Here is a 69536-nt window from a genome sequence, read left to right on the forward strand (position 1 = left end):
GGATACCTGGCTGCCTGGACTCAGAATTGGCTTAATAACAGGGGCAATTTCGGGAGCATATGGAGGGAATTCTGCCTCGAGGACAGGGAATTCCGCAAAGAAGGCATAAGCTTCAGTACAGTTTAGACTATGTCTCGACTCTCCTATTACAGTGTCCTGAGAGGCAGAGTTTAAGTTGACCATCCAAGCACTTGGAAAATTCGTCGACTTTTGATGACGGTGTCAGTAAAATTCTGAATTTCAGAATGGATCTGCACGTTAAGTAATCCGAACTCCCGTTTACATCTGTAACACTCACCCAACAGGCTGGTGTATGTCTAGGGGAAAAGGAGATCCAGCCACTCACTAACCCCACCTCCGTACACGTGCTGTGGGAATCAAGTTTATGCCTCACGCATGCACACAGTATCAAATTCACACCAGACACCGTTATGAAATACACTTTAAAGAGTTTACTAAGACTAAACGAGTACTAGGCAATACAATATATATGAAAGAAAAGAAAAAGCGAAAGGCGTCGACTTAACAAAGTTCAGTCAGTTTAGTGCACATCGTTGGAGCTCAACCATCGAACCGTTCGACCCCTCGTCACTTGCCTCCGACCTCCACGTCTCCGCACCCGGGACCCCCCCGGTGGTCGACCGAGCAGTGCAGCGACGTCCACCTTCCTCGGCGTCTTCTTCCCGACTCTCCTGAAAACCCGCGAAAACCCCCAAGTTCCCTGCCTCACAAGACAAAATAACATTCCCCATTGGTTAACAAATGAAATCAATCCCCATATCAGTAAGTCTAAATCTACACAACTGCGAGAGAAACACTTATCAGACAAAGAAGCATTCCTACTCTCAACAAACCAAAGAAGCCATTTTGAGTAACATACACATGACATTGTACATTATCCCCCCACCAGAAAATGTCATCACCTCATGACATTACCAGAGTTCCACAAAGCTTCTTGCAGCACACAAAACCCAACCCAGGTGCAGAAAGCAGCGACATAACTACCCAGAGCAGTATAAATCACACTCGGTTCTCCTGGGTCCACATATGTCAACCGCTCCGGGGGGCGCCTACTCCTCTGAGATCTCCGACCCACCTCACTGGGCTCCCTCTTCACCTGCGAACACGCTGCCCCGGACACCCCAGTTCTACCTGACAGACCCTCACCCCTCCCTCACGGGGCTCCCCCCTCACCGGAGAACCCTCCGGTTCACGTTCGGGTTCCACCCTCTCTTCCCCCTACGCTGGCTACATCTCCATCTGACCCTCAATACCTTCCCTCCTCTCACCCAACTCAGTATGGGAAGGGCCAGGAGCCTCCTCTTCTGGTACTGGAGCGACAGCAAATGGAAACAGGGGCCACTCATCTGAGTCGTCATCTTCCGAATCGGTATCCATTCCCGGGTTAAGGACCCGTTACCGCTCTTCAGCAGCAGCCTCTTCCCTCGCTCCGCGTCCTCACAGACTCCTTGTACTGGGCGCAACCTCCCACTCCGGCTCCTTGTCCACCTACACTGCTTGAACCAGGGGCAGCAGGTGATTCCGATGGAGTACCTTGATAGGGCCATTCCCATCCTGAGGTTTCACCCGGTAAATTGGTACATTCGGCATCTGGCTCTCTATTCCATAGGGGGTATCCGCCCATCGATCTGCAAACTTGTGCTTACCGGGGAGTCCCAAATTTCGTAAAAGGACCCGGTCGCCCGGCAATAATTGGACAAACTTCAACTTTTGGTCATACCTCATCTTATTCCTCTGATTTTGTTTGTAGCCACCGCCTCGGCCAACTCGTACACCCTCTGTAACTCCCTCTTCATGTCGGGCGCAGACTTTAGATAGGGCTTCCCGTGTAATTCACCCACCTCAGTCCCAAAGCACGTCAATGGGAAACCTGGCTTGCCGCCCGAACATCAGATAATAGGGCAAGTACAATTGTAACAGTGAACCAATTGTCCAATAAGACGACTCCACTTATTTTTCTGCCCGATCTCCAGCCTGTGGGTGATAAGGGTTAGTCCTCGATTTCTCAACCCCAAGCATAGTCAGTAATTCATGGATAAGACAGCTCTCAATGTCCCGCCCCTGATCAGTATGGATTCGCCTGGGAAGGCTGTAATGAACAAAATACTTCTCCCATAACACCTTCGCCACTGTCGTCGCCTTCTGATCCTTAATGGGAAATGCCTGAGCATAGCGAGTGTAATGATCGGTGATGACTAATACATTCGCGGTGTGGCTGGTGTCAGTCTCAATCGACAGGAAATCCATACACACCAGGTCTAGAGGTCCCGCACTATGCAAGTGCGACAGTGGAGCCGCCAATGTTGGCAGGGTCTTCCTCCGGATGCAACGACTGCATTTCCTACAGTATTCTTCAACCTCCCCCCTCATCCGGGGCCAGTAGAACCGGTCTTTCAGTAATCCATTTGTCTCTTCCACCCCAAGTATCCAGAATCATCATGTAAGACCTGGAGTACAGCCTGCCGATACTCCTCCGGCAGGTCCGGAGGTGCCGATACCCGGTACAAGATTTGGTTCTTCAACTTTAACCGAGACCACTCCTTCAATACCAGAGGAACGGACGTGTGGTTCGCCTTATCAGCCAAAGTCACATCTACCTTCTCTACCGCTCTCCACACAGTGCCAAGACCCGGGTCATTCTGCTGAGCACTGCCACTCCCCCCGGACTCACCCCAGGTCACAGTAAGCTAGGGGTATGGCGTCGTTAAAAACCCCAAATGGACCATGGCTCGCTCCAGCCGTCCTCTTCCCTCGGCCTTCACGGTGATAGCAAACTGACACATCGCCTTCACTCCAGGGGCAGGGACACTCTCCCACTCCTCGTCCCTCTCCTGTTCCCCCGGCTCCCGACGTGATAAAGTATCGGCATCGACATTCTTGCTTCCAGGGCGGTATCTCAGGCTGAACTCATAAACCGACAAGGCCGCCAACCACCGATGTCCTGTGGCATCCAGCTAAGACGAAGTCAAAATAGAAGTGAAAGGATTGTTACCCGTTTTCACCTCAAACTTGGCTCCGTACAAGTAATCGCACAGCTTGTCCACCACCGCCCACTTCATCGCCAGGAACTCCAACTTGTGACTGGGATAGTTTCTCTCAGAGGGCGACAAGCTTCGGCTGATAAATGCTACCGGTCTCAATGCTTTGCCATGCTCCTGGTACAGAACAGCCCCGAGACCCTCTCGGCTGGCATCCGTGTGCAGCGCATATGGCTTTTGGGGATCGGCAAATGCCAACACCGGGGCCCTTTTCAAAGATCGGAACGCCTCTTCACATCGATCATCCCATCTCGAGCCAAAAGTTTCCGCCGGGTTCCAGTATACTCCAGCGTCTTGTGTCCTGTCCCCATTCCTTTTATTTCCCAGCGGGAGATATCCACACAAAAGCTGAGTCAACGGGTGACATATTTTGGCGTATCTTTCACGAATCGGCGGTAATACACACAGAACCGCAAAAAACGAGCGCAGAGCGTCCAATTTCTGTCGCCTCGGCCAGCTGGTCACGGCCTCTATCTTGGTTGGATCAGTCGCCACTCCATCTTGCGAAATGATATGGCCAACGTAGCTAACCGACGACATGCAGAACTGGCATTTGTCCAGTCTTCATCCAGCACTTCTTCATTAAGCCGGCTTAACACCTTCAACAGCCTCTCCTCATGTTCCTCCAAAGTCGATCCAAACAGTATCAAATCGTCCAGGTACAACAGCACCTCCAACAGATTCATATACCCCACAGTTCTCTCCATGAGCCTCTGGAAGGTGGCTGGGGCCCCCCATGTGCCTTGGGGCATTCGTTCGACCTGAAAGAACCCCAGCGGGCACATAACGGCTGTCTTCTCATCATCGCCCTCACTTATCGGGATCTGATAATACCCACTTCTTAATTCCAGCACACTGAACCATTTCGCTCCACTCAGGCAGGCCAACGCGTCCTCGACCATCGGGACAGTATATTGATCAGGGACAGTTCGCCGATTCAAATTCCTGTAGTCAACACACATGCGCACCCACCAATTCTTCTTCCGTGCCACCACTATAGGGGACGCATAAAGACTTCAGGACTCAGCTATGATTCCGGCCTCCTTCAACTTGCACGTCCTCAACATCTGCCGGAGCCAGCCGCCGGGATCTCTCTCGGAACGGGGTGTCCTCCGTCACCCGGATGGTGTGGCGAGTGCTTTTGGAGCAGCCAACATCAAACTCCTACAGAGAAAAAAACAGCTTCCATCTTCAGCATCTTCTCCACTAGCCTGCGTTTCCACTCCGGCGACACAGGGGAATCCCCGAAGTTAAAGGCTTCAGCGGTCAGCTCCCTTCGATGCTCCGATCTCTCCCCGTTAGGGGTCCACACTGGTGCGCGGGACATTACCGTCACCGGGAACAGATGTGCCAGCGGCATTCCCCTCTTAAAGGTGATTTCTCTTGCCGTGGTTTTCCTGACACTTATAGCTGTACGCCTTGCATGTACCACCCCTGGTGTCTGCACTTCGGGCCTCACCAGCGCCCCCGCCGGAAATCGTGTCTCCCCTTCAAGATCGTCTGGGGTGTCTACGAACAGGGCTTCTCCCGTCGGCACTCCTGGGAATCTGGGGATCCCCAACACTGGTGCTACCTCCCCGGGTCGGATCACCTTGGGCCTTGCCTGCGTACACCACACCGTCCCTCGTTTACCCTCCGGGTCCAGCCCTTGGGAGGCAACCCCTTCTGCGAACACTGCTCGAAACACTGGATGCACCGAGAGGGTCTCCAGAAAGTCTCCCCCTCCCCTTTCTCCTTACAAGCTCCCAGGATGCGTCGCACAACTGGGGAGTTAGTCCCCACCAGGAGGGCAGCACCATCGGTTTCCACCGGGTCAGGACACACCAACACCAACGTCTCATTAGCTTCCGACACTCCCCGTCCGGAGTAGGCTTGGCTCCGGAGAACACCCCCAGCTTCAGCCGTGGCCTCTCGGCCACTCCCACCAGGGAATTAAGTGCGGCTGCCAGCTCCGAGGCTTCCACCCTACCTGGGGAGCGGGGCTTAGTCACGACTCCCACCTCCCACCTCCCTTTACTAGTGCCGGGCACCTCTGTGGGGTCCACCTCTAGCTCTATCTCCTCCTCCGATGTCTCCTCAGCCTCATCCTCGGAGAGCGGGTGCAGCCCCCTCGGCCCCTCCTCCCCCGGTAAACTGACCGTCGCCGGCAGTTCCACCGTCCTGACTTCAGCAGCCGTCCGAACCAACACCCAGCTAGACTCTACCTCTTTACCACACTGTCTAGCTACCAATTCTACCTGCCCAATACCCTTCACCGAACTTCAACCCCTCACTATCGCGTCTCCAGAAACTCGAAAATCCACTTCGCTCACTACGCATGCGTACTCTACTGGTACATCTTCAAACTGGCACCAACAAAAATTCTTATCTCTGTCCATCTCCGCTCTGCTGCCTGACAATCCAATCCGGGACGAGCACCCCACAAATGTAACGCTTACCCAACAGGCTGGTATATGTCTCGGGGAAAAGGAGATCCAGCCACACACCAACCCACCGCCCGTGCACGCAGGTGCTGTGAGAATCGAGTTTTATGCCTCGCGCCCACCAACAGTATCAAACCCACAACAAATACCGTTATGACATACACTTTAAAGAGTTTACTAAAATTAACAGAGTAGTCGGTAATACAATATATATATTTATATATATACATGGAAAAAAACAAAAGGCGCCAACATATCAAAGTTCAGTCAGTTTAGTGCACTCGTTGGAGCTCAAACATCGAACCATTCGACCCCTCGTCACTTGCCTCCGACCTCCACGTCTTCGCACCCGGGACCCGCCCGGGGGTCTTCCGAGCAGTGCAGCGCACGTCCACCTTCCTCCCGCACTCTCCTCCCACCATAAAACCCGCGAAAACCCCTCCCCCAAGTTCCCAGCATCACAAGACACAATAACATTCCCCATTGATTAACAAATGAATACAATTACCATATCCGGCATTCTAAAGTGAAACAACGGCGAGAGAAACACTTATCCGACAAAGAAGCATTCCAACTTGTAACAAACCAAAGAGGCCATTTTGAGTAACATACACAGGACACTGTACACTGATTTCCGTGCGTAGTGTGTGTTCGTAATGGCCATACCTATTAAATAAATTGTTATTGCATATGTCTCCTGTATTATTATTTTTGTGCGGGTACCAGGTATCCATCTCTAATAATGGATCGGTTGTAGGGACCTGCCTCTAAAACTGGATTAGGATTGTATTTATAATAATGTAGGCATGTTTAATGATGGTGTATCTTAAAGTCAGAATTTGGTGAAAGATGTTTGTCACTTGATGGTGCCTGTGTAAGTAATCAGATTGAACTAAACTGTTGCAGGATACTACAATGTGTGGGATACTTTCTGGTTTCACATGGCATATTCTGTTTTTATTGTCTTGCATTTGTAAGCCTTTTATTGTGCATTTTTGATGTTTTTGTCTTAACCACCTGGACCAGTATTGCCACAAAGAAGCATCCAGTTTCTGGGAAGACGTCTCCAACTTTGAGCCTGTCGTCGGACCTGTTTCCGTTGATCCCTCGTCTCCTCAGATTGTGGGGATCTCATCCATGGACGGTTATGCTCATCCATTGGCTAACTCTTTCTTCCAGAGCAGTGTTTGCCAACCTTTTCTAAAAGCCCACAATGACCTCCTGAAGCCCTTCATACTTGCCACGCTCGCCCTTCTTAGACCGAATGTAATTTACAGCGCTCCCAGTGTGTAAAAACATGGCTACCATATGCCAGCATAGACAAAATATTCTGCTTTAACTTTTAAGTTATCTTTAAACCTAGTTTTCACAGTACCTGTGCACTGCACGGCAGCTGTGTGATGTTGACAATGAATGATACCACAGAGTTGCAATTTAATTTTCATATATTCCACTAATTCCAGGTCTGGGGAGCTGGTGCTCCACCCGTTGCACAAAAAATCATGTTCCTGTTCAGAATAATGTTGTCATCAATATACATTTTGAGGTCTCGTAGACAGACCTCACCAAATTGGGTATATTTGAGGGGTATATAGGTAATCATTCAACGTAGCAACGGGAATGGGCACAGGAGAATAGTTCAGCCACAATCATAAGACACACAGGAGAAATACTCATTTCTGTTCTAAATTGAGGTCCCTCTATTCTGAAGGTGGTCCCCCTGATCCTGGACTCTGCACTGCAGGAAACACCCTTTTCACATCCACTCTATCTGTGTCCTCTGGTCCTAGACTCCCCCATGATAGGAAACATCCTCTCCACATCCACTCTACCTGTGTCCTCTGGTTCTAAACTTCACAAACATAGGAACCATCCTATCCACGTCCAGTTAATTATGGCTTTTCAATATTCAAGAATGTCGCCCACACTGCTTCATTAATCTAAACTCCAGCGGGAACAGGCCCAGAGACACCAAATTCTCCTCGTGCTTTAACCCCGCCAGTGCCAGAATCATTTTCACGAACGTCTTCTGGAGTCTCTTCAATTCCAGCACATATTTTCAGAGATAAGGAGACCATATCACCAATCTCATAATTGCCAAGTGTGGTCTAACCAATGCCGTTTACAGCCTTAGTATTATATCCTGCCTTCTAGTCCTCTTGTATTGAATACTAACATCACATTTACATAAACTTAAAGGTGAAGGACTAGAGTGGAGTGGGAAGAGGGAAGTGTTGGCATAAGGAAGCCGTTGCTATCCTAACATCATCCCTGCTCGTGTCTCCTTCCAATCAACTTTGGTGAACTCCCCTCTCATGAATCTGCAGTTCATCTCACTCCACTAATCGTGATAAATCTTTTTTATCGCATTACCTCTCAAACTGCAGGGTGAATTCTATCACATTCTGATTACTGACTCCTCAGCATTTCCTTACCTTGAGCTTCCAAACCAAATTTGATTCATTGCACAACACCCAATCCAGAACTACATTTTCCATGGTGGCACAACCTCAAGCTGCTCTAAAAAACCATCTGATTGGTATTCTCCAATTTCCCTCTCTTGAGAACAAGCACCAGCCTGATTTTCACAATTCCCCTCCACCTTCCCAGCTCATGGACAGCTTGTCCCACGACCATCAGATAGGAGACTACGTAGCATTCACACCAGGTGTATGAAACCTAAAACAGCTAATTTCCCCAAGCAATAAGACTGACGAACAACTCTACCCACTAACACACGCTTCCACACTGCTAAACAACGCTCGTTTATCATTTTCTGTCGGTCGCCTTATGGACAGACATCCTGTGCCTTGCGGCACTTTATGGACATATGTGCAGTGTATAAGCTGAGGATACATATTTTCATTAGGGTTTGTTTTTTGCTGCACCAGACCCGGAGTAATAATTATTTCCAAATCTGAAACATGCTGAAACTGGCTGATTTTAACATGTGCCCCAAATAACCTGAAAACACATTCTCAACATCCGAATCCAATATCTTGTCAACCAGTAAGGTCAGATTAATTGGCCCATAATCTTGTATCTTCGAACCTCTCTACCTCCTTGAAGAGTGGAGTGATATTTCCAAATTTTCTGTCTTCCAGAACCATACCAGAGCCCACTGATTCTTGAAACATTGTTACTAATCCCTCCAGAATCTTTTCAGCCACCTCTTTCAGAACTCTCAGATGTGCACCATCTACTCCGGGTGACCTGTTTACCTTCAGACCGTTCTGCTTCCCAAGAACCTTCTCATGAGTAATGTAACTTTACATAATTCTGACCACTGACATCTAGACATTTATCATCCTGCTCGTGTCTTCTGGAGTGAAGACTGATGTAAAATACTTATTCAGTTCATCTGCCAGCTCCATGCTCCCCATTACTACCCCTCCAGCCTCGTTTTCCAGTGGTCTGCTATCCATTCTCACTTTTGTTATATCCATATTAGTGTATTCTTTTTTTCAAAATACCTTAGTCCCATTCCAATCTGGAAATTTCACAGATAAAAACAGGACTGAAATGACAAATTCAGAAAACCCTATTTACCACTTAGCTGAAAACTATCGAGGACAGAACTCGGAAGAGCTATAATAGACATTAAAAAAAACAACACTCTGATAAGATTTCTAAAGTATATAGTTTCATACAAAATAAACAGGATTCAGCACACCAGACAGGTATATACAAATCTGATTTGAAATACAGACCAGAAAACTTAAATGAAAGGCCAGCTCAGAAAAATGATTCATCACTATGGAAGAAAAAATTAACCAGTGGAATGAGTATGACCCTCCATGGGAGACATCCCAATGATCTGAGCAGACCAGATGGTGACAAGGAAGCATCGACGCCCGAATCAGAGTTGGAGACCTCTTCCCAGAAACGGGTGCCTTGGGGAATTACATTTTAAAATAAACAGAAATACATAAAAGACAAACAAAAAAGGCAATAAATGCAGAAAATGCCGAGAGAAACCAAACACAATCCAACACATTCCAGGATCCTGCAGCAGTTTAACTCAATCTGATTACTTACAAAGGTACAATCAGGTGGTAAATATCATTCACCAAAATCTTGCTTTAAAACACAAACCCATTCATGACCACCATAACTTCATTATAGCACCATGAATTTAGGCCTGATCCAGTTTTAGAGTCAAAATCTTACAAACTATAGGATAATCAATACATTATTGCAGATAGGACAATCCATAATAACCAAATGGATATAATATTGCAGGATAAGCAAGCAGGAACAACTCCCTCAATAGAAAAAACTATTCTAAACACACTAGTTCCTCAACCAATGGAGTACCTCACCACAGGCATTATTTGTGTCATCGGTCAGACAATTGAATTATTATCTCTGTCAACTAGCTTCCAAATGTTGCTACTCTGTCATTCGTTGTCCGCCCCGCTGCTGATTTCCTTCTTCTCATCATATGGTCTTAACCCGACCATCATCCAGAGCCCCAAACTCTGCCCTGTGCAGACCCGCCTCTGGTTTCTAACCCCACTTGGTTGAACTAATGGTTTCCCATTCAGCTTTCAGCCTTTACAGGACAGTGGTGTTTTCTAACAACCCTTCAGAAGCAGGGAAAATGACCCATAATGTGGAAACAAGCCCTGAATTAGGGGGTTAACTGCCAATGTCATTCTTCTTCAGCCCAGAAATTGGAGGATTTCAAAGGACTGTCATAGAACTGAATCACTGGTAGGGTTCAACCAGCCTGAATTGACTCTACTGTACACTAGCTGTGTTATAAATTCACTAAGTACTGGAGACAGAGTTTAAAGTAGAACTAATTATTTGTCTCAGACCCACAATATTAAACTCCAGTGAATCTGAAGGTGAATTTGCAGTAGAAGAAACTCCTCCCATGCCCAGTGACGAGGGTGCAGAACTGGGTGTGGTGAGCAGCAGCAATAATTGCAGAGTTGATCACCGACAGTCACTCTTGAAATTGCATTCCGCAATGGTGATGGACAAATCTCCAGCATGAAGCTTACTGAAACTTTCTCCCCAGTGTGAACCCAGTAGTGTGTCACAAGGTTAGATTACTGAGTGAATCCCTTCCCACATTCACAGCAGGTGAACGGCTTCTCCCCAGTGTGAATTCGCTGATGTAGCTTCAGTTGAGATGAAGAAGTGAATCCCTTCCCACAGTCCAAGCAGGTGAACAGCTGTTCCCTGGTGTGAACTCGCTGGTGAGCCATTAGGTCAGGTGACCGAGTGATTCCTTCCCCATAAATTCAACAGATGACCAGCTTCTGCCCGGTATGAATCCAGTGAAGCCTGACATAACAGGTGAATGGCCTTGTCCCCGTGCAAACTCGCTGATGTACCTTCAATTGATTTGACTGAGTGAATCCATTCCCACTGTCTGAACAGGCGAACAACGTTTCCCCTGCGTAAAATGACGGGCGTGCCAGTCGGTCAGATGATCGAGTGAAACCCTCTCCACAGTCTGAGTAGGAAGGATGGTCGATTCAATCCCTTGCTCCACTTCTTAAGTATTTGGGCAGAGACAGCAAAACTGGTGTGTTGTGTTTGAATTCCCATAGACAAATTCCTTGTCGTTTTTAACCTGTCAAAAGATTTACAAAATCCATCAGTGGGTGTGCGTCAAAATTTCAGACGAGATCACTCGAATTGTCAAGGTGTAATCTGGTATCACACTGTGACAGTGAGGTTCTAACTGGGCACAGTGCTGGTATCTGGAATGACCATCAAACTCTCTGATGCTCTTCCTGTCTCTATAAGAATGGGACTTCTCTGCCGTCTCCAATCTGTGACCTGGCTCAGTTTGACTCTCTCCATTGGTGTCATTCCCTGTTGCCACTGGGCTGCATGGCTGACTGGCCCCACAGGAACTGAAACAGTCTCACACAAATAGTCTTTCTTGACACGAAGATGGAATTTCTTTGATGTACTGTTAATTTAAACGGCCTCAGTTTTAATGCCATGTGAATATCTCCCACTCAGCTGTACTGTATTGTTGGTCTGCACAGAATTCGAGTGAATGTAAGTATTATTTCAGGTACTTGTCAAAGTCATGGAAAAGTACAAGACAGACACAGGCTCTTTCGCCCATCTAGCTTATGCTGAACCATTCAAACTGTCTAATCCCGTAGCCCTACTATCCAGGTACCTATACGAACCTCTTAAATGCTGAAATCAAGCACGCATGCACCACATGTGCTGGCTACTCATTCCACACCCACGTGATCAACTGTGTCAAGATGTTTCCCCTCATGTTTCCCTTAACGTTTCACCTTTCACACTTAACCCATGGCCTCTGGTTGTAGTCTCACCCCATCTGAATGGAAAAAGCAAACTGGCATTTACCCTATCTGTGCCCTTCTTTCACAAACAAATCTCCACTCAATCTTCTATATACCAAGAAATAATGTCCTGACCTGTTCAGTCTCTCCTTGTAACCCAAGTCCTCCAGACCTGCCAACATCCTTGTGAATTTTCTCTGAACTCTCGGAACCTCTTTTACATCTTTCATGTAGGCAGGTGACCAAGACCGCACACAATACTCCAAATTAGGCCACACCAATGTCTTGTACAAAGTCAACATAACGTTCATCTCCTGTACTCAGTACTTCGGTTTATGAAGGCCAATGTGACGAAATCTTTCATTCCGTCCCTATCGAACCGTGACACTACTTTCAGTGAAATATAGACCTGTATTCCCAAATCCCTTTCTTCTACAACACTCCTCAGTGCCCGACCAGTCACTGTGTCAGACCTATCCTGGTCTTTGCAGCTGGTCCAGTTCACACTGCAGACCATGACAGTCTTCCTCTCTGAACACTACACCACCAGACTTGGTGTCATCCACAAATCTGCTGATCCAGCTAACCACACCATCATCCAGATTACTGATATAGATGACAAACAACAACAGATCCAGCAGTGATCCCTATGGCACACAACTAGACACAGGCCTCCAGTCAGGGAGGCGACCATCTGCTACCACACTCTGGCTTCTCCCAAAGACAGTGTCTCATCCAATTTACTATCTCATCTTGAATACTGAGTGACTGAACCTTGTTGACCCACCTCCCAGGTGAGACTTTGTCAGGTGCCTTGCTAAAGTCCATGTAGACATCATCCGTTGCCTTGCCTTCATCCACTTTCCTGATAACTTCCTCGAGAGACTCTATAAGACTGGTTAGACATGACCTACCGTGCACAAAGCCATGCTGCCTATCCTTAATTAGTCCACATCTATCCAAATACTTATACATCTGTTTCCTGCACATAAGTTCCAATAACTTTCCCACGACGGATGTCAAGGTCACCGATGTATAATTTCCTCATTTATTATTAGAGCCTTTCTTGAGCAGCGGAACAACATTAGCAACAACATTGGGAACATCCAATCCTCCAGTACGTCACCTGTCACAAAGGATGATTTAAATATCTGTGCTTGAGCCCCGACAATTTCTGTACTTGGTTTCTGCAGGGTTTCAGGGAACAACCTGTCAGGCCCTGGGAATTTATCCACACTATTTTGCCTTAAGACAGAAAACACCTCCACTTCTGTAATCTGTCCAGGGTCCATGAAGTTACTGCTGCTTTGCCTCACTTCTTTAGATGCTGTGTCCATCTCCTGAGTAAATATAGATGTAAATATATTTTAAATCTCCCCCATATATTTTGTCTCCTCATATTGATTACCATTCTGATCTTCAGGAGGATTCATTATTTTCTCTTGCAATCTTTTTGCTCTTAACATATTTGCACAATCCCTGAGGATTCTCCTTCACCTTGTCTGCTGGGGCAACCTCGTGCCTTCTTTTATTTCTTTCATAAGTGTTCACTTGAATTTCCTGTACTTCATAAGTACCCCATTTGTTCCTATCTGACTGTACCTGGCATGCAACTCCTTGTTATTGAACGGGGAGAGGAAAGCCAAAGGGGTGATAGAAGATTCATGAGTTTGGGGAACAAAACAAGAATGTGTCTGATATCCCACTGGTAATGCTTGCTAGTGCTGCACGGTGGATGGGGGTTTGTGAAACTAAATTTGCAGGGGGAATGGGAGCCTGAATAACAGAACAGATAGTGGAGAGTTTGTGGAGACAGATGTTGTTCTGTCCTCAGACAAGGTCAGGAATGAAAAACGTTGAGCATGGTGCAGTGAATATGCTGAGCCCTGTATATTTCAATACTCGGATGTGTTCAGGGCATGGATCAACACCCGGAATTAAGACACTAGGATCTGGCAACTGTGGACTGGGACAGGCTGCTTTATGGCAAAGGTGTGCTTGGTCAGTGGGAGGCCTTCAAAGTGAAATTTTCAAAGTACAAAGCGGGTATGTGCTTCTCAGAATAAAAGGTAAAGATAAAAACTGTAGGGAACCTTGGATTTCAAGAGATATGGAGACCCTGGTGAAGCACAAAATGGAGTTGCATAACAGGGATAGGCAGGCAGGTTCTAATGGAGTATAAAAAATTCAAGAGGACACATTAGCAATAAATCAGGATGCCTAAAAAACAGCATGAGGTTGTTGTTGCAGAAAAGATGAAGGATAATCCTCAGGGATTCCAGAGATAGATCAAGAGCAAAAGGATTGTAAGGCAGAAAGTTGGTCCTCTGGAAGACCGGAATGCAATCCATGTGTGGAACCAAAGCAGATGGGGGACAAGTTAAATATTTTTTCATCTCTATTTACTCAGGAGATGGACAAAGCGTCTAAGGGAGTGTGAAAAAGCGGCATTAAAATCATGGACCCTGTACCAATTAAAGAAGAAAAGTTATTTTGCTGTTCAACATAGAGCATAGATATCTACAGCCATTCGGCCCACAATGTTGTGCTAACCATGTAACGTACTCTACAAACTGCGTAAAATTTCCCCAGTGCATAGCCCTCTATTTCTCTAAGCTCCATGTTCCTAACTAAGAGGCTGTTAAAAAACCCTATTTTATCCACCTTTACCACTGCTGCTAGCAGTACCTTCCATGCATGCACCATTCTCGGTGTGAAAAACTTACCCCTGATATCCCCTCGGTACCCATTTCCAAGCACTTTAAAACTATGCCCCCTTGTGTTAGTTATTTCATCCCTGGGAAAAAGCCTCTGGCTATCCACACAATCAATGCCACTCATCATCTTATCCACCTAAAAAAAGGCTCCAAACATAAACAAGGAAAATATACTTTGCTTTGAGGATTTGTTAGAAGTATAGAAGTTAGTTTTTTTTTTACACAGAGAGTGGTGAGTGTGTGGAATTGGCTGCCAGCGGCGGTGGTGGAGGTGGAAATGAAAGGGTCCTTTAAGAGAGTCCTGGATGGATACATGGAGCTTAGAAAATTAGAGGGCTATGGGTAAGCCTAGGTAATTCTAAGGTAAGGATATGTTTGGCACGGCTTTGTGGGCCAAAAGGCATGTATCGTGCTGTAGGTTTTCTATGTTTCAGTGTAGACAAAATATAAGGGAATAGATGGGTAAATACAAACAGGCTTTTCAAATGATGTTAAGTGCGACAACAACCAGAGGTTATGGGTAAGTGGGGAGGTGAAAATTTATGGGGAACATGTGGAAAATCTCTTCAATGAATTGGCCCTGAGAGTGCAGAGTGAAATGCCAGCACAAGTGGTGCACGCCAGCTCGGATTCACCGTTTCGAAGAAGTTTGGCTGGGAGCCTAGATGGTAGGTGTTTGGAGGGCGATGGTCCCAGTGCAGGTAGATGCATTAGACAGCTTGAATATATTTTCAGCATTGACTAGATGGGGCAAATAGTCTGTTTCCATTCTGAACTTCTCCATGTTTCTATGACAGAGAAGCTGGTCGAACTTGTTTGGAAGGGGAAAGGTAAGAGTGACAACGGAGCAGCAATGGCTGGAGTTTCTGGGAGCAATTCGGGAGCTGAGTGATCGATACATCCCAACGAAGTGGAAGCATTGGAAAGGCAGGAGGACACAACCAAAGCTGAAATGAGCCAAAGCCACCATAAAAGCCAAAGGGAGGGCAAACAAAAGAGCAAAAACTATTGGGAAGCTTTGAGAAACCAACAGAAGTTGACTACAAAACAAGTCAGATGAGTTGAGGACATAGAATGATGATTACTGAGTCAGTCATTAGCGAGTCTTGGCAGCACCAAACAGTCTGAGGTATTTAGAGGAACAAAATATCCAGGGCCTCAATATCTCTTGAAAACCAAGGTTCCCTGCACCAGTTGCCTTTCAACTTTTATTTTGACAGACACATACAAACTCCACACAGTCAAAATTTCACTTTTGAAGGCTCCCACTTACCAAGTACTCCTTTGCCAGAAAACAGCCGTCCCAAACCACACTTGTCAGATCCTTTCTGATACCATCAAAATTGACCTTTCTCCAATTGAGAATCTCAACCCATGAACCAGGACTCTCTTTTTCCTTATTTACTTTCAATTTCATGGCATTATGATCTCTAATTGCTGTCACCAGCCATGGGTCATTTCCTAACAGCTTATTGCACACTTATACGTCAGGAATTCTAGGTACTGATTAAGGGCACATTTGACAAACTCTGCTGCATCTAGTCTTTTACAGTATGGGAATCCCAATCAATATATGTAAAGTTAAAATCACTTACTAAATCAACCTTTGTTTCTTGGCATGGTCTGCGATCTCTCTACAAATTTGTTCCTCTAAATCGCTCAGACTTTTGGGTGCAACCAAGTCCCAATAATGGCTAGAATATCATAAATCCCTGTCCTCAGCTCATGTGGAATCTGGACAGAACGAATGGAGACAGGCTAACCCCTACTGACATCAATGGATCTGGGATTGAGAGGGTGAACAACTTTAAATTCCATGGAATAAACATCACCAAGGATCTCACATGGTCTGCATATACTGGCTGTGTTGTGATAAAAACACAACAGTGCCTCTTTCACCTCAGACGGTTGAAGAAGTTTGGGAATGGGACCCAAATCCTAAGGACTTTCTAAAGGAACACAATTCAGAGCATCCTGACTGGCTGCATCACTGCCTGGTATGAGAACTGTACTTCCCTTAATTGCAAGAACCTTTTACTGGTAAAGAGAAGAATTAATTAAATAAAACACCAGCAAATTCTGGAAGCAAACATCATACTGTCCATAAAAAAGCCGAAGATGAAATGAGGATGGCTTTTACAAAAAGATAATGATCCTAAACATAACTCAAAATCCACAATGAACTACCTCAAGAGGTGCAAGCTGAAGGTTTTGCCATGGTTCTCACATTCCCCTGACCTAAACATCATCGAGAATCTGTGGATAGACCTCAAAAGATCAATGCATGTAAGACAGCTCAAGGATCCTCAGAACTAGAATCCTTTTGCAAAGGAAGAATGGGCGAAAATCCCTCAAACAAGAATTGAAAGACTGTTAGCTGGCAACAAAAAGCATTTACAAGCGGTGATACTTGCCAAAGGGGGTGTTACTAAATACTGACCATGCAGGGTGCCCAAACCTTTGCTTTGGGCCCTTTGCCTTTTTTGTTATTTTGAAACTGTAAAAGATGGAAATGAAAAAGCTTTCTTGCTTAAAATATTAAAGAAATGTGTCACCATTTTTGGAAATCAGATCAAATTTTACTCGTTTAACTATTCACAGTAACAGAAATTTTGACCAGGGGTGCCCAAACTTTTGCATGCCAGTGTAATTGAGCAGGCCTCTTTTGAAACGGCCGTCTCCGCCCAGAAGGCTGAGCTGTTCCTACAACTCATAATACCACGATGACTGTTGTGAAAATATTGCTAAATAACTCCTCACTGTGGACTTCCAGAAATAAGCCAGGACAATGGGCCAAAATAAATGAGGAAATCTGTAAAGAACTTGCTATAAAATAGCAGTTACACTGCACCCATCATCTGAACGCAGAGGCATAGTGGAACAAGCCAATGGTACTTTGAGAGATAAGTTGGCAAAACATAGACAAGAAACTGGATTGATCTGTTTGAAGGTTTTACCCTTAGTCCTATCCCATATGAGAATCACGCCATCAAGTTAGACAGGGCTATCACCGGCAGAAATTATCTACAGGAAGCCCATGAGAACCCCATGGGGACCCCGACCTTGTCTGCCGCTCCTCCCTGAGAGCTTACCTGCAACATTGGATTTTCATACCTTGGGGGAGGAGATGGGAAAATACTTATGGAAATTAACAAAAACTCTCCAAAGCTTGCATTCACAGGTACGACAGGCCTATCGAGAGGACGAAACCCCAACTAAAGGTGACTACTTCACCATCCAGCCTAGAGATTTTGTCCTGCTCAAGAACTGGGATGGTAAGAAGTTGGGACCGAGGTGGAGAGGACTGTACAAGAACTACTGATAAAACCTCCTGCAGTGATAGTAGAAGGGTAGCTCCGGTGGATACATCGAACGGACTGTAAACACGTTACTGGCGGAACTGATAAGACTGAATAATGAATAATGTAAGGGGACCTGCCCCTGTCCTGTCCCTCTACCACACCTACACTAACACGTAGAGCGGGGAGCATGTTGGGTATGTGATGAAATTCCCCAACAGGGTCAGACTATGATCCCCCTGTCAGTGGTGCCCCTGAATACTAGCGCAGTAAATTCAGTTCCGGTGTTTTCTGATAGCCGTAATGGTAGCATTGTCAATTGCACCATATCCAGGTCTGGAAGTTGAGACTGGGGACGGTGTTGCTTTGAGGGTTGGAGACGTAGATCTCCTCCACAAGACCCCTCCAAGCTATGACCGGGGATCTCCAGCAGTGGCTAGTACTACTTGTTGGTGTAACCAGAATGAGAGTGCACCCTATCAAGTGGGAAGTAGTAACTGTACCAAGAGTCAAGCTTATGATACCCCTGGACCACTAAATGGAGCTTATTGGGTTTGTGGAAATAGGGCCTACCCCTGGCTGCCGGGAGAAAGAACAGAGCAGCGGCATGGAACCACACCCGACCAGACGGGTTCTCGAGGGGGGATGAGGGTTGTAGTGGTTGTTGCTACTTGGCCGACTTTGTGCCACACTTGAGGATCCTGGCTCAGCCTCAGGATCACCCCCATTGGAATAGGCAATGAAGGGTTGCCTGATAAATTTGGTGGAATGCTTTGAGAAATAATAAGCAGGGTGGACAAAGGAGAATTGGTAGATATTGAGTACCTGGATTTTCAGACCTTTGACGAGGTGCCACATGAGGCTTCTTAACGAGCTCTGAGCCTGGTTGAGCAGCGATGAGGGAGGGGCTGATCTCGGGTTTGTGTAAATCGAAGGGTGTTTGCAGTGGAAAAGGTCCAGGACCGAGCCAGGCGGCTGCACCGTCTGGGCCGGGAATGTAGGATCAGTTCGTTGTGGTTCCCCAAGCTGTGAGAGTGGATGTCGGTGACGAGGACCTGTCTACATGTACGGGTGTGGGGTAAGTGGTGGGAAAGTTGTGAGGCTACCGACGGGGTGGAGGGAGGTTAAGGATGTGGGTTATCGGACACAGTGTGACCCGGGAGGATGCGTCCTAGGGCAGATTTAGTTGTAAGCAAGGACGGATCTGGTCCATTGCATCAGACAGCTTTCAGGAAGCAACAAATCTCTCTTTATATTAATCACTGTCTAATTTTGCTGCTACCATTGTGTTTGTCACAGAGCCCAGAGTCTGGGGACAGCTCGATGGTAGGAAGCAGATGGTGATGATGGGAGCAAACACGAGGAAATCTGCAGATGCTGGAAATTCAAACAACACACACAAAATGCTGGTGGAACACAGCAGGCCAGGCAGCAACTATAGGGAGAAGCACCATCGACGTTTTGGGCCAAGATCCTTCGTCACGACTAACTGAAAGGAAAGATACTAAGAGATTTGAAAGTATTGGGGGGAGCAGGAATACAAAATGATAGGAGAAGACCGGAAAGGGTGGGATAAAGCTAAGAGCTGGAAAGGTGATTGGCAAAATTGATACGGAGCTGAAGAAGGGAGAGGATCATGGGACGGGAGGCCGAGGGAGAAAGAAAGGGGGAGGGGGGAAGCACCAGACGTCGACAGTGTTTCTCCATATAGATGCTGTCTGGCCTGCTGTGCTGTGTTCAACCAGCATTTTGTGTGTGTTGGTGATGATGGGAGGCTGTTTATTGGAGTCAAGGCCCGTGCCTCCTGGAGCTCCCCAGGGTGACACCCATTGCTACTTGTCATCTATGTCAATAATCTGGTTGAGAATGTACAGGGTATGGGCAGTGAGTCTGCAGCAAGTAATTGCAAACAATTACCTCCTTTTGCAGGATAGTAAATATAAACACCCCTCTTTCCCTCTCCACACTCAGAACTGACCAAAAACTACTTCAGAAGATGCAAGTTCTTCAAATGAGCAAACACTGAGGGAATGTGAGTGACTTTAAAGAGCTCGGACACTGACAGTACATTATTGTAACTGGGTCTGACAGACTTAACTGATACTCCTGAGCAGACACTGTAAATTCCAGTGTATAAGCCGAGAATTTGGCCCTAAATTTTGGTCCTAAACTTAGGGGGTCAGCTTATCCAGAGGGTGCCAACTTTGGAAAAACGAATACAGGGAAGACAGGTCGTATTTATTGGTTGTTTCTGAGTCAAATTCGTTCCACTCTCAACGCATGATTTCTTTGGTTTGTTTAAACTCACATCTAGTGGCTGGAGAATGGAGATCAAACCACCGGGGATGACTACAATGTCCGTGTTTTCAGCTTTCAGTGCTGCTTTTGTCTCACCTGACAAGTGCGCATTGAACACGTCCCAGACAAGTAGCGACTTTTCCTTCCCGAAACCTTCGGAACGTCGACGCCACACCTCTTTAACCCATGTCAAGCAACCGGCAGCGATTTTGAACGTAAACAACAACACCTCGCGGGAATTTTCTGAGCAATCTTTGTTTTTTGTCTCAACACAAGATCGTGTCTATTCATAAATCGGCTGCACCAACTTCGCGTAGCTTTGAAATTTTCGCTGACCTCACGGTGTTTCCGGCCCACTTCAACGCTTGAACTCGAATCATTTCTCCGGTATCAATGTATCCGCATGATCGCTGGTGATTCACCCACTCTAAAACATTTTCTTCCAGTTCTGGCCACTAACATGTTTTCCTGCAGTTTGCACATTTCGTCTTTGTCATTTCCCTCAACGTGTCCTCTGCCTTTCTCCACTCTCTCACTCTCTCTCATTTACACTAAACCTCTTAGCAGCTGCAGAATTATTCGTTCCTTTAGCAAAATCAACAACCTTCAGCTTGAAGCCAGCATCACATCACATTCGTTTTAATCTTTTGTACATGGCGGTTGCAAACTCAATACTGAGTACACGTACTGATCCCGCCACCCCGTGTTATGTTTTAACGAGATTACGATGGGTGCTAAATGGTTTCGCGGGGGTTACATTTCAGAGGCTTCTTTAGCATTAGAGACCTCATCCAAAACTTCCCTCCCTGATTTATTTATTAAGAATTTGCTTATAATGCTCTTCACTGTGTAAGCCTGTTTTGTCAGCAGGTACCGGTTCACAAAATTTCCAGGTTCCAGATACTGCAAAGCAGATTACAGGCACGTGAAATCTTGTGCTTGTTACTGGTTAAATCAAAAACCTCTACAAAAGGGGTCAGCTTATACAAAGGTAACATGAAAAAGTCACTTTTTTAACCTTGAAAATGGGGGTCAGCTTATATGGCATGTAATGTCTAAAGTACCAGTGTCTGAGTAAATGAGACTCGCCAGACTTGCTCCTGACTGAATCAATGGAAACCCTGAGTCAAAAGGGTTTCTCTCCAGTCGGTGCTCTCAGTCCTCGTGCTGGTTCACTCGCTGCTGTTCCCTCGTCTTCAGTCATGGTTTGCTTCCAGTTGTGGGTTTTTCTTCCAATAAATCTCTCACCGCAGGTCTAACTTTAACATGAAAAATAATGAAGCACGTGAACAATACAAAGGACAACAAAATATTTCTGCTCACTGAAATCTAAATATTGAAGACAAATATAATGATCTCAGTGAACAAATCTGTAATTGTCCCTGACACATCACAAAACCTGATGTGGGATAGGAAGGGGTCATCATTCTGTCATGGTAAGATGTAAGATGCAGGAACAGAATTAGGTGATTCCATCCATCAAGTCTGCTCCACCACTCAACCATGGCTGAGATTTATTCCAACACCATATCCCTGCCTTCCAGCTGTAACCCTGAGGCTACTTAGCAATCATGAGTATATTAATCTCTGCCATAAATATACCCAAATGGCAGCCTCAACCAACCTCTGTGGCAACAAATTCCACAGATCAGACATCTTTTGGATGAAGAAATTTTTGTCAACTCAATTTTAAAGGTAAGCATCTTTATTCTGAGCCTGTGCTGTCAGGGCACAGATTCTCTGTCTAATGGAAACATCCTCTCCATGTCCACTGTATCCAGGCTTTTCAGCATTCAGTAGGTTTACTTAACAATACATCCCTCCACAATTCCCACCGTCCCTCTGAACTCCATTGAGCACAGGTCCACAACCATCAAATGCTCCTCATACATAAAGCCCATCATCCCTGAGATTATTCAAGTGAAACTTGTTAGTAACAACTGCACTGAACACATTCCCAAGTATAACAGACCATCAGGAAATTTGAACCATTCCAGAGTGAATAGAATAAAAAGAAACTGAATTCACTAGAGTCACTCAAAAGGTAAGGAACTGCTGTGGGGAGAGCAACAAATTTAACGATTCAGGTTCACAATCATTTGACAGAATGGATTCAGAACTTTTCATTTTTAGTGCAGATTTCCAGCAACTTGAGTTTTTGTTTGATTTCTACTGTCTGACAGACAGGAGACAGTGAGGAGGTATTTCCAAACACAGTTCGAACACTGAACCCCCATGTCTATTTCTACTGGTTCAAACACAGAACAGGATGGAATCCAAACTCATTTTCTCCTCAGAGTAGCAGCAACACTTCCAAAGGAAATCCAGAAAAAAAAAACACTAGATCCCAGACCAGAAATACTCGCTCAACAGCTCATAAACCGGGGCAGCTTGATCCCGGGTCCATGTTACTTGGATCTAAACAGGGTTGCAGTGCTGCCGGAGCTCACCGGAGCACCACTCCAGCACCTCTGTAAAAAACACTAGATCCCAGACCAGAAATACTGGCTCAACAGCTCATAAACCGGGGCAGCTTGACCCCCGGGTCCATGTTACTTGGATCTAAACAGGGGTGCAGAGCACCTCCGGACCTCACCGGAGCGCCACTCCAGCACCTCTGTAAAAAACACTAGATCCCAGACCAGAAATACTCGCTCAACACCTCATAAACCGGGGCAGCTTGATCCCTGGGTCCATTTTACTTGGATCTAAACAGGGTTGCAGTGCTGCCGGAGCTCACCGGAGCACCACTCCAGCACTTCTGTTAGAAAATAAGTCAAAATAAACAAGCGGGGAATTTAACAGCGGCCGCATATTAAATAGAGGGAATTTTAAGGAAACTGGGGTTAGGGAGAGGGGTTGGTGGCTGGTGAGGAAAATACTACCAATAACATTAAGATAAGATATTCGATAGTTTTTTGGTGAAATCCTGGAGCCATGACTGTGGTGGTCCGTGGATTACTCGCTAATACACAAGTAAATTTTTCTCACTAACGACCTTATGGCTTCTAAGCAAACAACGTTATTTCACTTGGTTGTTCATTATATTTTATGATAATTAGTGAATGCAACCATGCAAAACTTTGTCTAGTTATTAAATTAAGTGTTACATGTTTTATTGTACCAGTTATATACCGAAATGCAGTGATGGCCTGTAATCTTGTTAATGCCTTATTCATCACTGGATTTCTGTGGAGCTCTGGAAATCATATATATTTCTTTCATCTTGGTTTACTGCTTGGCATTATAAAAAACTCTATATACACACACACATACAACCCCCCCCCCCCCCCAATTTGTGTACCTGCTCATGACATCAACGGGACAAGGAAGTTGCCCGGTACATGAAAGGAGCAGGTACACAAATACACAAATTGAGTGTGACAGACTGGGGTGACTGATACGTTCGCGGCCTAAGGTGAAAGGAGTTAATTTTACAAAACCTAGCAATTTTCAATTATCTGTAACAGAAACAGCACAAAACTGATTAGCTTCAAACTTTCTGTATAATCACTCAAAGAGTTGAACTGCACGTTCAGGTACCGAGAGCTGTGTAACATTAGGCCGCGAACTTATCAATCACCCCTCGTACAGCTCCAGCAGCTAAAAGATTGGCACTGCACCCCTGCTCCAGCCGTCCGGCAGAGCTCGGGCCCGGCCCTTTCCCAATCCAACCGGCTCAGATTGACACAAACCCGCCCCCACCCACCCCCGCTCGAGTCGGTGAAACGCCAACGACAGCTGCTTTCGGCAGTGCGCATGCGTTTATCAGGATGTTCTCCACAGCACCACCAGTGGTCGGAGGTACACATGGCCACCAGTGGCCTGAGGTCCATACAGCGCCCCCAGTGCCCGGAGGCGGGAGGAACAACAGAGAGGTAAATCACAAAGTCTGCAGATGCAGGAAATCCAGCTCAACGCAAACAAAATGCTGGCGGAACTCAGCAGGCCCGGCAGCATCTATCGAAAAGAGTCGACAGTCGACGTTTCCAGCTGAACCTTCCTTCAAGATTGAGATGGAATGGGGGAAATAGCTAAATAAGATCGAGGCGGGCGAGAAAATGGTTGGCTAGAAGGTGACAGGTTGAAGCCAGGTAGGTGGGAAAGCTCAAGAACAAAAGAAAATAGAATCTAATAGGAGAAGAGAGTGGAGAATCGGAGCAGTGGACCCAGAGAGACGTGCTAAGCACGTGATAGGGCGTGAAAAGTCGGAGAGGAAGTGAGGGAGTGGGAGGGAGGGCGATCAGTTCACCGGAAGGAGAAATCGATACTCATGCCCACAGGTTGGGGGGAGGAGCAACCCAGAAGGAATACAAGGTGTAGATCCTGGACACTGAGGCAGAACTTAACTCGGCAGAAGAGGAGGCGATGGGTTGACACGTCGGAACGGGAATAGGAATAGGAATCGGAATGAAAATGTTTGGACACCGGGAGGTCCTGCTGGGAGCGGATAGTTGAAAGGTCAGTTTATTAACAAAGCAGGTATCCATAAACTACTCTTACGTTTTTTTTCAGAGAACCACAAACCAAAGAAAGAGCATGAAAGTCGTTCAGAGAGAAAAATATAACTCCCACCCTACCCCCCGCATCAAAAAGAATGACATCCCGATCATGAACACCCAAAGCCCACCGCACAAAAGGGAACAATAACATCGAACCGCCCCCCAAAAAACAACCCTGCCCCGCACAACTGCGGAGGAGCTGGTGTCACCAATGTAGAGTCGGCCACATCGGGAGCAGCGGACGCAATAGGCGTCCCCGGAAGATGCACATGAAAACTGTCGCCTCACCTGGAAGGATGTTTGGACAACGGAGAGAGTTCGGCCGTCCGGCCCTTTCACTGTGACACCCCGAACTCCACTTCGTATCCGTCCAAACTAGACTGGGAAACTTTAATGACCAATAAATATAATTCCTCTCAGGGATCAACTGTCTGAATGAATAACTGACTTTAAAGAGAAAGGGGTGTCTATGGTCCACATTGTCAGGGTGTTGAGTTTACCAGGAGACAAAGACTGCAGGGACGAGAGGATTTCTGTTGACTAATACAGTGTGTGTGGACCCCGCTGGCAATTCTGGTGTTGTGACCCGAATCGAGAGAAACACCACGCTGCCCATTCCACCAACAACACGGCACAGCCGGACACATAACAGGGAACATTACATCTCACAACACTGGATTCAGTGATGAAACCCGTGATAAATGTTGTTGTCCCACTGGAATCATCAGAAACGTCCATTCAGGTGTTTTTAAATGCCAGCGCTCCGCCTTGAGTGACGTCCACACAGCTCCGCCTCCCCCCACGCGACTGACGTCACATATGGGCTCCCCACACCGGGACTTGCCCTCGCGTGCGCGGTGTCTACGTCACCCACGCGCTGGAGAGCTCGAGCTTTATCGGTTTAACGGCTGAGCGACCAATCACGTGACCACCCACCCCTCCACCACAGCTGAAATACAGAGCTTCAAGAGCTGCGCTATTCCCATTGGTGTGCAGGAATGTCAATCACTGGTTACAGCCAGTAGTAGAAGCGGACCAGCGGAGTGGGCGTTTCCCGCTCAGGAGTCGATCTTTCGTCAGGGCGGAACAAATCTCAAAGTAAATGTCCGCTTTCCGATTTATTTCCATTTCCCTCCGAGGGAAGTCGGGGCGTTTTTGAAGCGTCTCCTACGGCCGGAGTCTGATGTATCTCTGAGAGGTAGGAGGAGACCGCTCGGCCCGTCGGTTTGATGCCGGTTCCACGGGAAGGGAGGGAGAGGGGGATTTTATTGAAAGGATGAAGATGGTGAGAGAGGGGGCGGACAGGATGTTTGTCCCGGTGGGGACAGGAGGGGCTCATCTGTGGGAATGTCTGAGCCCACGGTGGTGGCGAGCAGAGGGATTCACCACATTGGGGGGCAAACACCGGCAGACTGTTGCCCTGCAAGCGGGGCCAATGATCCGGGAAAAGTGACAATTATTTGTGTTTTGTTGAGACTGTACCTGGAATATGGTGTAAAATCCCGCTCCCCATACTAACACGGGTTATACAGACCAAAGAACAAACTGCCGGAGGAACTCAGTGGGTCGGGCAGCATCTGTGGAGGGAAATGGACCGTCAACATTTCGGGCCGAGATCCTCCCTCTGGACTGAGAGTGGAAGGGAAATAGTCAGAGAAAAGAGGTGAGGGGTGGGGATGGGGCAAGAGCTGAGGAGTGAGAGGTGGATCCAGGTGAGGGTGAGGTGGGAAGGTGGAGATACTGACAGGGGTGGGAGGTGAGGGGTTGGGGCAACACGGGGCTTCAGAAGATTAATTCCTTAGAGGATGAACAAAGTGGTTAGAGAGTATTTGTTATAGAGAGTGCAATGAAATGAAAGCCGCCATCTTGTTAATGGTTAGAGGGGCTGAATGGCCACAGATAGAAAAGAGCAGACAGATGGAATAGACATGCGAGGTAATCTCAATACACAGAGGCAGTGAGTACCTGGAATGAGCTGTTCCATCGTTGGTTATCTACCTCGGGTTCAGTGTCCTCACCATGTTTGGGAATTCCCACTCACTGTCGTCTGTCTGTGAGCAGCTGGAAATTAAATAAACACTCGGGATGCTGGAGACCGGAAATCACATCAGAAATTGTTTGAAGCCATTCCGACACAAGGTGTTGAAGCTGAAGCACTAACTTCGTTCGTCTCCACCGATGTTCTTCATCCATTGAGTGTTTCTTGTATTTGCAGGGTTTTTTTTAGAACATTTCATTGGAATAATTTAAATCTGCGAAATGCACTTGTGTAGGACGCGCAATGTAATTAATTATCTTACAGCACAGAATCAGGGCTTTCGGCCCATCTAGTCTGTGCCATTTTCTGCCTGGACCCGTCCACATGCACACAGACTCTAGATGTCAATACTTCCCTCATCCATGTACCCACACAAACGTCACTTCAATGCTGCAAATGAACCCGCATCCACATACGCATCACTTTCCGAGTGAATTAAAAATCACAACGAACAGGGTTGTCGGAACAGATCTGTTCAGAACAGTCCTGGGTACCGGCTTCCAGAGAGAATACGCTTCTCACTCTACCAGCACCCTCTGCCTCTGTGGTCAGGTCATCTCAGTATCCACAAAGCCAAGTTCCCCTGGATCTCTGCTTCCTGCCACCGTGACCCGGCCTAACCTGGGGAACATTATCAAAATTCTCACTAAAATCCAGTTGGTGCTTCTGCATGAATTTCAATAAATACTCCTGAGTACCTGAAGTGCGGTGAGCAGTGAAAAGATAAGCACAGAATATATCAAAAAGACCAAAAAAATGAAGTTCCACTGGGACAAAGAAATTGAAATTCCGTGGTGTGTGTGTGTGTGTGTGTGTGTGTGTGTGTGTGTGTGTGTGTGTGTGTGTGTGTGTGTGTGTGTGTTGACATTGACAGATGTCAATGGAGAATGGAGATGTCAATGGAGAAATTGACAGAAACTTAGATGGAAGATAGAAAAATAGATAGATGGAGAGAAGCACAGATAGACAGAGATATTTCCCCATCACAGGAAAATTCATTGCTGTCGCATGAAAGAATTAAAGAGATTGGCGTGGACAGAAATGGCGGCATCGGACATCGTGGACCTCACTACACACATCGATGCTGTGAAACTCCATGGACAAGGTGGAGCGAACTGCCCGCTTGCATGAGCAGAGTATGTTGATTGCAGAGTGTCATTGTCTGGTAGGGCAGGACAAGAGGAACTCTATTGCTATTGCTCCACTGCCTCTTCTTACCAGATTGCTTCCTCTCCAGCCCGTTACCTTTCATACTCACCGGGCTTCATCTGTCACTTTTCCCCTCCCCATGACCTTTTATTCTGGTGTCTTCCCCATAACTTTCCAGAACTGAAGAAAGGTCTCGGCCCGATATATCGACTGTTGATTAATTTCATAAATGCTGCTCGACCTGAGTTCCTCCAGCATTTTCTGTGTGTGTGTTTCATTGGATTTCCAGCATCTACAGGAATCCATGTGTTTAAGATATTGAAATGTACATACATTTTGAAAATCGGAAAAAGATGGAGACACATGGATGAGTGAATCCATAAGACCATCAGATATAGGAGCAGAAGTAGGCCATTTGAGCCATCCAGTCTTCTCCACCATTCAACAGTGGGCTGATCAAATTCTTCTAGTCATCTCCACTCCCCTGAATCACCCCATTCCCTTTGATGCCCTGACTAATCAAGAACCTTTCTATCTCTTCCTTAAATACAAGCACTGACTTGGCCTCCATGGCTGCCCGTAGCAACAAATTCCAGAGATTTACCATCCACTGACGAGAGTGATTTGTCCGCATCTCAGTTCTAAATGGACGTCCTCAAATTCTGAAGTCGTGCTCTCTTATTCAAGAATCCCCTACCATGGGAAATTAATTAATCCCCTACCATGCAGACGAATACTGAGGTAGGTGGCGTTGTGGATAATGAAGTAGGTTTTCAATGCTTGCACAGAGATTTAGGCCAGTTATAAGAGTGGGCTGAACGATGACAGATGGAGTTTAATGCTGATAATTGCGAAGTGCTATATTTTGGTAGGGATAATCCAAATAGGACATACGTGGTAAATGGTAGAGCTTTGAAGAATGCAGTAGAACAGAGTGATCTAGGAATAATGGTGCATAGTTCCCTGACGGTGATATCTCATGTGGATAGGGTGGTGAAGAAAGCTTTTGGTATGCTAGCCTTTATAAATCAGAGCATTGAGTAAAGGAGTTGTGATGTAATGTTAAAATTGTACAAGGCATTGGTAAGGCCGAATTCGGAGTATTGTGTACCGTTCTCGTCAACGAATTATAGGAAAGATGTCAACAAAGTAGACAGAGTACTGAGAAGATTTACTAGAATGTTCCCTGGGTTTCAGCACCTAAGATACAGAGAAAGGTTAAACAAGTTAGGTCTTTATTCTTTGGAGCGCAGAAGGTTGAGGGGAACTTGATAGAGGTATTTAAAATTATGAAGGGAATAAATCGACTTGACATGGATAGGGGTTTTCCATTGAGAGTAGGGGAGATTCAAATAAGAGGACATGATTTGAAAAGTTTAAGGGTAACAGTAGGGGAATTTCTTTACTCAGAAAGTGGTAGCTGTGCGGAACACGCTTCCAGTAGAAGTGGTAGAGGCAGGTTCGATATTGACATTTAAAGTTAAATTGGATAGGTATTTGGACAGGAAAGGAATGGAGGGTTATGGGCTGAGTGCGGGTCGGTGGGACTAGGTGAGAGTATGCGTTCGGCACGGACTTGAAGGACGGAGATGGCCTGCTTTCGTGCCGTAATTGTTATAAGGTTTTGGTTATTAACTTTACCATATCTAATCTGTTCAGGACTTTTAACATTCTGAATGCCTCTATGAGACTCCCCCTCATTCTCTTGAACTCCAGAGAATACAGTGCAAGAGCTGTCAGACGCTCCTCATACGGTAACCCTTTCATTCCTGGGATCATTCTCATGAATCTTCTCTGAACCTCTCCAACATCAGTGTATCGTTTCTAAAATAAAGATCCCAAAACTGCACACAATTCTCGAAGTGTTGTCTCCCGAGTGTCTTGTAGAGCCTCAACATCACATTCCTGCTCTTATAGCCTGTACGTCGGGTAATGAATGCCAACATTGCATTTGCTGCCTTCACCACCGACTCAAACTGGAAATTAACTTAAGGGTATCCTGCACAAGGACTCCCAAGTCCATTTGCCTCTCTGTATTTTGAAGAATCTCCCCATCTAAATAATACTCTGCCCGTTTATTTCTTCCACCAGAGTGCATGACCATCCACTTTCCAACTTTATATTTCACTTGCCATTTCTTTGCTCGTTCCCCTAAACTATCTGAGTCTCTCTGCAATCTTTCTGTTTCCTCAACACTACCCGATCCTCCACCTATCTTTGTATCATTGGCAATTTTATCCACAAATCCATTAATACTGTAGTCCAAATCATAGACATACATCGTAAAAAGCAGCGATCCCAAAATTGACCCCTGTGGAACTCCACTGGTAACTGGCAGCCAGTCAGAAAACGATATATTTATTTCCACTCTTCTGCTGACCTAGCAATGTTCAACCACGCCAGTAACTTCCCTGTAATTCCATGACCTCTTATTGCTAAGCGGCCTCATGTGCAGCACCTTGTCAAAGGATTTCTGAAAATCCAAGTACACTATATCTATTTCATGTCCTTTGTCTACCTGGCTTGTAATATCCTGGAAAAATTGCAGTAGGTTTCTCAGGCAGGGTTTTCCTTTCAGGAATCCATGCTGGCTTTGGCATCTCTTGTCATGTGTCTCAGATACTCCATAATCTCATCCCTAAAAATCGCTTCCAACAACTTCCCAACCACTGATGCCAGGCTAACAGGACTATAGGTTCCTTTCTTCTGCCTCCCTCTCTTCTGAAATTGCGGATAACATTTGCAATTTACCAGTCATCCGGTACAATGCCAGAATCTGTCGTTTCTTGAAAGATCATCGTTAAGGCCTCTGCAGTCTCTCCAGTTACATCCTTCAGAACCTGAGGGAGCATTCCATCACGTCCAGGGGATTTATCTACACTCAGACCATTATCTTCCTCAGCAGCTTCTCAGTCGTAATTGTTACTGCACAGACTTCACTTCCCTAATACTCTTGAATATCTGATATACTGTAGAAATCTTCCACTGTGAAGACTGATGCAAACTGCTCAATCAGTTCCACTGCCATCTCTGCATTTCTCATTACAATATCTCCAGCATCATTCTGTATTGGTCCTATATCTACCCTTGACTCTCTTTTACCTTTTATATACTTAAAAAAAGCTTTCAGTATCCTCTTTGATATTAGTCCCATGCTTCCTCGCATCATTCATCAGTTCTTTCTGAATGACCTTCCTGGATGTCTTCTGCAAGTTTTTAAAAGCCTCCAATCCTCTATCTTCCCACTAGCTCTGGCTTCCTTGTACACCGTCTTTTGTTTTTACTTTGGCTCTGACTTCACTTGTCAGCCTTGCTCTTTTCAACTTTTTGGGTGATTTTCACTAACTTCAAAGGACTGTGTCTTAGACAGCTGGGTTGGTGCAATTCACCTCTCAAGTCTGATAGCGGAGTAAGGAGTGAATCTTCGATGGAGCAAAATCAGAAACCAAAGAGTTGCCAGCCTGAGTCATGGCTTTCTGGCTCAAGAAAGAGATGGGGCCTGGAGTTTACAAAGAGGAGGAAGACGAGGAATCAGACCAACAGGATGTGGCTACAAATGATAGATCAGAAACATTTAGAAACTGGTTGATTGAAAAAAAAGGTGGTTTATTTCTGCAAAATACTGGTGGAACTCAACAAATCAGGAAGCAAATGTGGAGAGGAATAAATAGACAACATTTTGGACAAGTCCCTTCAGCATGCCTGGACTATGCTTAGCTGCTGCACGAATTGCAGATTTCCTCCTGCATTTTATGTGTATGTGTCTACATTTCCAGCAACAGCAGTATGTCTTGTGTTTCATATCTGCATTTTTAAGAAGGTTGTACTTTGGCATTAAACACGCGGAAAGTTTGCTGATATTAATTGTATTCTTTATGGGAGCTGTTTTCTGTGTTAAAAGAGCTGCTGAGTTTTCTACACCAAAAAAAAATGATATGGACATGTAACTTGTGTCTGCAGAAACTTTTAATGGCACCGTGATTACCCAGAAAGCGCTGCGATAATAAATTCGCCGGCTCTGAAGCCCCGATTAAATGCGCAGGCGTCAAAGATGCGAATGTTGCGCATGCGCAGTTCACAAAAGGCCTCGGGAACTCGGCGCAGGTAAGAACAATTCTCCGGTTCAGCCTTAAAAACACCAACTGAGGGACAATTGTAGTGAGTCTAGTCACTCTGACCCTTATTCCCGGCACAGTCCTGCTCTCGTCCCTCTTTCTCAGCCCCACGAGCCGTACACGGGTCCCGGGGAGCTTCCGGCTGATGAGGGAATGGGAACCGATGGATCTCTCAGACAGAGCTCCAGCTATCTGAATGTGAGGATTGGGAACTCGGAGATAGGGCACAACAATCTTTTACATCAGCTGTTGATAAAATCACATTTGTTTTACCTCCAATCCCAAACAGGAGAAAATCTGCAGATGCTCGAAATCCAAGCAACACGCACAAAATGCCGGAGGAACTCAGCATTAGTACTCTTTTCCATAGATGATGCCAGGCCTGCTGAGTTCCTCCGGCATTTTGTGTGTGTTGCTTTGTTCCACCTCCTCCTGGTCTGAACTTTTCTACCCGTGAGAACATGTTTTGACTCATTCTCTCTGGGAAGGTAATTATATCAAACAGCTTTTTGCCCTTCATCACAAATGTGCCAGATGTCTCCAATGAGACAGTCTACTCCCCTTCCCTTCAGATTCATAGGCATTGCCATCAATGAGTTCACCTAGGGGAGGGTTCCGGGAAATATTTATGTACAATACATAAACTGGTATTATCTGTGTCTATTGTGGAGATGCAAAAGTTGCTGGAGAATTTACAAGTGGGAAAAAGTGGAGTGATACATGGAAATGTTACTTTTTGAAGTGTAATTTGTCCATATGTGGACAAAGTGCAAAAGCTCTGGTGAGAAAATCCTTCATTACCTGTTACAGGCCTGTTACATAGGTTGTGTGACAGTGAAGCTGAACTTGATTAGACCCAGAGGAGATTAAACTTGTTACCGACAGTGATTTGCTAGCTGTTAAAATGAATACCTCTCTATATGAAATTCACTGTGCACATGTTGACACTGGATTAACAAAAATGCACAATACAGGCTTCATGTGCACACTGGTCATTACAAGTTAGAGGGGACATTGGTGGGAAGGTGGGGAGACCTCCAGTGTCCCTGACACCCTCACCTACAAGATGCACATCCAGCTGCAGCTTGTAACCCTGCACTTAAGGAGTTGGAGCCGGAAATGGATGAATTCCGGATCATCCAGGAATTGGAGGAGGTGATAAATATGACATTAAGAGAGGTGATACATCCAAGGTGCAGGACACAGGAAACTGGGTGAGAGTCAGGAAGGGAAATGAGGTTAAACAGCCCTCACAGAGTACGCTGGTGGTCAACCCCACAACAACAGGTAGACCACTTTAGAAACTGTTTGGGGGGGGGGGGTGGATTACCTGGCAGAGGTAATTCAAAGGGTTGATAGTGGATTCGTTAGTTAGGGGAACAGAACAAGAAGGGGACTAATATCCTTGTGGTAAGGCTTACTACAGCTAGTGTCGGGGGGTGGGGATGATGTGTTTAAAATAAGTTGTAGGGGGAATGGGAGCCAGAATGAGAGAGCAGATAGTGGAAAGGGTAAATTGAATTGATTTTATTACATACATTCTTCATATACATGAGAAGTAGAAATCTTTTGGTTACTTCTCCATCTAAATGTGCAATCTGTAATTCATATAAATAGTTTGCACGTAGGACAGTTTATATAACATAGAAATCAATTAATCAGTCTGATGGCCTGGTGGAAGATGATGTCCTGGAGCCTGCTGGTCCTTTTGCTGTGGTACCGTTTCCTGGATGGTAGCAGCAGGAACAGTTTGTGGTTGTGGTGAATTGGGTCCTCAATATCCTTTGGGCCCTTCTTCGTCGGTACAGCTGTTCACCCTCTCAACAGCAAAGGGGATTACCCTGTCTCCATTCCTTCTGTAATCCACAACTAGCTCTTTTATTTTTGCAACATTGAGGAAGAGGTTGTTTTCTTGACACCAGACAGATGTTGTTCAGACCTGTTAGTTTGTAAAAGCTTCCCAATATTTTTCGCTCTATTATATACCCTCTCTTTGGCTTTCATGTTGGCTTTGGCTTCTCATTTCAGCCATTGTTCTGTCCTCCTGCCATTCTAATGCTTCATTGGGATGCATCTACCATGCACCTCCCGAATTGTTCCCGGAAACTCCAGCCATTGCTGCTCCATCGACATTCCTACCAGTTTCCCCTTCCAATTAATTTTGTCCAGCTTCTCTGTCATAGAAACCTGGAGAAGTTCAGTGCAGAAACAGACCATATGTCCCATCTAGACAATGCTGAAAACATTTAAGCTGTCTGATGCAATGACCTGCACTGGGATGATAGCCCCCCACACCCCTACCATCCAGGTTCCTATCCAAACTTCTCTTAAATAGTGAAATCGAGCTCACTTGCACCAGTGTGCTGACATCCCATTCCACACTCTCACAATTGATTCGGTGAAGAGGTTTTCCACATGTTCCCATTAAATTTTCACCTTCCCCACTCACCCATCACCTCTGGTTGTCGTCCCACCCAACCTCAGTGGAAAAAACCTCCTTGCATTTACCCTATCTGTACCCTCATTATTTTGCATACTTCCAACAAATCCTCAAAACAATGTATAGTTTGTTTGTTTATGCTTAGAGCCTTGTTTAGTTGAATAAGATGATGAGGGCCATTGATTGTGTGGATAGTCAGAGGCTTTTCCCAGGGCTGAAATGGCATAGTTTTAAGGAGCTTGGAAATAGATACCGAGGGAAAGTCAGGGGTAAGTCTTTACACAGAGAGTGGTGGGTGTGTGGAATGCACTGCCAGCAGCAGTGGTCGAGGCAGATACAGTAGGGTCTTTTAACATCCTCTTAGACAGGTACATGGAGCATAGAAAAATAGAGGGCTATGCGCTAGGGAAACTCTCGGCAGTTTCTAGAGTAAATTACGTCATTGGCATAACATTGTGGGCTGAATGGCTTGGAATATGCTGTGGATTTCAATGTTTTATGTTGAACAGTGAAATAACTTTGGCTATCTTACAATCCTCTGATAACCATCCCCCGTTCACCAAGGATGATTTGGTTATCTCTGCTAGGGGCCCGGCAACTTCTGCACTTGAGTCCTGTAGGGTCCGAGGGAGCACCATGTGATGTCTTTTTCCACACTCCCATAGACCCTGTGTCCATCTCCTGAGTAAATAGAGATGAAAAAATATTCAACATCTCCCCATCTGCTTTGGTTCCACATGTCGATTGCCATTCTGGTCTTCCAGAGGACCAACTTTGCGCCTTGAAATACTTTTGCTCTTAATCTATCTCCAGAATCCCTGAGGATTATCCTTCATTTTTTCTGCAATGGCAACCTCATGCCTTCTTTTAGCCATCCTGATTTATTTCTTATTTGTTCTCTTGCATTGCTTATACTCCATAAGAACCTACCTGCCTATCCCTGTTATATAACTCCGTTTTGTGCTTCACCAGGGTCTCAATATTTCTTGAAATCCAAGGTTCTCTACAGTTTCTATCTGTACCTTTTATTCTAAGAAGCACATACCCGCTTTGTACTTTCAAAATTTCACTCCGAAGGCCCCCCACTTACCAAGCACACCTTTGCCATAAAGCAGCCTGTCCCGGTCCACAGGTGCCAGATACTGGTGTCAGAATTCCAGTTGTTGATCCATCCCTGAACACATCAGCCTTTCCTACGATGCACCTTGTATTGAAATATACAGTGTTCAGCATATTCACTACACCATGTTCAACTTTTTTCATTCCTGACTTTGTCTGAGGTCTGAACAACATCTGTATCCAGAACCCCTCCAGTATCTGTTCTGTTATTCAGGCTCCCATTCCCCCTGCAACTTTAGTTTAAACACTCCCCTTACCCCCATCTCCCACCATGCAGCTCTGTCACCCCTTTGGCTTTCTTCTCCCAGATCAATAAAAAGGAAGTGCATACCAGGTACAGACAGATAGGAACAAATGGGCTACTTATGAAATTCAGGAAATTCAACTGAACACTTATGAAAGAAATAAAAGAAGGCATGAGGTTGACCCTTCAGAGAAGCTGAAGGGAAATCCTCAGGGATTCTGCAGATATGCAGATAAGACCAAAAAGATTGCAAGAGAAAAAAATTAATCCTATAGAAGATCAGAATGGTAATCCATATGAGGAGACAAAATATATGGGGGAGATTTAATTTTTTTTTGCATCCGTATTTACTCAGGAGATGGTCACAGTGTATAGAAGTGAGGCAAAGCAGCATCAACTTCATGGACCCTGTACAGATTACAGAGGTAGAGATGTTTGTTGTCCGAAGGCAAATTAGCATGGCTAAATCCCCAGGGTCTGACAAGTTGTTCCCTGGGACTCCGTGGAGGACGTGCAGAAATTGTCGGGCCCCAAGCACAGATATTTAAATCATCATCAGTGACAGATGAGGTACTGGAGGATTGCAGGACAGCCAATGTTGTTCCGCTGTTCAAGAAAGGCTCTAAAAATAAACAAGGAAATTGTACGTTGGTGAGCTTGACATCAGTAATAGGAAAGTTATTGGAACGTATGCACAGGAACCAGATATATAAGTATTTGGATAGAAGTGGACTGATTAAGGATAGGCAGCATGGGGTTGTGCATCGTAGGTCATGTCTAACCAATCTTATACAGTCTCTCGAGGAAGTTATTAGGAAAGTGGATGAAAACAAGGCACTGTATGTGGTCTACATGAACTTTAGCAAGGCACGTGACGAAGTCTCATATGGGAGGTGGATCAAGAAGGTTCAGTCACTCAGTATTCAAGATGAGTTAGTAAACTAAATGAGACACTGTCTTTGGGAGAAGCCAGGGTGTGGTTGCAGATGGTTGCCTGTCTGACCAGAGGCCTGTGACTAGTGATTGCCACAGGGATCAGTGCTGGATCTGTTGTTGTTTGTCATCTATATCAGTAATCTGGATGATAACATGGTTAACTGAATCAGCAAATTTGTGGATGACACCAAGTCTGGAGGTGTAGTGGACAGCGAGGAAGACTGTCATGGCTTGCCGTGTGATCTGGACTAGCTGGAAAAATGGGTTGAGAAACGGAAAATGGAATTTAATGGAGACAAGAGGGATGTGTTGTATTTGGTAGGACCTATGTCTGACACAGTGACTGGTCGGGCTCTGAGGAGTGCTCGAGACAAAAGTGATTTGTGAATACAGGCCCATAACTCACTGAAAATGGTGTCACAGATCAATGGGAATAGAAAGAAAGATTTTGCCACATTGGCCTTCATAAACCAATTGTCATTGGTGAGGCCAAATTTAGAGTATTGTGTGCAGTTTTGGTCACCAATCTACAGGAAGGTGTAAAAGAGGTCGAGAGAAAATTCAGAAGGATGTTTCCATGTCTGGAGGACTTGGGTTATAAGGAGCGATTAAACAGGTCTGTGCTTTATTCCTTGAAACGGAGAAGATTGAGGGGAGATTTGATAAAAGTATACCAAAATTATGAGGGGTATAGATAGGGTAAATACAAGCTGGCTTTTACCACTGAGATGGGGTGGGACTTCAACTAGAGGCCATAGGTTAAGGGTGAAAGGTGAAACGTTAAGGAGAACACGATGAGAAACTCCTTCACACAGTTGGTCATCTGGGTGTGGAACGAGCCAACAACCCAACTGGTACATGCAAGCTCGATTTAAACATTTAAGAGGTTTGTATAGGTACCTGGATGGTAGGTGTATGGGAGTCGACAGTTTAAATAGTTCTACACAAACTGGATGGGCCAAGAAGTCTGTTTCTGTGTTGTACATTTCTATGACTGTGACAAGAACCTGAAATAAGGAATCAGAGCAAATATTAGTATTTTAACAACTGTGCAGAACAACTATGCATCTGTGTAGGAGATATTTACATGGCGTTAAAACTGTGGCACTTTAGATTAACAGTACATAAAAGAAAATCCCAGCTGCACGTTAACAACGGTATTTGTGTGAGTGTTTAATTTACTGTGGGGCCAGGCCCCCATGCAGCTCAGTGGGAACAGGGAATAATACCAACGGAGAAAGTCGAACTGAGCCAGGTCACAGATTGGAGATGACAGAAATGCCCCATTCTCATAGAGACAGGAAGGGCATCAGAGAGTTTGATGGTCATTCCAGATACCAGCTCTGTGCCCAGTTAGAAGATGATTTCTCTCTCCAGCTTGGGTTGCACCTCACTGTAACAGTGTGATTATCAGATCACACCTTGGCAACACAAGTGATCTCATTTGAAATGTTCTTCACCCATTGATGGATTTTGTAAATCTTTTTTACAGGTTAAAAATGACAAGGAATTTGTTAATGGAAATTCAAACACAACACACCAGTTTTGTCTAGATATTTAAGAAGTGCAACAAGGGATTCAATCAACAATCCTTCCTGCTCAGACTGTGGGGAGGAATTCACTCAGTCATCTAACCAACTGGCACGCCTGTTATTTTACACGGGGGAGTGGCCATTCACCTGCTCAGACAGTGGGAACACTGGGACAAGGCCATTCACCTGTTCTGTGGGTGAGAAGGGATTCAGTCGGTCATCCCACCTGTGGACACACCAGTCAGTTCACACTGGGCAGAGGCTGGTCATCTGCTGAATTTGTGGGGAAGGATTCTCTCGGTCATCTGACCTAATGGCTCATCAGCGAGTTGACACCAGGGAGCAGCCGTTCACCTGCTTGGACTACGGGAAGAGATTCACTGAATCATCTAAGTTGAAGGTACATCAACGAGTTCATACTGGGGAGAGGCCATTCACCTGCTCAGACTGCGGAAAGGGATTCACTCGGTCATCTCACCTACTGCTACATCGGTTAGTTCACACTGCAGAGAGGGATTTCACCTGCTCAGATTGTGGGAAGAGATTCACTCACTCTTCCACCCTACAGAGACACCAGTCAGTTCACACCAGGGAGAGGCCGTTCACCTGCTCAGTCTGTGGGAAGAGATTCACACAGTCATCACACCTACAGAGACACCAGCAAGTTCACACTGGGGAGAAGCCTTTCACCTGCTCAGACTGTGGGAAGAGATTCACACAGTCATCCACCCTACAGAGACACCAGTCAGTTCACTCTGGGGAGTGACGGTTCACCTGCTCAGAATGTGGGAAGGGATTCACACAGTTATCCAAACAACTGGCACACCAGTCAGTTCACAGTGGGGAGTGGCCATTCACCTGCTCAGACTGTGGGAAGGGATTCACTCGGTCATCTGATCTGCTGACACACGGGCGAGTTCACACCGGGGAGAGGCCATTCACCTGCTGTGAATGTGGGAAGGGATTCGCTCGGTCATCTGATCTACAGATACACCAGCGAGTTCACACTGGGGAGAGACCATTCACCTGCTCAGTCTGTGGGAAGGGGTTCCATCAATCATCCAACCTTCATAGACACCAGCGAGTTCACACTGGGGTGAAGCCGTTCATCTGCTGTGAATGTGGGAAGGGATTCACTCGGTCATCCTCACTACTAGCACATCAGCGAGTTCACAGTGGGTAGAGACCGTTCACCTGCTGTGAATGTGGGAAGGGATTCACTCAGTCATCCTCACTACTAGCACATCAGCGAGTTCACAGTGGGTAGAGACCGTTCACCTGCTCAGAACATGGGAAGGGATTCACTCAGTCATCCAATCACTTCGGGTAAAGGCCGATCACCTGCTGAGACATTGGGAAGTGTTTTCTCAGCCATCTCCATCAAATGTGCATCATTGGGTTCACACTGGGGAGAGGCAGTTTACCTGCTGTGAATGTGAGAAGGGATTCACTCAGTAATCTAACCTTGTGACACACTACTGGGTTCACACTGGGGAGAAAGTTTCAATAAGCTGCATGCTGGACATTTGTCCATCACTGTGGCAGAATGCAATTTCGAGAGTGACTGTCGGTGCTGAACTCTGCAATTATTGCTGCTATTCACCACACACAGTTCTGCACCCTGGTCACTGGGCATGGGAGGAGTTTCTTCTGCTGCACATTCACCTTTAATGGAACTGGATCTGAGACAAATAAATCAATTCTATTTTAAACTCTGTCTCTGGTACTTAGTGCATTTATAACACGCCTAGTGTACAGTAGAGAATAAACTCAGGCCAGCTGGACCCTGCCAGTTATTCATTTCCATGACAGTCTATTTAAATCCGGCCCCCCCTGTTGCTCATCTCTCACTCTCCCTCTGGTGATGGGTTCCAAACAGTCATCATCTGTGGGTGAAAACGTTTCCCTTGAATTTTCTGCAGACTGAAGAAGTCGAGCTGATTACAGTTCTGTCTGAGATGTTCTTCACCCCTCAAATCTCTGGGCTGAGGAAGAATGATATTGGTTGTTAATCTCCATAATCACGACTAATTTCCACATTATGGGTCATTTTCCCTGCTGCTAAAGGGTTTTTAGAGAACATCACTGTCCTCTAAAGGCCGAAAACAGAATGGGAAACCATCAGTTGGATGTTTAACTGAGCAGGGTCAGATACCAGAGGTGGGTCTGCACAGGGCAGAATTTGGGGCTCTGGACGATGGTCGGGTTAAGAACTTATGATGAGGAGAAGGGAATCAGCAGCGGGGTGTGGCAACAAATGTCAGAGTAGCAACATTTGGAAGCTGATTGACAGAGACAATCATTCGATTGACTGATGACACAAACAATGCCTGTGGTGAGGTTCTCCACTGGTTGAGGTACATGTGTGTTGGGAATGGTTTTATCCATTGAGGGACTTGTTCCTGCTTGTTTATCCAGTAATATTATATCCAGATGGTTATCATGGATTATCCTCTCTGAAATAATGTATTGATTATCATATAATTTGTACAAACGTTTGTAAGATCTTGACTCTAAAACTGGGTCAGGCTTGAATTCATGGTGCCTTTATTAAGTTATGGTGGGCATTGATGAGTTTGTATTTTAAAGCAAGATTTTGATGAATGATATTTGCCACTTGATTGTACCTTTGTAGGTAATCAGATTGAGTTAAACTGCTGCGGGATCCTGGATTGTGTTGGATTGTGTCTGGTTTCTCTTGGCATTTTCTGCACTTACTGCCTTGTTTGTTTGTATGTCATGTATTTTTGTTTTTTTTTTTCCTTTTGTTAACCACCTTGCCCTGTATTTCTGCAAGAAACCCTTGGGTTTCTGTGACGAGGTCTCCAACTCTCAGTCAGGTGCATGGTGCTTCCTTGTCACCATCTCATCTGCTCAGATCGTTGAGATGTCTCCCATGGAGGGTCATACTCATTCCACAGTTTAATGTTTTCTTCCAGAGTGATGATTTATTTTTTTCTGATTTGGCATCTCATTGAAGTTTTCTGGTCTGTATTTCTTATCATGATTGCATATACACACATGGAGTGCTAAATCCTGTTCATTTTTGATGAAAGTATATACTTAGAAGTTTTACCTGACTGTTGTCTGATTTTTTTCATGTGTGTTTTTCTTCTTCCTCCTTGTGTCCAAGGTAGCGTTAACCTAAATGTGTCACTCCTGATGAAGGGGTTCAGCCTGAATCATTGTCACTACCTCCTCCCATAGATGTTGTCTGGCCTGCTGAGTTCTGCCAGCATTTTGTGCTTTTATTTATTTCCAGCATCCGCAGATTCACTGGTGTCTGAGTGTGAATAGACTTTTCTAAAGTTCTTATTTATCTTTGTAAACTCTACTGATTGAAAATGGGCCAAGATGTTTTTATTAAAAAATGTCAGTGTCAGTATTGATGAAAGTGTTTATTACCTTTGTTGTATTTGTTAACTATTGAGCTCTGTTTGCCAAGATTTTTAAAACTTGAACTAAATTCTGTCAAAGGCTTTCTCTATTTCGCACTACTTGCTTGTTGATATTCCAGATACGTGGGTATCAAGAGTCTCGATAAACTGTCTTGGCCCAAAATGTTGATTCCCATCCATAGATGTTGCCTGACATGCTGAGTTCCTCCAACACTTTGTGTGTAGTTCTCTAGATTTCTAGCATCTGCAGGTCGTCTTGTTTCACAGATAATTACGTTTCTTGAAAGAGCAAGCTGGTAGTGGGGTTGTGTGGCTGTGTTGGTAAAATTTAATATTGGCATAGGGTTGGAAGGTGTAGAATCTGTGGGTAGAATAAAGGAACTGGAAACGTAAAAAAAATATCCCTGATGGGAATTGTATAGAGACCAAACAGTAGTAAGGATGTGGTCCACAAGTTACAATGGGAGATAGAAAATGTGTGCCAAAAGGGCAACGTTACAACAGGGGCTGTCATGCAAGTGATAAGGAAAGTTAGGATGGTGTTGGTCTCAAGAGGAGGATCTCCCAGAATGCCTATAGGATGCTTTTTTAGAACAGCTCATGGTTGAGCCCACTTGGGGATCAGTTATTCTGGATTGGGTGTTGTCATGATCCAGAAATTATTAGGTCACTTAAGTTCAAAGAACACTAAGGGGCAAGTGATCTTAATGTGATCAAATTCACCCTGACATCAGAGAAGGAGAAGTTAAAGTCTGATGTGGAATAAAGAGAATTAGAGAGACTTGAGAGAATATATGGTCAAAATTGATTTGAGAAGAACACAGGCAAGGATGAAAACAGAGCAGCAATGGCTGGAATTTCTGGAAGTAATTTGGAAGAAACAGGATATATACACTGGCATGCAGAAGTTTGAGCACCCCTGGTCAATTTTTTTTTTACTGTGAATAGCTAAATGAGTATAAGATGACCTGATTTCCAAAAGGCATAAAGCTGAAGATGAGACATTTCTTTCATGGTTTAAAGCAAGGATTTTTTTTTAAATTTCCATCTTTTACAATTTCAAAATATCAAAAAAGGAAAAGGGCCAGAAACAAATGTTTGGGCAGCCTGCATGGTCAGTACTTAGTAACACCCACTTTAGCGAGTTTCATAGCAAGTAAGCGCTTTCTGTAGCCAGTTAAATGTCTTTCAATTCTTTTGTGTAAATTTCTGGGTTCAGTCATTAGCAGCAAAACACTGACAGTGGAAATTACAGATCAGAATATTATAAGAGTCACAAACCCCAGCAGTACCAAAACAGGCCCTTTGACCCTTCTCATCAATGCTGACCTGTTTTTGTTTTTACTGCCTGGTTCCAACTACCTGCCCCAGAGCCTCCATACACCTACCATCCATGTCCTCACTCAGATCTCTCTCTTGTGTCTAAATCGAACCCACATCCAACACTTCCACTGGCAGCTCATTCCGCTCTCACCAAACTGTGAGTGAAAAATTCCCCGTCAGGTTCCCCAAAAATAATTCACTTTCACCCTGAACTTATGTCCAATGTCAGGGTGACAGGGCAGACAGTAAGTGCAGGGGGTGGTCAAGTGCGGTGAGGGAAACAGAGCTGAGAATTTATACTTAATATCTTTCAGAAAAACTAATTGTTTGAACCTACTGGCTATAAACCTACTATCCATGCCCTGTACGTTCTCAACCTAATTCTTGATCCAGATGACAAGTAGCAATGTTCAAAGTATATTTTGTTATCAGAGTACTCATTTGTTACCACATACGACTCCGAGATTTTTTTTCCTACAGGAACACTTTGCAAATCTATAGAATAGTAACTGGATGGCACAATGAAAGATCAAGTAGAGCATAGAATTCAACTAACTGTGAAAATGCAAATATAATTAAATATCAATGAATAATAAAAGCAATGGCTGTAACCCTGGGGAACCTCACTAGTCTGGGCCCTGAGTCCAATAAACTCTCTGCTTCCTACCATCAAGACAACTGTGCATCCAGTTCTCCCTGGATCCCATGTGATCTGACTTTCCACAGCAACTTACCGTGCTGAACCTTAGCAAAGGCCTCACTGATGCCCATATTGGCCTCGATCCTGGGACAGAGGTGTCACAGCTCAGAGAGCATAGATGTAAGCAGAGGATGAAGAGGTTTGGACGGATCTGAGGAAGAGATTTTTCACTCAGAGGGTGGTTGAAATCTGGAACACACTGTGTTGGTGGTGATGGAGGCAGGTCCCTTCACAATATTTACAAAGTTGATGAGCATTGAAACTGCTGAGGTACAGTCGGCTGTGAACCAAGTGCTGATAAATGGTACCAGTGTAGACAGTGAGTAGATGGTCAGAAAGTCCAAAGGCCTGTTTCCGTGTTGTGTGACCCTCAACTCTGGATACACTAAATTAACAATCGTGGCATCAGAAGGGATTGGTTTCAAAACTCCACACCCCTGTCCAACCTGAAATAAACCAGACTGCACCCCTTTGTCGTCACTGCAAGTATCTGTTTCTCTCAAGGTAACATAGATTGGTCACTTCTGCTGAACAACTGGCAATTGATGAAGTTCCTGTGTCTTCTTCCATTAATATTGCTTCCTTACTGCAAAACTAACCCTCTCCCTGTGACAGAATCAGTGATTAAATCTGCCCCCAAACACTGCTTTCATCCCTGCACATTGTAACATGAACCATCTCACTGAGTGTCTGATGGAGACACAACGCCTGCCCCTGCTTCTGACATTTTAAATACCCACAGAATGGTTCTCTGAATCAGTCTGAAGGTTATGGCACATTCAGCTCGTCGCCAGACCTGACAAATCGTGTCTTCCCGCCGCTGGTCCTCCTGTTGGTGTGTCCTCTTTCCTCCACCTCCAGGGAAGCAGCATCTCCACACAAATTCCTCACTTCAGTCGACTGTCAATACCCGTGACACAGGAAATCACATCACTGTCACTATTCCAGCTACCACCATCCAGAAAGCGGAACCGCAACATAAAAGGCAGGACCAACAGGCTCTGGGACAGCTTCTTCCACCAGGACATCAGGCTGATGAACTGACACTGATTTGAGTGTACTCTATATTACATTGTCGGTTTTATTTATTATAAACTATTATAAATTACTAAGAATGCACATTGCACATTTCGATGGAGACATAACGTAAAGATTTTTACTCTTCATGGATGTAAGAAATAAAGTCAATTCAATTCAGTTCAATTCCTGATTCTGTATCTGACCTACTCGCCTCTGGGTATCCTCCGTCAACAAGCTTCTTCCTCAGTCACCACCTGTGAGGTTACACACAAAAAAAAATCAAAACGATCTATTAGTCAGCTCCGGTATCCCTCCACCCTTGAACAGGTTCCCCTGTTAAAACTCTCTCCTCAGCCCCTTCCCTCTTACCTTTCCATTTCAGACTCCCGATGTGCTAGCAGATATCACAGGAGACTGGACAAACCCGTGACTTTCTCTGATGCACAGGTCAGTGACCTCTTACCCTATCTGCACTCGCAGTCCATGGCAGCTGTCCTAGATTCTGGGGCTCTGTAACACACAATGTTGGAGAACGTAATCTTCTTAGCAGCAAGATTAGACAGTCATTAATATGAAGAGAGAATTGTTTCCTGAAAGGACACGCGAGCTAAGCTGTCTGATCCCATTCACGAGATCCTCCCTTGTTTACGACTAAATTCGTCTCGGGACCCGGACCCACATTCCACTCATAACCTCTACCCACACACAGACTGAGCCGCCTCTTCACCCCTTACCCCTCGGAGAACCATAAGGAATTGATTCCACAGTCGGGGCTCGGTCGCAAAGTGAAAACCGGGGCTGAGGAGAGCCTGGAGCCTCCAGTCGAGACAAAACCGCGCTGCCCACTCAGTCAACAACTGGGCACCGCCTGACCCAGGACTTTACGTCACACAGCACCGGATTCAGTGCGGAAACCCAAGTTTAATTTTGTTGTTCCAAATCGTCCGGAACGAAAGGGTTTTTTAAAATTGAAGCGCCCCCCTCACGTGACGTCACACAGGAGCACCTACGAGCCTGACGTCACCTAGGGTCTCCTCATATCTGCATCTGCTGTCATGACCATGGTGCTTCCCGGCACACGCGCTGCTGTGCTCGAGCTGTTTCGGTTTCAGGGCTGAGCAATTAAGCACGAGCCAACCCCCCCCCCCCTCCCCGAACAGTCAACCGAGGAATTGAATTGACCGCAGAGCTGCGCTATTCCCATTGGTGCGAAATGACGTCAATCACTGGTTTCACCCAGTAGTGAAGGCGGACCAGCTGAGAGGGGTTGAGCCGTCTCCCACTGCAGCTCGAACAGCACGTTAAAGCGGAACAAATTTCAAAGAAAATGTCCCGCTTTTTGATTTATATCTATTTCCATCCAAGGAAAGTTGGGGGCGTTTGTGAAGCGTCTGAGGAGGGAGTAGGAGACCATACGATCCATCGCTTGATGCCGCTTCCCCGTGGAGGGATCACGACATAAAATGTGAGGAGAGGGGGAATTTTATTGAAAGGATGAAGATGGTGTGAGAGAGGTCGGACAGGATGCTTGTCCCGGTGGGGACAGGAGGTGCTCATCGGTGGAAATGCCTGAGCCCACGGTGGTGGTGAGCAGAGGGATTCAACACATTGGGTGGGGGGCAAACACCGGCAGACTGTTGCCCTGCAAGCGGGGCCAATGGTTTTGGCAAAGTGACAATTATGTGGGATTTGTTGAGATTGTACTTGGAATACGGTGAAAAATCCCGCTCCACATACTAACACGGGTTATACAGACCAAAGAACAAACTGCCGGAGGAACTCAGTAGGTCGGGCAGCATCTGTGGAGGGAAATGGACCGTCAACATTTCGGGCCAAGACCCTCCCTCTGGACTGAGAGTGGACGGGAAGTAGTCAGAGAAAAGAGGTGAGTGGTGGGGATGGGCAAGAACTGGGCAAGAGGTGGATCCAGCTGAGGGGGGAAGTGGGGTTGTAAATAGTGGCAGGGTTGGGAGTTGAGCGTTTGGCGAAACACGGGGCTACAGAAGATGGAAATTAATTCCATATAGGATTAGCAAAGTTTTTAGAGAGTATTTGTTATAGAGAGTGCAAGAAGTTTCACCAGACTGACCCCTGGAGTGGTGGGTCATTATATGAAGAAAGATCAAATGTGCTAACCCTTTCATTTAGAGAATCGAGGACTGAGAGATGAACACATTGAAATGCACAGCATCATTACCAGTTGAACCAGGGATCCCAGTCTTTGGAAAAATGGGTGGACTGTCTGGGACTGAAATGAGGGGAAATGTCTCCAGTCCGCGGGATGTGAATGCCTGTAAATCCCCACCATAGAGGGCGGTGAAGACTTGGTGACTGTCCTCACATAAAACAGCGGCCGGCAGATGTGTGGAGACCAAAGGGATCGAGGAAATGAGGATCGAGGAGGAACATGTGGCTGAGATGCGAGAGCAGCCTGGGATGTCTGGACTGTCTTACGCAGAGAGGTTAGAGAGACTGGGCTTGTTCCCGCTGGAATTAAGGAGATTCAGATGGGATCTGATTGAAACATATAAGATTATTAAGGGATTGGACAAGATAGAGGCAGGAAATATATTTTCCAGATGCTGAGAGAGTCCAGTACCAGAGGACATGGTTTGAGAATAAGGGGTAGGTCATTTAGGACAGAGTTAAGGAAATACTTCTGCCAGAGAGTTGTGGGGGTCTGGAATGCACGGCCTCAGAAGCTAGTTGAGGACAATTCTCTGGATGCTTTCCAGAAGAGGCTAGATAGGTATCTTATGGATAGGGGAAGCAAGGGATATGGGGACAAGGCAGGAACCCGGTATTGATAGTAGTTGATTAGCCATGATCTCAAAATGGCGGTGCAGGCTCGAAGGGCCGAATGGTCTACTTCTGCATCTATTGTCTATTGTCTATAATCTTGTTGATTGTCCCACCTGTTTCTCACTTGATGTGTCAGTGTTCCTGTCCAGTGAGGCCAGAGGAATGTGAATAGAAATTAGTGTTTATAAGCATAGACTGATTTAAATGAAACCAGCACATTCCCTGTGTGGGTCTGAGCACGTTTCACCGCGGATCCGCAACACCTGTGGGTTCGTTTCTGAGGCCCCGCCCACTGCCTGATGACGCTATTACAGATCGCGCATGCTCAGGCCAGGTTGTGTAGTTTTTTTCATTCTTTGTGGAAGCGGGTCGGCGGAGGGACCGGGATCGGGAGGGTTCCTCCCCCCTGGGGCGGAGATCCAGGAACGGATTATTCTCTGTGGGGCAACACCGACAATTTCCCTTCGTTGAGTACTGAAGCTGGTCCCGAGCGGGGAGGTCTGACGTCAGGTAGTGAATTAAACTCAAACAAGAGAAAATCTGCAAATGCTGGAATTGCGAGCAGCGCGCAAAAAATGCTAGAGGAACTCAGCCGGCCGGGTAACAGCTAGGAAAAGTGTATAGTCAACATTACCGGCCGAAACCCTTCGGCGGGACTGGAGAATAAAAGGTGGTGGGGTGCGGAGAGATTCACAAGGCAATCGGCAAAACCTGAAGGGGGAGGGGATGAACTTCCCCGAACTTGCGGCCTCGCCTCGCTTCCTTCACAGAGTCTGCCGGGGTCGGTCCGGGTTGTGAGACCTTCACACCGAACCGTCTGAGATGAGCCACCGGCCCCTGTTGTTCTGGTCCGATTAGCAGGATGACGTAAAACATGTTTCTATATTGTTACTGACAGAGAGTTGTATAATTTATGTTCCGTGTGTTCTCTGAATGTACTTGCCTGTGATGCTATTACAAGTCAGTGTTTCTCCGTACTTGTGCACTTGACATCAAGTTCAGCAGGATCTGAAAAATTTCAGTGAGATTTGATCAGTGATGATCATCTTGGCAGCTCGGTAGGTCGAATGTATAAGACAGTACACTGTTTAATGCAAAACCCTGAACAGTGTTGAGGATCAGAGGGATCTCAGACTCCAAGTTCATCGCTCCCTGAAAGAGACTGCACAGATTGATCCGGTGGTTAAGAAGGCAAATGGCCTGGTTGTCTTTATTAGTTGAAGCATTGAGTTCAAAAGTCGGAAAGTTGTGATGCAGCTTTATAAAACTAGTTAGACCACACCTAGAGTGCCCTCATTTTTGGAAGGATGTCGGGGCTTTGGAGGGGATGCGGAAGAGGTTTACCAGGATATTGCCTGGATTAGAGGGCATGAGATGTAACGAGAGGTTGGACAAAATTGTTTTGTTTTCTCCGGAGCCGTGCCGGCAGGGGTGAGACTGGGTAGACGTTTATAAGATTACCAGAGGATGAGAAAGGCAGCGTCCATTATTAAGGCCTTCCAGCACCCAGGGTTTGCCCTTTTTTTAATGTTACTATCAGATAGAGAGGTACAGAAGCTTGAAGGCACACACTCAGTGATTCAGGAACAGTTTTTTTCTCCTCTGCCATCCAATAGCTAAATGGACATTGAACCCCTAAACACTACCTCACTTTTAAAATATATAGTTTTTCTGTTTCTTGCACGATTTTTAATCTATTCACAGAAACAAAGAAAACCAACAGCACAATACAGGCACTTTGGCCCACAAAGTTGTGCTGACATGTCCCGACCTTAGAACTTTCTAAGGTTACCAATCGCCCTCTAGTTTTCTAAGCTAGTTTCTCTCTTTTTTTTTCTCTGATGTCTCCAGGTACCTATCCAAAAGTCTCTTAAAAGACCCTATCATATCCGGCTCCTCCACTGTTTCAGGCAGCCCATTCCACACGCTCATCACTCTCTGAGAAAAAGACATCTCCCTGACATCTCCTCTGTACCTACTCCCCAGCACCTTAAACCTGTGTCCTCTTGTGGCAACAATTTCAGCCCTGGGAAAAAGCCCTTGACTATCCACACGATCAATACCACTCATTCCCTTATGCGCTTCTGTCAGGTCAGCTCTCATCCTCTGTTGCTCCAAGGAGAAAAGGTCCAGTTTACTCAACATTTTTCCATCAGGCTGCTCCCCAATCCAGGCAACCTCCTTGTAAATCTCTGCACCCTTTCGAAGGTTTCCACATCATTCCTGTAGTGAGGCGACCAGAACCGAGCACAGTGGGGTGTGACAAGGGTCCTATATAGTTGCGACTTTACCTCTCAGCTCCTGAATTCAATCCCACAATTGATGAAGGTCGATACACTGTATACCGCCTTAACCACAGTGTCAACCTGCGTAGCAGCTTTGAGTGTCCTATGGACTCAGACCCCAAGATCCTTCTGATCCTCCGCACTGCCAAGTCTTACAATTGATGCTATATTCTGCCATCATGTTTGACTTAACAAAATGAATCACTTTACACTTAACTGGTTTGAACTCCATTTGCCAGTTCTCAGCCCAGCTGTAACCTCTGACAGCCCTCAACACTGTCCACAACACCCCCAACCTTTGTGTCGTCAGCAGGTTTACTAACCATTCCTCACTTCCTCATCTAGGTCATTTATAAAAATCACGATGAGCAAGTGTCCCAGATATACATATACTGTAACTGATTTAGTTATTTATTTTTATTGTTTCATTTTGTGTTTTCTTCTCTTCTGTATTATGCTTTGCATTGAACTGCTGCTGCAAAGTTAACACATTTCATGACACATGCCGGTGATAATAAACCTGATTCTGATTCTGAGAGGCACATTCAGACAGTTCAGAGGTAATCTACTGTAAACAGAGTACAATTTGCCCGTAAATGTTTGAAAATGATTTTTTTTTTCTGTGAACTTCTCTCACCGAATCACCTACTGCAAGTTCTAATCTGTGATTAAGACAGTGCCAAATCATCACATCACGGTAATGTCCCTTGAGAGTTGTAGCAGCACCGGATTTGACACTATGCATTATGCTCACCCCATCACTAGCAAAAGCTACAAGGTTCTGTTTCAGGTATCAGTCATCAAACCCATGGTTATTGAGTCAGTTCAGTCGATGCTTAGCAATACTTGCAGATTTATGATCAGGCAATTCAATTAGATCTAAAAACATAAAATGGGGATCACCTGCCTTATCTCTTTCACATTACATATAATCTATTAGGGCGGACTTAATGCTTGTTGATTCATCCATGAGAACAGAAAAGTTGCCAATTATCTGCTTGATATTCTGGCAAATTTTCTTTTTCATGTTCATGGCTACAGTTGAATTCAGACGTTTATACGCACTGTAGCCAATTACATTTAAACTCAGTTGTTCACAATTTCTGACATTTAATCCGAGAAAACATTCCCTGTCTTAGGTCAGTTAGGATCACTATTTTAAGAATGTGAAATGTAATAATAATAGTAGAGGGTGTAAAAGAGGTTTTCAGGATAATGTCTCGATTAGAGTACATGAGCTAAAATGAGAGGTTGGACAAACTTGTGTTGTTTTCTCCAGAGCGGCGCAGGCTTGGGTGAGACTGGATGGACATTTATAAGATTATGAGAGGAATAGATAGACAGATGTTATATTTTTCTTGGGGGTTGAAATGTCTGATACATTTAAGGTGAGAGGAGATGTGAGGGGCAACTTTGTTTCTTTCCACAGAGTTGTGGGTAGCTGGAGTGCTCCGTCAGGGGTGATGGTAAACGTGATCCCATTTCCCCTCCCATTTAATCGCAGATGTAACAATCTCTTTGCACATGCTCACTGTCTCTGGATGGGTGGTGCTTTCCTTTCTGGTCAGTGCTGAAGTAGATTATTTTACGGGATCGGCAAAGTGTCCTCGCCTCCTGGGTCGTGATCACTGTCTGCGGGCCGAAGATATCAATTTCCCATCGGTGAGTATTGAGACCGATCCGGAGCGGGGAGATCTGGTGTTGGCTGTGAGCCCCGAACTGAGGGCCAATTACTCATTTAGTACCCAGTTACCCAGGCTCCTCAAAAATGTGTAGACTTCTCTTCATCTGCATTGAATGATCCAAACCAGGGGTCCAGGCTGTCTATTTCTGCAGAGTTAAAAAGGAAGTCCTGCCAGCAGGTCACTTGAGGCTTTTTACTGCAGATCTGGCGCGCCCTCTGCTTTGTGATGCATGATCACGTGGTGTGTTCGTACTGTCCCCGGATGAGTGGTGATGCTTCCTCTGTGTTGTGTTGGGACATCTGATGTTGGCCACTGAGTCCCGTTAACTTCCCTCAACTCATCTCGCTTCCTTCAGCTTTATGGCTGTTGTTTCTCCCCAACTGTGGTGGGTGAGAAGGAAGAACGTCCCAATTTGGGGGGATCTTTGATTTCACTGCCTGCTTTACCGAGGGACTGGGAGGCCTGGGGGGGGGGGGGGAAGAATGTTTTCTGTGATGTGCTGATCTGTATCCAAAGTCTCTGCAGTTCTTCGCAGTCACGAGCAGAGCAGATACCATGCAAAACTTGAACTGTCCAGGTGGGAAAGTTTCTATGGTTTGTTGATAAAAATGTGGTGAGGGTCAAAGTATATACGGCAAAGTTCTTGTTGTTTGTTCTAACTTAGACATTTTAGAATCTTCTATACGGTCGTGTATGCTGTTAATTCAGTATCTGTGTATTGCTGGAGTATCGTCAGTGATTATACTTGATCCCTTCTCCCACCCGGTTCATCTGCTCATTCCCTGCCCATCTTGCTCAACCTCTGTCCAGTCTCCTCACTTCCACTTCAGTGATATACATCAACCATCTGGGTCAACCTCAGTCCACCCTGTATCCCACCTCTGCAATGTTATATATCAGCAATCTTCCTTTTAACCTTTGTCTTCATTGTGAAGTGTTCTTTTGCACCTTTGGCCTTGCTGAGTTATTTCCAGAATCGGTTTTTGTTAGCTGGAATGCCAGAGGGTCATCCGCTACCAGTTGTGTTGTGCATTGGTGTGGAGGTGCTAATTTATGAACAGTGACTGGCTGACACACTATAGCATTTTACTGGCAGCAAGGAGTATTGGGAGAGTTGGTGCCTGGGCTCTAATCCTGCGATCGGCATTCCAGGCATATGGAACTGATGGTGTTTTGGCTTTGATGAAGAAGATATCTCGAGCAGCTGGACATTGGTTGTGGGGAAATCCCGGATTGCACTACCCAGTCTGAGACGTGGGGATGATGTTTGAGACTCTCAGGGTGGGTAAGTGGCAGGTGCAGCTCTGTGACTCTGTGAGGTTGGATATCACAGTTTTAGATCCAAGTAAAATGCCCTTGGGGATCAACCTGTCAGGCAGTTGTAATCAAACAGAAACTCAAGATACTGGACATCTGTACTAAAAACTGAAAATGTTTGAAGCCATTCTGATGGAACATTATTAACATGAATTGTAAGGATTGTTCCTCTCCCCTCAGCTGTTCCTTACCTGCTGAGTGTTTCTGGTAATTCTAGCTTTTTATTACATTCACCCTGGAACGGTTTATATTTCCTGAAATGGTCCTCTTTGAACCTGGAAATGGAAATGGCTAGTTCTGTGATGGTAGAAGAGTGAAGAATGCACAGCTTTGCCTGTAAGTTACCCTGGTATCAATTTGTCTCTTATTCCTGGAAATGTGTGCAGTACAGTTGTTGCTAACAAGGTTTGCAAGATTAATCTCAGCAATGATTGGCTTTATGTATGAGGAGCATTTGATGGTTGTGGACCTTTGCTCAATGGAGTTCAGAGGGACGGTGGGAGTTGTGGAGGGATGTATGGTTAAGTAAACCTACCGAATGCTGAAAAGCCTGGATACAGTGGACATGGAGAGGATGTTTCCATAAGATGGAGAGTCTGTGATCTGACAGCACCGTCTCGGAATAAAGATGTTTCTCTCTAAAACTGAGATGTGAAAAATATTTGGCCAAAGGATGTCTGATCTGTGGAATTTGTTGCCGCAGAGGATGGTTGAGGCTGCCATTTGGGTATGTTTATGAGAGAGATTAATATATTGATCATTGCTAAGTCACTTCAGGGTCACAATGGGAAGGTAGGAATATGGTATTGGAATAAAAATCAGCCATGTTTGAGTGGTTGGGTAGACCAGATGAATCGAATCACCTAATTCTGTTCTTGTGTCTTATGTCTTACCATGACTGAATGATAGCTCCTTCTTATCCGATATCGTTTTGTGACGTGTGAGGGACAATAAAAGATTGTTCACTGAGATCATTATATCTGCCTTCAATGTTTACATTTCAGTGAGATTTGCGCGTAGTAACATTAAGCAGAAATGTTTGGTTCTCCTTTTTATTGTTAATGTGCTTCATTATCTTTCATACTAAAGTTAGACCTGGGGTGAGAGATTTATTGGAAGAAAAACCCCAAATGGAAGGAAACCATGACTGTAGACGAGGGAACAGCAACAAGTGAAGCAGCCCAAGGATTGAGAGCATCAACTGCAGAGAACCGATCTGACTCGGAGATTCCAGTGATTCTGTCAGGAGAAGTTTGGTGAGTCTCATTTACTCAAACACTGGTCCTTTAGACATTACATACCTGTAAAAGGGAAGGAAGGCAATAGTTGGAGTGAGACTGAATGTGCCCAAATGAACCAGTTATTCCTGTCAGATCCAGTTGCAATCACTCCAGGTCTGGTAATGTGATTCTGACAGCCCAGCCCTTTGAAACCACTCCTATTGTGTGGAAGTCGAATCCGGATAAAGTCACTCAGAAACCGTATAAGTACTGTTACATACCCCTTTACTGGGTCACTTACCAGCAAAGATGGAGAGGTCCATTGAAGTCTGATGGTACTATTTTTAACAGTATTTGTTGATAAAAATACACAAAAATAATATCAATGCAAACATACAGATAATATACGTCGTCCAATACTAAATCTAAAAGTGTGGGTATAATAATAAGAAGAAGTAGCTCTATCGTTGTCTAGGGGATAATGTATTGTCCGATGGAAGTATAAAAGTCACTCAAGTTCATTCAAGCTGCAGCTTTTGGTTGGAGAGAGAGACGGAGGTTTAGAACTTGCCCGTTTTCCTTTTTATGATGTCAATCCTTCGAAAATGTCGTCGGTGGTGATCTCTTCCTTAGCTAAGCCATCTTCCGTGGTCCTCAATCCCGGGGGCAACGGGAAAGGACACATGTGGGCCCTCCACCGGCTGTCGCTAGTAAACGCTGTCACGGGATTTCTAGCGTTTCTCCTGGTGCGTCTCAAAGGTGTTGTTCCCCAGACCCTTTTTTATCCTTACTCACGGGGTCTCAGATGTCAATCAGGTTGGGAGAATGTCATCCCACCCCCTCCCCCCCCAACCAGCCCACGTTGCTCATCCCTTGAGGACGTCGATGAATACCACAGTGCTCAATACACAATTCCGTCTCCAACCGACAATGGCCGTAACCCGTGGCTTTGAGGGGCCAGAACATTCCAAACCCCCTGTAGATTCTGCGTCTCTCTCTCTCATTTCCTGGGTCTTCTGACATGACAATAGCGATCTTGCGATTCTCAAAAGGAAGGGGACTATTTTGTACCCTTCGGCCCCTCAGAGTTCGGGCACAGGCGTAACAGTACAAACTCTTTACTCCATGCATCCAGGCCTTACTCAGTTAGTCGCTCAAACAGGAAGAATCTATGACTGTTACCGCTCAATCCACTAACTGACTAACAATTCCCCTTACACCACAGATATATCCATCCGGATACTCCCCACGCAAGACAGGCTGGAGCCAATGTTATTTACTACATGACTTACACACACAGACCAGACTGCAGCTGTCCTATCTCTATGCATGAGTACACAAGGAGATAAGCATCTTGAAGCCCTGTTGAGCTTCCCTCAAGAAGAAATACGGCTCAGCATGGCTTAGCATATCCGTTGATCATCAGCAGTTTCTTTCAGAAAAACAGGCTGCTCTTGTTTAGCAAAGTGTTAACCCTTATCATTATCATTCCTTCCTTTTTATCATTATGTACATCTATTGGGCCATAATGCAATATCATGCCCGACATATTACCTAACAGGTCTTCAACCCTTCGGTGAACACATGTAAATCCTGCCCTACTTTCTTGATGCTGTCAATCTCCCTGGCAGTGTGCTCGGAAAGGGATGTAATGTTGGTAGACTCATCAGGGATATAGGTGCAGCATTCTATGTCACTAATAGCACAGGTTCCCCCTTTCACAGTGAGGATAAAATCTAAAGCCAAATGATTCTGTAGGACTGTTTGCTGGATTGCACTCATTTCAGTGGAATTTTCTGTTACTTGGGTCTGTTTTTCTGTCAGAGCCTCTGCAGTATTGTGGCCAGCTCCTCAAATGCTGTTGCCAAATTGATTATCTCTGGTGAATTCCTGGCTACTCCACAGGAGAGAAAAGTGATCATCCAAAATCACTCAGTCTCAGTTATTCCGCTCCGCTATTGGGCACCTGCAAGTATGGTCAAGATGCATGTTTCCCAGTCTAGGAAGTACCGTTTGATGGGGATACCATCCCTCAGAACACTGACAACCACAGTCTTCGCTGACTGAACCACAATTCCTAATCTCACTTCCCCGGGTGTTATTTGAGAAAGCCCAGGCTGAGAGTTCCTCACTCTGTTTGAGCGGGATTACTGTCATTGGAATCATAGTTTTACCATGCTGTAGAATTTTGACACAAACCCAGCAGGCCACTAGTTCTACATTTTTGGCAGAGGTGTGGTAGAGTGACAGAAAAATGTTAACATGGGGGCCCCCGGAAGCTGGGGGGAGCCCTCTCAATGACATAAACACAAACACCACTGTCAACCAATACATTTTCCTTTAGTCCAAGAGAGTCCTTCTACTCAGTTCCTTCAGTAACACATTTGTAGTCTGTTCGATGTATCCACTGTGATTGCTCTTTGTGGAGTGGTCAGTAACACCTGATATGGTTGTCTCTACCGAGGTCCGAGTTTCCCACAATCCCAGTTCTTTATCAGAACAATATTCCCAGGATCTCTGGTGGGATAGTCACTCCTCTGTGCGGGGTAGTTCTCTTCCTTGTAAGCCTGTTGTACCTGTGAATGTAATGCTTGGAGAATTTTGGTTGGTTGGCATATATATTTCCCCATCGCTTCCCCTAGCGTATGCAAATCCAATTTTGCTGGCAGACTTTCTGTGAGCAAGGTACACAAGTCACCAGGGTGTTCTCATGAGCCATCCATACATGATTTCAGCTGGTGACAGCCCTCTTTTTCCCTATGGGGTAACCCTCATGTAGAATAGGCTAGCAATACGACTTTTAACCAAGTGAGTCCAGTCTCCGCTGTTGGTTTGACTAATTTACTCCTCAGAGTGACATTGGCTCTTTCCACTATGCCAGTGGCCCATGGGTGGTGTACACAGTGGAATTGTTGCTTGATAGCTAGTTTGTTACATATCTCTGTATCTACTTCTGCCACAAAGCGTGGGCCATTGTCAGAGCTCAGCATCTGTGGCAGGCTGTACCTAGGAGTTATTTCCCGTAATGATACCTTATCAACAGTCATAGCAGTATTATTGGTGGTTGGAATAGCTTCATCTGCTGAACACATCTATAATAACTAAGCAGTATCTATAGCAATTTCCTCTAGGCAATTCAGTAAAATCAACTTGCAGACACGAAAAAGGTCCACCTGTCGAGGGAGTCGGACAAGGTGTGCAGGGTACAGTTTACCAACAATTCCCTCCTTTCCCAGATGCATATAGTTATGTATGTTATCAACCAATATTGGTTAAAACTGTTTAGGAACGCAAACCTGTCCCGCTGGAGGGATCCGAAAGCCTAGGTCAGGCTCTTTCTGGCACCCCATCGGGGACCACAGTTTGAACTCAGAGGCGTCCCCCTGAAAAGTACATACCTCCCACATTTCAGGCAAACTCGTTCTGCTTAAGTCACGGAAGGTTGCTTGAATGGAACCCCTGTTTTGTCAAGGTGTAAGCGAGGAACGCTGTGCTCTTTGGCTTGAACCCAGGACAAACCCAAATGGGAGTATGGGGAACCACAAGTCCTCTCTGTCGCCAAAGGAAATCCGGTACTTTGGCCAGAAATGCACTGCCCTCTCCTCCTTTAGCCTCTCCAATCACCGTGACTGGGAACTAACGGTCCTCAAGGGGTGCATAGTATTGGCATACCGCAGTTGTGCACCCCATAGGGTCGTGACATAGAGTCACGTGATAGTTGGCCACTGCCAGAAGTGTTTCACACACAGTGGAATCCAGATTAAGTACCACCATTGGGTGGTCAGAAACTGGGGAAGATGTCGTCTGTTCACTAGTTCCAGGGTGATATACTTGTCCATGCGCAGAATTTCGAGTTCCAAAGGACAGAGCATGTTTTTTCCTGGTAGATTACACCCCCGACTGGTGGTGACTGGTTCCATCGGAATTCCACCTGCAGTGGCTGGCTATGTGAAAACGGACTTTCCTTGCCTTTGAACCCAGACAGAGTGATTGTGGTGTCTGATGGCTGGAATCCCGTTTCTGATACTATTTCCTAATCGAGAGTATTTGTGGTTTCCCCCCTATCAATCAGAAACAGAAATGGAATTCCAGCAACTTGCAATATTACATTGGGCTCTTCCTGAGGGGTGATACTCATGGTAGGAAGCATCCTTGCTTGTCAATTTCTAAACGGGTTGTTGCCGCACCAGGTTTTGGAGGCCCCTGCCCCAACGGCACACATCTAGTAGTCATCGGACGGTGTATGCCAGATGGTCGTCGATGAGCCTGGCAGAAGGAGGAATCTCAGCTGGGGGACACAAAGGGCTGACGGAGACTGATTTAAACTGGGACACTTGAAAGGTTGGGTGAATACGCATGGACTTTGGCAGCCTGAGGTGGATAATCCTTTCGACCTTGAATGTTCTCAGGAAGCGGGGTTGGGGGGGGGGGCAAGTTTCCTATGTTCATATTTGAGCGGGATGTCCCTGGAGGAAAGCCACACCATCTGCGCCGCTTGGTACTCTGTTGCTGGAGTCCGGTCTTGGTCGGCCATTTCCTTATTTTGGTTTGTCGATCTGAGTAGGGCCGAGCAAGTCTCCTCCCAAACCTTCTGGCACTGAACAACATGGTCCCGAACTGACGGTACCGCGATCTCTTCTTCCTGAGCGGGGAACAGCGGGGGTTGGTACCCAAGGTAGCACTCGAACGGGGGCCTCCCAATGACAGAGCTCACCAGGGAGTTGTGGGCGTACTAGTCGCTCCGGGTTGACGGGTGGTTTGCCGTTACACCGCGTAACGTCGCCTCCAGGTTTTGGTTGACCCATTCCGTCTGCCCGTTCGTCTGGGGCTGGAAGCCGGATGAAAGGCTGACCGTTGCACCTAAGGCGTGACAGAAGGCCGTCCATACCTGTGAGATGAACTGGGGTCCTCGATCGGAGATGATGTCCGCGGGGATTCCGTGGAGGCAGAAGACGTGGCGGACGAGAAGATCTGCGGTTTTTTGAGGGGAAGGGAGTTTTGGGAGGGCCACAAAGTGCACCGCCTTGGAGAATCGGTCTACCACGCTGAGGACAGTTGTGTTTCCGTGGGGAGGGGTAGACCGGTGACAATGTCTAGGGCGATGTGTGACCAGGGACGACCAGGGACAGGTAGAGGACGAAGTAGACCCGCCGGTGGTCGATGAGAGGCCGTACCCCGGGCACAGATGGGACGTGCCGAGACATAAGTGTGGGTGTACCTCTCCATGGACTGCCCCGAAAAGTACCTCCTCAAGAGAGCCAGGGTCCGATCACTCCCGGGGTGGCAGGCAAACCAGGATGTGTGCCCCCATTGGAGGACCTGGGGCTTGACAGAGGCGGACATGTACAGGCGATAGCCATGTTCACTTCCAGGACTGGGGTCGTCCCGCTGGGCTTCTCTTACTTTCACCTCAATCTCCCAAGAGAGGGTGGCCACCAGGCAGGTTGGAGGGAGGATAATCTCGGGACTGGAAGTGTTCTCCTTGGAGTCATGCTGGCGGGATAACGCGTCTGGCTTCCCGTTCTTGGATCCTGGACGGTACGTGAGGATAAACTGGAATCGTCCAGAAAACAATGACCAACGGGCCTGATGGGAGTTCAATTGCTTGGCGGTCTTAATATACTCCATGTTCTTATGGTCCGTCCATACCACAAACGAGTTCTGCCCCCTCCAGCCAGTGCCTCCATTCTTGCAGTGCTAATTTGACTCAGTAGTTCCCGATTCCCCACCTCGTAATTCCGCTCGGCTGGGCAAGGTTAGCGAGAGTAGAATGCGCAGGGGTGAAGCTTTTCATCTGAACTTGGGATAGGACCGCTCCTACCCAGAGTCGGAGGCGTCCACCTCCACGATGAATTGACGGAATGAGTCCGGATGAACCACGATGGGGGCAGTAGTGAAACGCCCCTTCAGGTTGGTGAATGCTGAGTCCACTTCGGAGCCCCAGCAAAACAGTGTGGTAGGCGAGGTAAGCCGGGTAAGGGGGGGGCCGCCACCTGACTGTAGTTTCTAATGAACTGGCGATAGAAGTTCGCAAACCACAGGAGGCAGCTCTCGCCTGTCCCCTCTCGATGATATAACCTAGGAAGCTGACTGAGGGGACGTGGAATTCGCATTTCTCCACCTTTACGAATAATTTATTCCCCCAGCCTCTTCAGGACTTGACGGACCAGGCGCACGTGTTGCTGGGGCCTGCTGGAAAAGATCAGGATGTCTTCCAGGTAGACAAACACCAAGTAGTTAATGAGGTCTCTTCGTACATCGTTAATCAGGGCATGAAAAACGGTGGGGGGGGGGGAGGGGGATTGGTGAGGCCGAAAGGCATAACTAAGTACTCAAAGTGGCCTAATGGGGTATTGAAAGCCGTCTTCCACTCATCTCCCTCCCTAATCCGAACCAAATGGTAGGTGTTTCAGAGGTCCAACTTCGAGAAGATGGTGGCTCCATGAAGTGGCTTGAATGCAAAACTTACAAGAGGCGATAGGTACTTGCTCTTAATGGTTATATGATTTAGGCCTCGGTAGTCGATTCAGGGTTGGAGAGAGCCATCTTTCTTTCCCACAAAGAAGAACGCTGCGCCCCCCCGGGGAGGATGAGGATCAAATAATGCCCGCCATGATAGATTCACTATGTAACCTTACACTGATTGCTTCTCTGGCCGGGGCAAGTTAAACAGGCGACTGGTGGGTAGCGGGGCCCCGGGGAGAAGGTCAATTGCACAATCGTATGGTTGGTGCTGGGGCAGGGAAAGGGCCCGCTGTTGACTGAACACCTGTCCTAAGTCATGGTACTCCTTGGGGATGCGGGACAAGTCAAGGGGTTCCAAAACAGGTGGTGTCACGGCAGCTTCTCTGGGAGACAGGGCCGACCGCAGACAGTTGGTATGGCAGGATGGGCTCCATTCGGCTATCCTCCCGGTAGGCCTTTCAATATGCGGATTGTGTTGGTTCAGCCACGGGTATCCTAGGAGTACCGGGGCTTGAGGTGATTGAATGAGGCTGAATCGGTACTTCCTCCCGATGGTGGCCGGATAGAATTAAGGGCAGTGGTGGCGTACTGTGGGTCACCCAAGCCAGCAGCTTTCCGTCCAGGGCCCAGGCCTCCAGGGGGTGGTTAACGGCTCGCGGGGTAATCCGGCATTGGTGGCTATCTCTTCGTCCAGCAGGTTGCCCTCAGCACCGGAATCCACCAGAGCGGATAGGGATAGGGACTGTTGATAGGTCCATGGTTGTCCATGGTTGCTGGAAACTGCATCCGAATCTGGGAGGCTGGGGGGAGTGTCTTCGGACCCGCCAGAACCGTAGGAATGGGAGCTCTACGAGGAATGGCAGGGGGAAAGAGATTAGGGCAGGTTGGAGAAGTTAAGGTGGATGGTGGGGTTGTCCGAGGAACGGGGTAACCGGTCTTCTCTCTCAAACGTTCGATAATCTAATCTGATGGCTAGCAAGATCAGAGAGTCCAGACCGTCCATGACATCCCTCGCGACCAACTCATCCTTTATCTGATCTGAGAGGCCCTGTCGAAACACCTCTCGTAGGGCCTCGTCATTCCACCCGGAGTCTGCGGCCAATGTCAACGGAATACTTGGCCGCTCTTCGGGAAGCCTGGCGAAGAGTAAGCAGCCATCTTGCGGCATCCTTGCCGCGAATGGTCTGTTGGAAAACCTTCCTCATTTCTGCGATAGAGGAAGAGTAAGAGGAACAAACTTCCGGCCGGTTATCGCACACTGTTGTTGCCCAACCCCTCGTAGCAGCCCCATGATGTACACAATCTTCGATTAGTCGGAAGCGTAGGTACATGGCTGCAGCTCGAAAACCAGGGAGCATTGTAGCAGGAAGGCCCGGCACCTGCCTAGGTCCCCGGCGTAGGGTTCAGGCTCGGGCACAGATGGTTCTCGAGGGGATGGGTTTGCGGACTCCGGGGGCAAAGCCATCCCGAGTGGTGCGGTTTGGGCAGCTGGGGTTCTTGGAGGGTCCTGGAGGCAAAAGCGGAGACACAGTCCGTTCGTTCAGTCACCTTCTGCACATTCATGGTTAGTGTCCGAAGGTTGTCTGTGATCTCCCAAAGTAGCTGGTCGTGAGCACCCAACAGGTAGCCCTGGCTGGTCAGGGCCTCTTGTACGGGATCCATGTCTGCTGCGTTCATCGTGGCCAGCTCGTTCTGTTGCAAGGACCTGGTGGTAATTCAACCCAAGTGCTGAACAAGGGCGCCGAGGCCGAGGAGGGAGCCACTGCCCTCATAGCGAGCGTGGGAAGGGTTCCAAGGGGGGTTTTACCCGGAGTCTTGGTCTTGGTAGACAATTCAGGAACAAGGTTAGATTTTGCACAGATAGTCCTAAACACCATGGAGTGAGGTTACTCGTACACAAGTCGACCAACGAACTGGCACCTTCTGGTAGTGGTCACAGGGTTCTTATACTACTCTGGTTGATCGAATGTAGGTGTTTGTAATTATTGGAACCTGGGAATAGATTGGAAACTAAACGAGTTTTTAAAGGCCCAATTCCTGAGTAAGACAGCCGGGTGCCAGGAGGGACCATGCCATTGTGATGGTATCAGAAAAGATCTGATAAGTGTGGTTTGGGACTGGCTGTTTTCTGGCAAAGGAGTACTTGGTAAGTTGAAGGCTTTCAGAAGTGAAATTTTGAGGGTGCAGAGTTTGTATGTGCCTGGCACAATAAAAGTTGAAAGGTAACTGTTGCTGGGTACCTTCATTTTCAAGAGATATTGACGCCCCAGCTATTTTGTTCCTCTAAATGCCTCAGACTGCTGGGTGCTAACAAGACTCATTAATGAGTACAATATCAGAATTCCATGCCATGTGCTCATCTGACTTTTTTTTCAGTCGTCTTCTATTGGTTTCTAAAAGCTTCCCAATAGTTTTTGCTCTTTTGTTTGCCCTCTCTTTTGCTTTTATGTTGGCTTTGGCTTCTCATTTCAGCCATGGTTGTGTCCTGCCTTTCCAATGCTTTCACTTCTTTGGGATGTATCGATCACCCAGCTCCTGAATTGATCCCAGAAACTCCAGCCATTGCTGCTCCATTGTCACTCCTACCTTTTCCCTTCCAAACAAGCTTGGCCAGCTTCTTTGTCATAGAATCATGGAGAAGTTCAGTTCGGAAACAAGCTATTTGGCGCATCTGGTCAATGCTGAAAAAACACTTAAGCTATCTAATGCAACTACCTGAACTGGGACCATCGCCCTCCATACCCCTGCCATCCAGGCTCCCATCCAAACTTCTTTCAAATGGTGTGTTACGGATTCAGCAACAATAAATATATGAGTGAGGCAGGGTTTTTATAACAAACAAAATGTTTATTAAAACACTGAAAAACAAACACCGAAAAGTAAACAAACAACTAATGTAACCGGAAGTCAGCTGCTGTGAGGCAGCTTAAACAGTTCTTAAAGCAATGAAGCTTAAACAGTTCTTAAAGTGATGTTGCAAAAACAGTTCTTCAAAGTAGTATTGCAAAAGTTCAAAATGCTTACGGTCCATTTAAGGAGAGACTGAGTAAGACGATTTAAATTCTCCTTCACGTTGTGTTGCTGCGATTCCCAGTCGAACTATACTTTTCCCACGGAGAATTTACGAAGATGAAAAATGAAACAGCTTAAAGGCACCGACCGTTCCTTTACAAGACTGTTCCCAATCCTTTCTGCTATTTCACAGGGATTAACACGAGCAGAGTCAACGAATTCCTTCCGAATGAGGATCAAACAAGTTCGAATCTGTTTCACTGTTGAAATCGACTTTCCTCGATCTCTTAACTCCTGCGCTCCGATCTTCACTCTCCACTGATTCTCAACTAGCAGTATTATAAAGAAACTGCTAGCAATGACCTTTTAAACTTTAGGCATTAAATAAAGTCCACCTTTCAACTAAACTGCATCATAACATTAAATCACGCAGTGGCATGAAGTCAGCATGGCAAATTTAGCCACGAACTGCCCCTCCTCACAGGGAGGGATCCTCCTTATATAGCCTGTAATAAAAAAACTGTCACATGACCTCTTCTGATGGGAAAATGACGTCACTCCACCATCACAAGACCATTACCCGTGTCACGGGTACGTAACAGGTGAAATCGAGCTCATATTCAGCACTGGTGCTGGCATCTCATTCTGCACATTCACAACCATTTCAGTGAAGATCTTTTCCAGATGTTCCCTTTAAGTTTTCACTTTCCCCACTTACAAATGTCCTCTGGTTGGCATCCCGCACAACCTCAGTGGAAAAAAACTGCTTGCATGTACCTATCCATACCCTCATAATTTTGTACACTTCTAACAAATCCTCAAAGTGATGTATAATTTCCTTGTTTATGTTTGGAGCCTTTGTGTGGTGTATGAGATGATGAGGGACATTGATAGTGTGGGTAGCCAGAGATTTTTCCCCCCAGGGCTGAAATGGCTAACACGAAGGGGCATAGCTTTAAGGTGCTTGGAAAGACATACCGAGGGGATGTCAGGGTTAAGATTTTTTAGACAGAGAGTAGTTGGTGCGTCGAGAGTATTTCAGTTCCTGTGGGACCAGGCATCTATGCAGCTCAGTGGGAACAGGGAAAAATAACAATGGATAGAGTCAAACTGAGGCTGGTCACTGATTGGAGATGGCAGAAATGATGTCATCTAAAATGTTGCCCGACACCCATTGATGGATTTTGTAAATCTTTTTACAGGTTAAAATGACAAGGACGTTGTCTCTGGGAATCTCGAAGACAACACGCCAGTTTTGCTGTCTCTATCCAGATATTTAAAAAGTGGAGCAGGGGATTCATTCGATCATCCTTCCTGCTCAGACTGTGAGGAAGGATTCACTCAGTCACCTGACCGACTGGCACACCCGTCATTTTACAGAGGGGAAAGGCCATTCACCTACTCAGACAGTGGGAATGGATTCACTCGGTCATCTCAACTGAAAGTACATCAGCACGTTCACACTGGGCAAGGCCATTGACCTATTCTGTGTGTGAGAAGGGATTCAGCTGGTCTTCCTACCTGTGGACACACCAGTCAGTTCACATTGGGCAGAGGCTGGTCAGCTGCTGAATTTATGGGGAAGGATTCACTCAGCCATCTGACCTAATGGCTCACCAGCGAGTTCGCACTGGGGAGAGGCCATTCACCTGCTCGGACTGCGGGAAGGGATTCACTTGCTCATCCCAACTGAAGGTACATCAGCGAGTTCACACTGGGGAGAGGCCGTTCACTTGCTCAGTCTGTGGGAAGGGATTCACTCAGTCATCCCAATTGAAGATACATCCGCGAGTTCACACTGGGGAGAGGCCATTCACCTGCTCGGACTGTGGGAAGGGATTCACTTGCTCATCCCAACTGAAGGTACATCAGCGAGTTCACACTGGGGAGAGGCTGTTCACCTGCTTAGACTGCGGGAAGGGTTTCACTTTCTCATCTCACCTGAAGATACATCAGCGAGTTCACACTGGGGACAGGCCATTCACCTGCTCAGAATGTGAGAAAGGATTCACTTTGTCAACTCAGTTATTGAGACACCAGTCAGTTCACACTGGAGAGAGGGCATTCACCTGCTCAGTCTGTGGGAAGGAATTCACTCAATCATCTGATCTCCAGATACAGCAGCGAGTACACACTGGGGAGAGGCCATTCACTTGCTCAGTCTGTGGGAAGGGATTCACTCAGTCATCTCATCTGAGGGTACATCAGCGAGTTCACACTGGAGACAGGCTTTTCACCTGTTCAGACTGTGTGAAGGGATTCACTCGATCATCTAACCTGAAGATACATCAGCGAGTTCACACTGGGGACAGGCCATTCACCTGCTCAGAATGTGGGAAAGGATTCACTTTGTCAACTCAGTTATTGAGACACCAGTCAGTTCACACTGGAGAGAGGGCATTCACCTGCTCAGACTGTGGGAAGGAATTCACTCAATCATCTGATCTCCAGATACACCAGCGAGTACACACTGGGGAGAGGCCATTCATTTGCTCAGTCTGTGGGAAGGGATTCACTCAGTCATCTCATCTGAGGGTACATCAGCGAGTTCACACTGGAGAGAGGCCATTCTCCTGCTCAGTCTGTGGGAAGGGATTCACTCAGTCACCCAAACTGAAGATACATCCGCGAGTTCACACTGGGGACAGGCCATTCACCTGCTCAGAATGTGGGAAAGGATTCACTTTGTCAACTCAGTTATTGAGACACCAGTCAGTTCACACTGGAGAGAGGGCATTTACCTGCTCAGACTGTGGGAAGGAATTCACTCAATCATCTGATCTCCAGATACACCAGCGAGTACACACTGGGGAGAGGCCATTCACTTGCTCAGTCTGTGGGAAGGGATTCACTCAGTCATCCCAATTGAAGATACATCCGCGAGTTCACACTGGGGAGAGGCCATTCACCTGCTCGGACTGTGGGAAGGGATTCACTTGCTCATCCCAACTGAAGGTACATCAGCGAGTTCACACTGGGGAGAGGCTGTTCACCTGCTTAGACTGCGGGAAGGGTTTCACTTTCTCATCTCACCTGAAGATACATCAGCGAGTTCACACTGGGGACAGGCCATTCACCTGCTCAGAATGTGAGAAAGGATTCACTTTGTCAACTCAGTTATTGAGACACCAGTCAGTTCACACTGGAGAGAGGGCATTCACCTGCTCAGTCTGTGGGAAGGAATTCACTCAATCATCTGATCTCCAGATACAGCAGCGAGTACACACTGGGGAGAGGCCATTCACTTGCTCAGTCTGTGGGAAGGGATTCACTCAGTCATCTCATCTGAGGGTACATCAGCGAGTTCACACTGGAGACAGGCTTTTCACCTGTTCAGACTGTGTGAAGGGATTCACTCGATCATCTAACCTGAAGATACATCAGCGAGTTCACACTGGGGACAGGCCATTCACCTGCTCAGAATGTGGGAAAGGATTCACTTTGTCAACTCAGTTATTGAGACACCAGTCAGTTCACACTGGAGAGAGGGCATTCACCTGCTCAGACTGTGGGAAGGAATTCACTCAATCATCTGATCTCCAGATACACCAGCGAGTACACACTGGGGAGAGGCCATTCATTTGCTCAGTCTGTGGGAAGGGATTCACTCAGTCATCTCATCTGAGGGTACATCAGCGAGTTCACACTGGAGAGAGGCCATTCTCCTGCTCAGTCTGTGGGAAGGGATTCACTCAGTCACCCAAACTGAAGATACATCCGCGAGTTCACACTGGGGACAGGCCATTCACCTGCTCAGAATGTGGGAAAGGATTCACTTTGTCAACTCAGTTATTGAGACACCAGTCAGTTCACACTGGAGAGAGGGCATTCACCTGCTCAGACTGTGGGAAGGAATTCACTCAATCATCTGATCTCCAGATACACCAGCGAGTACACACTGGGGAGAGGCCATTCATTTGCTCAGTCTGTGGGAAGGGATTCACTCAGTCATCTCATCTGAGGGTACATCAGCGAGTTCACACTGGAGAGAGGCCATTCTCCTGCTCAGTCTGTGGGAAGGGATTCACTCAGTCACCCCAACTGAAGATACATCTGCAAGTTCACACTGGAGACAGGCTTTTCACCTGTTCAGACTGTGTGAAGGGATTCACTCGATCATCTAACCTGAAGGTACATCAGCGAGTTCACACTGGGGAGAGGCTGTTCACCTGCTCAGACTGCGGGAAGGGTTTCACACAGTCATCCCATCTATTAGCACACCAGTCAGTTCACAGTGGGGAATGGCTGGTCACCTGCTCAGACTGTGGGAAAGGATTCACTTTCTCATCTCACCTGAAGATACTTCAGCGAGTTCACACTGGGGACAGGCCATTCACCTGCTCAGAATGTGGGAAAGAATTCACTTTGTCAACTCAGTCATTGAGACACCAGTCAGTTCACACTGGAGAGGGGGCATTCACCTGCTCAGACTGTGGGAAGGAATTCACTCAATCATCTGATCTCCAGATACACCAGCGAGTACACACTGGGGAGAGGCCATTCACTTGCTCAGTCTGTGGGAAGGGATTCACTCAGTCATCTCATCTGAGGGTACATCAGCGAGTTCACACTGGAGAGAGGCCATTCACCTGCTAGTCTGGGGGAAGGGATTCACTTGCTCATCTGAACTGAAGGTACATCAGCGAGTTCACACTGGGGAGAAGCCGTTCAGCTGCTCAGAATGTGGGAAGGGATTCACTTTGTCAACTCAGTTATTGAGACACCAGTCAGTTCACACTGGAGAGAGGGCATTCACCTGCTCAGACTGTGGGAAGGAATTCACTCAATCATCTGATCTCCAGATACACCAGCGAGTACACACTGGGGAGAGGCCATTCATTTGCTCAGTCTGTGGGAAGGGATTCACTCAGTCATCTCATCTGAGGGTACATCAGCGAGTTCACACTGGAGAGAGGCCATTCTCCTGCTCAGTCTGTGGGAAGGGATTCACTCAGTCACCCCAACTGAAGATACATCTGCAAGTTCACACTGGAGACAGGCTTTTCACCTGTTCAGACTGTGTGAAGGGATTCACTCGATCATCTAACCTGAAGGTACATCAGCGAGTTCACACTGGGGAGAGGCTGTTCACCTGCTCAGACTGCGGGAAGGGTTTCACACAGTCATCCCATCTATTAGCACACCAGTCAGTTCACAGTGGGGAATGGCTGGTCACCTGCTCAGACTGTGGGAAAGGATTCACTTTCTCATCTCACCTGAAGATACTTCAGCGAGTTCACACTGGGGACAGGCCATTCACCTGCTCAGAATGTGGGAAAGAATTCACTTTGTCAACTCAGTCATTGAGACACCAGTCAGTTCACACTGGAGAGGGGGCATTCACCTGCTCAGACTGTGGGAAGGAATTCACTCAATCATCTGATCTCCAGATACACCAGCGAGTACACACTGGGGAGAGGCCATTCACTTGCTCAGTCTGTGGGAAGGGATTCACTCAGTCATCTCATCTGAGGGTACATCAGCGAGTTCACACTGGAGAGAGGCCATTTACCTGCTCAGTCTGGGGGAAGGGATTCACTTGCTCATCTGAACTGAAGGTACATCAGCGAGTTCACACTGGGGAGAAGCCGTTCAGCTGCTCAGAATGTGAGAAGGGATTCACTTTGTCAACTCAGTTATTGAGACACCAGTCAGTTCACACTGGAGAGAGGGCATTCACCTGCTCAGACTGTGGGAAGGAATTCACTCAATCATCTGATCTCCAGATACACCAGCGAGTACACACTGGGGAGAGGCCATTCATTTGCTCAGTCTGTGGGAAGGGATTCACTCAGTCATCTCATCTGAGGGTACATCAGCGAGTTCACACTGGAGAGAGGCCATTCTCCTGCTCAGTCTGTGGGAAGGGATTCACTCAGTCACCCCAACTGAAGATACATCTGCAAGTTCACACTGGAGACAGGCTTTTCACCTGTTCAGACTGTGTGAAGGGATTCACTCGATCATCTAACCTGAAGGTACATCAGCGAGTTCACACTGGGGAGAGGCTGTTCACCTGCTCAGACTGCGGGAAGGGTTTCACACAGTCATCCCATCTATTAGCACACCAGTCAGTTCACAGTGGGGAATGGCTGGTCACCTGCTCAGACTGTGGGAAAGGATTCACTTTCTCATCTCACCTGAAGATACT

General features: G+C 46.4%; 1 protein-coding gene across 2 annotated transcripts; it reads left to right on the top strand.

Moving 5' to 3' along the window:
* Positions 1–31746: 31746 nt before the first annotated feature.
* LOC132389416 (oocyte zinc finger protein XlCOF20-like) lies at positions 31747–39509 on the top strand. Of its 2 annotated transcripts, none has more exons than XM_059961942.1 (2): positions 31747–31876; positions 38119–39509. In XM_059961942.1, exon 2 carries the CDS (start codon positions 38472–38474, stop codon positions 38922–38924), a length of 453 nt encoding a protein of 150 aa, XP_059817925.1. In that variant the 5' UTR covers positions 31747–31876; positions 38119–38471; the 3' UTR covers positions 38925–39509. The 2 variants fall into 2 exon arrangements, with proteins under 2 accessions (XP_059817925.1, XP_059817926.1); XM_059961943.1 differs by lacking the exon at positions 31747–31876 and adding an exon at positions 32358–32375.
* The last annotated feature ends 30027 nt before the right edge of the window (positions 39510–69536 follow it).

This window comes from Hypanus sabinus, unplaced genomic scaffold (assembly GCF_030144855.1).
Source record: "Hypanus sabinus isolate sHypSab1 unplaced genomic scaffold, sHypSab1.hap1 scaffold_562, whole genome shotgun sequence".
NCBI classification, from domain to species: Eukaryota; Metazoa; Chordata; class Chondrichthyes; order Myliobatiformes; family Dasyatidae; genus Hypanus; species Hypanus sabinus.

Coding starts and splice junctions, on each gene's coding strand:
- LOC132389416 (XM_059961942.1), top strand. CDS start 38,472: ATGGCTCATCAGCGAGTTGACACCAGGGAGCAGCCGTTCACCTGCTTG.